Below are 72,089 nucleotides of genomic sequence, written 5' to 3'. Positions count from 1 at the left end.
CGGGGGTGAGGATGAGTCCGAACACCAGTCCGGCCAGGCAGGCGTTGATCCCAGCGATGAGCAGGTTCTGGGCCGTCACCAGCACCGAGCACGCCCAGCAGTCCAGAGAGCCTCGGAGCTCCAGGGGAGCGTCGTTACCACCTCCCCTACTCTCAGCTGCAGAGTACGGGGGTGGCACCACCACGCCGGAGGGGGTCCCCACAGCAGCGCTGGAGGCCAGAGAGTTGGAGTGCTGGAGGTGGTGGTGGTGAGGGTGGTGGTGGTTGAGGGGAGAGAGCTCCTCGGAGAGCTCCAGAGCCTGGTGGTGGGCCCCCTTCTCCAGTGTACCGCTCACACTCATGGTCAACTAAGGAGGGAGAGATGGAGGTTAGCACAGGTTGATACGATGTAAGCAACACAATGCAAAGCTACGTATATAACACTGTCCTTGTTTCTCGTTCTCGAGTGAACCAGTCTGTACAACGTTGTTTTTTGATGTATGCAAATGTAAACGGCACTGTATTTGCATGGGAAGGACATTTGAAGCCTCTTCCTCTCTTGTCCATCTCAAACATGGTCCCTTGGTCCCCATCCCTCCCTAGACGCATCGTAGCTGAGGCGCCGTCTTCAAAGGTAGTTCACAGGGAGGTCAGTTAGAGGAGTTATCTGCTAGAGGTAGAGGACGGCAGACTGCGTGGTGCAATCTATAAACGCTCTCCCATCTTCTATCAGTGCAGGATGCTTATCTGAAAGCTGATTGGTCAGAGCGGGATGGTTATCTGACTGCTAATTGCCAGGTGAGGGTGCACAGAGGATGATGATGGATAAGATGAAGAGGAAGGGTAAGAGACGGATGTGTTCATGCGTGTGTTTGTGTGTGTGTGTGTGTGTGTGTGTGTGTGTGTGTGTGTGTGTGTGTGTGTGTGTTTGTGTATGCTTCTGCACATGCCTGGATGTATTTGTTTATCGTTGGGCTGACAAAAGACTGCAGTTCCTGTCTCGTTAGAAAGAGAAAACCTAGAAGCATGGTGTAATGTCATGCCCCTTTGTTCAAGACACTGTAAAGGTTTTTGTTTGATTCTTCCAGTATGGTAAAAAAACAAACACACAAAATCACAATAGACCAAGTTTCAAGTTCCCTTGAATCAGCTATAAGTTACAACTCCTAACTGACATGTCCCATTAACGCTGACAGGATGGCACCCCCTCCCCATGCTGACTAAGCGTTGCCCTGACCAGCCTGAACAATGGACTGAGGTCAGCGGCCAGCCCGCCATCCAGAAATAACCCCCCAGAACCCCCCAGACCTCGGCACCGCAGACCAGAGGGGCCAAGGCCCGGCACTTAACACTGTTTAAAAAAAAAGTTGTGTGAAAGTAGTGTATTGAGCAATATTCCACAGGTGCAGGGTAGAAATAATGCCATAGGAAAGATAATGCGTTTTGGTCGTTTTCAAGCACACCCATGAGACTTCTAGCAGCTTGAAGAGGGCACGACAACGCCTATTCCCCCTCAGGAGACTGAAAAGATTTGGCATGGGTCCTCAGATCCTCAAAAAGTTCTACAGCTGCACCATCGAGAGCATCCTGACTGGCTGGTATGGCAACTGCACGGCCTCCGACCGCAAGGCACCACAGAGGTTGTTGCGTACGGCTCAGTACATCACTGGGGCCAAGCTTCCTGCCATCCAGGACCTTTATACCAGGCGGTGTCAGAGGAAGGCCCAAAAAATTGCCATGAACTCCAGCCACCCGAGTCATAGACTGTTCTCTCTGCTACCGATTATTTATATTGTCCCCACCCCCCATTTTTACGCTGCTGCTACACTCTGTTTATTATTTATGACTGGTCACTTTACCTCTACCTACATGTACATATTACCTCAATTACCTCGACTAACCGGTGCGCCCGCACATTGACTCTGTACCTGAACCCCCTGTATATAACCTCGCTACTGTTATTTTATTGTTGTTCCTTAATTATTTGTTAGATTTCTATATTTTTTTATTTATTGATTGTTCTTTTTTCTTAACTGCATTGTTGGTTTAAGGGCTTGTAAGTAAGCATTTCACTGTAAGGTCTACACTGTTGTATTCGGCGCATGTGACAAATAACATTTGATTTGGTTTGTTCTTCTTCCTCCCCTTTAGTACTTTTATTTCTAAAACAGTGAATGCACATCCAGCACTTCCACAGGTGCAGGAAACTAAATTAAACGTTGAATGCCTCACATTGGTTTTAGCCGGGACAGGAGGTTTTCCTGACCACATGATAAACTCCTGTCCGTAGGTAGTGGGTATTTGTGGGTTGATGTTTTTTGTCATGGACCTTGTTCTGAAGGCAGCTCTGCAGAGTGGTCACTAGCTGGCACAGCCACAAAGTCATAACATTTTATTTTAAACCTAACCTTAACCACACTGCTAACCCTAATGCCAAACCCTAACCTTAAATTAAGACCAAAAAGCAAATGTTGACTTTGCAACTGGCCTATCTAAAGGAAAATCACTCTATTCTGCCTCCAGGACAAGACTCATGACAATAAACGTCAACCTGCTAATTTTTCCACCCTTTACTTTTACCCAATAAACACCCATCACCCTCACCTGACCGTTAACCCTGACCCTAACCACGCTATAAGTGCTTACTTTACGTTCTACGTCAGTCTCCTATTGTTAGGTAAAGTGTTGTTCAGGTGTAAGGTCAGGGGTCCAGGAAGAAGGAGACCTGCTCACTCATTGTGTCACGACTTAAAATAGTCCTGCACTTGGCCGCTCCATCTGTTTTACACATCCCACGTACTTGTTATTCTTTGAAAAATGTCGCGTCATTGTTTCTCATAACTCTGGAGACACCGATATTAATCTGCTATAGAAATGACTGAATCATGTCCTATGGTATTTTCAAATGACCTTCCTCTGTAGCTTCATGGCGACTAATACAACAATGAACTACATTCAACCTGGTCCTTGAACGATTCTCATAATATATTCTCTAATCTAAAACATACTGAAGCAACTCTGTTGTCTTTTGACTGGCAGTTGCATACATGTTATTATCGAATGTTATTATGTGGTTATCTATGTTGTTACCTATGCATTTAATTATCAGTGATGCTAACAAGAATTGTCATTTTAAAATGCTGCTAATTCTCTGAACGCTTCACACAGATATTGGAATAGTTGTGGTCTAAATAGAGTGCTTTAGTTAGTTCAACTCCCTCCCTAGGTCTGTACGTTCTCACTCACATTGACGTGCAGCCTGGTAGAGCCTCTCTCTCTTCCTCACTCTTCTCTTTCTCTTCTTCTCTCTTTTCCTTCTCTTCTCCTTCTCTTCTCCTTCTCTTCTATTTCTCTTCTTCTCTCTTCTCCTTTTCTTCTCCTTCTCTTCTCTTTCTCTTCTTCTCTCTTCTCCTTCTCTTCTCTTCTCCTTCTCTTCTCTTCTCCTTCTCGCTTCTCTTCTCCTTCTCGCTTCTCTTCTCCTTCTCGCTTCTCTTCTTCTCTTCTTCTCTCTTCTCCTTTTCCTCTCCTTCTCTTCTCTTTCTCTTCTTCTCTCTTCTCCTTCTCTTCTTCTCTCTTCTCTTCTCCTTCTCGCTTCGCTTCTCTTCTCCTTCTCTTCTTCTCTCTTCTCTTCTCTTCTCCTTCTCGCTTCTCTTCTCCTTCTCTTCTTCTCTCTTCTCTTCTCCTTGAAGTTCCAGTGAAGCACTCTCTTTCTCCACTTATTCAAGCAGGTGGACAAGCTTCAAATGTTCTCTCTCTCCTGTCTTTCCTCAAATCTCCCCTGCGTTTTGGCTATGGGTTTTCCCTCTGTATCAGTTCAGATTCCTTCACACTCTTCGTAATGAAGTTGTGACCAGCTCGTGTAGTAGTGGTATGCTGACCTCCTGTAGACGTAATCGCTTGCTGTTTCCTCTCTGCACTGTGCAGGGTCGTCGGTCCGTCAGGGATAAGTCAGTGTCGGTCCCCCTCCCCTATTTCTCAGACTGAAGTGCTTCGTCCTTTCACCTGATGTTCTCTCCCTGACTGCAGTCGACCACTCCAGCCTCAGCGCTTTGGGTCTCAGCTCTTTAGAGGTATCCCAGACCTCTGTGCGTCCCTCCGTCAGTCCGTCCCTCCTTCTCCTCCTATTCTCACATTCCCCTCTTGAGGAATTAGAGGGATGCCTTTCTCTCACACTCTCACTCACTTCTCCCTCACTCATTTCCCCCCTCCCTTTCTTAACTACTACATTGAGTGCTTGTGCCCCCACCTCACTCCTCTCCCTCTTAACTACTATAAGCCGTGCATGTAAAGCACCCCCCCTCTCTTCTCTCTATCCCTCTGTTATCTGTGTGCAGCACTCTGTGTTAGGGGTTGGAGCCAGGCTGCTTCTCTGATAACCTGCGAAGTGATTGAGCCTGTGGAGAGAGGGGGAGGGGATGATGAGAGAGGGAGCGAGGGGGAGAAGGAGAGAGGGAGTGTGTATTTAAAGAGCTGCTATGTCGCTGTGGTCTAATCAGCAGCCAGGGATGGAGCAGAGGCTGCATGGTGCCACTGACATCCCCCACCATGTTACAGACAACCCTAGTTGCTTAGACTAATTCATGTAAAGATGGACATTAGCCAGTGCTTTTATTATTTTACAAAGATTTCTGTAAGGAAAGTGTAACAAATGTTGGTATTATCCTGTACTTACAATGGAAGACCTTAACCCTAACCCCAACCCTAGCTCTAACCCTAACCCTAGCTGCAACCCTAACCCTAGCTCCAACCCGAATCCCAACCCGAGCTCCAACCGTAACCCATGAGTCTGCAGCAGTGGAAGATAGCGGTGTGAGAGAGCAGCTTCACACAGCTCTGATAGTGTTTAGGGATGGGTCCTTGATTCCCACTGAGAAACACCAAGAACCCAGATGAAGAAAGACCAGGAATAGAGGATGGACGTCATACCAGTTACGTTACGCAGAGATGCAAAAGATGCTAGCTAGGAAGTCCAGAGTGAATGAGAGAAACGCCACAACATGATGAAAAGGACAATATCAGGAATCACGGATCGGAGGGATAACTGGAAGGATCAATGGAACAAGGGAGGAAAAAAGGGATAAAAGGAGAGAGGAGGCAGACAAAGAACCTCTGAACTGATAAGAGAGAGAGTGCAGATCACAGAGTAATTACTGTTGTCTGATCGGATTTTCTCTTTCTCTCCCCCTTTCTCTCTGTTCTCGCTCTCTTCTCCCCTTTGAGCTGGTCAGTATTTATTTACCTTGTCCCTCCACTGGGCTTTATCCCTGATCGCTACAGATATTTGAGTCTCTTTTATCTGTATCTGAGCGGAGAAGAGAGGAGTCAAGGGGCAGGAGGGGAGAACTGAGAGACGGGGGATCCAAACAGGCTCAAATAGATGAGCTAGAGATACTGTTGATCTTTACCATCTTTTACTGCACACGTCTACTGGGCTTTACATGTTCATGGTTTTTGCTAGCTTATATAATGCTTATCCGAAACAAGAAAGAAGAAAATGCCTTATCAGTACCATCTTCTACCACTCTACACCCAAGAGCCTGACTTACAGATGTGTTTGCGTCACATACGGCCTGTGGTTTACGTTTTCAAATGTTGGATTATGTAAGAAGAGGCGGAAGATGGATGAGTAGATGGGATGGGAGGAGGGTGGAAGAGAGGGATGTGGTTGACACAATTCAATCAGAAGTGCTGCTGAAAGAGAGTGTGTCGGAGAGGGAGTGCGAGAAGAAGAAGTAAGCAGTGGAGAAAATAGCTTCTAAAACAAACTGTCGTTGCATCTGTGGCAGGGAATATAATCAAGCTTGAAACCGCTCACTGGTTGATTGGGTAATTGCAGTGTTTACATGTGAAAGTGGCAATTTTTTTGTCTGTCCTGCCTACTCTTTCTCAATAGTCTTGTGGAACCTCCATAGTAGACGGGTACTGTTAAGCAACTCCAGTGTAGATTTGGCCTTGTGTTGTGGGTTATTTTCCTACTGCAAGGTGAATTCATCTCCTAACGTATGGTGTAAAGCAGATGGAAGCAGGTTTTCCTCTATGATTTTGTCTGTGTTTAGCTCCATCCCGTTTCTCTTTATCTTGAAAAAGTCCCCAGTATTTGCTGATGTCAAGCATACCCACACCATGATGCCAGTGGTGGTCGGTGACGTTGAGGACGAGGGAGGATGATCATTTTTTTGATGAGCCTGGCCTTATTTCTGTTACAGCATATTGGATGACTGTCATTCATTTTCCATTCACCAAGCTCAGTGTAACATCGCCGGGTTTAGGCTACTACGTGATACTCAAAGTTTCCCTGTACCCATCATGACGTTGCTACAACCTAGCCTGTGAATGAAACTTTACAACGTACAGCACCTTTGGAAAGTATTAAGACCCCTTGACTTTTTCCAAATTTTGTTAGGTTACAGCCTTATTCTAAAATAATCCTCATCAATCTACACACAATACCACATAATGACAAAGCAAAAACAGGTTTTTAGAAATATTAAATTTACATACAGGCGAAGTTGGAAGTTTATATACACTTAGGTTGGAGTCATTAAAACTCGTTTTTCAACCACTCCACAAATTTCTTGTTAACAAACTATTGTTTTGGCAAGTCGGTTAGGACATCTACCTTGTGCATGACACAAGTCATGCAGCACTGGCCGACCAACCAGTGCTCCCGCACATTGCCTAACGGGATATCTGCATTGTGTCCCACCCACCACCCGCCAACCCCTCTTTTATGCTACTGCTACTCTCTGTTCATCATATATGCATAGTCACTTTAACCATATCTACATGTACATACTACCTCAATCAGCCTGACTAACAGGTGTCTGTATGTAGCCTCACTACTTTTATAGCCTCGCTACTGTATATAGCCTGTCTTTTTACTGTTGTTTTATTTCTGTACCTACCTATTGTTCACCTAATACCTTTTTTTGCACTATTGGTTAGAGCCTGTAAGTAGGTCTACACCTGTTGTATTCGTCGCACGTGACAAATAAACTTTGATTTGATTTGGCTGATTTCTATTGATTTTCCCATGATGTCAAGCAAAGATGCACTGAGTTTGAAGGTAGACCTTTAAATACATCCACAGGTACACCTCCAATTGACTCAAATTATGTCAATTAGCCTATCAGAAGCTTCTAAAGCCATGACATAATTTTCTACAATTTTCCAAGCTGTTTGAAGGCACAGTCAACTTAGTGTATGTAAACTTCTGACCCACTGGAATTGTGATACAGTGAATTATAAGTGAAATAATCTGTCTGTAAACAATTGTTGGAAAAATTACTTGTGTCATGCACAAAATAGATGTCTTAACCGACTTGCCAAAACTAAAGTTTGTTAACAAGAAATGTGTGGAGTGGTTGAAAAACAAGTTTTTGTCACGATCGTTATATGGTGGAAGAGAGGAGGACCAAGGCGCAGCGTGATAACAATACATTCTTCTTTTAATTAAGCGAAACGAAGAACACTATACAAACTATACAAAACAACAAACGAACGTGACGCTATAAACAAATAGTGCTGACACAAACACTACACATAGACATAGACAATAACCCACGAACTACCCAATGAATATGGCTGCCTAAATATGGTTCCCAATCAGAGACAACGATAGACAGCTGTCTCTAATTGAGAACCAATCTAGGCAACCATAGACATACATACACCTAGACTAGACACTGCCCCATAAACATACAAAACCCCTAGACAATACAAAACACATACATCCCCCATGTCACACCCTGACCTAACTAAAATAATAAAGAAAGCAAAGATAACTAAGGCCAGGGCGTGACAGTTTTAATGACTCCAACCTAAGTGTATGTAAACTTCAGACTTCAACTGTGTTATTTCAACAAGAGTGAATCCATGTAACTTATTAAGACATTTTAAAACACATTTTACTCCTGAACTAATTTAGGCTTGCCTGAACAAAGGGGCTGAATACTTGCAACTACTATTTTAGTTATCACATTCTTGTTAATCTTTTCAAAAATATCAGTTTTCTTCCACTTTCACATTATAGAGTATTTTGAGTAGATTGACGAAAAAATTGAGACTAAATCCATTTTTAATTCTCACTTTGTAACATAATAAAATGCCAGGAAATCCAAGGGATATTAATAATTTTGCAAGGCGCTGTATGTATATACACGACAATCTATATTTCATTGATCCTATCTTAGTAATTATAAATGAATAATAGCTTAATTCATAGTCGGTGACCAACAATAGCTTGGTCAACAATAGCTTCAAAGGCTTTCTAGATTTTCCCATCATTAGTCCAACAACATGATGATCACACTAGTCCCTTGAGCCAGCATTGTGTTGGTGGGGTGTGAGTGTACGGTCACACACACAGACACTGACCATCTGTGGCCATCAGATCGGGGTGGAGTCAAGGGGTTCCGGTCTAGAAGCTACAGTTTCGCTTCGGTACTGCAGTTGAACTGACACCTGGCCTAGAAAGACAATTTCCATGTAAAGCCACATAGAGGTCAGATTTGAAAATTCCTAATAAGACACTTTAGCGATCATCTTTGTGCACAAAACATCTATTGAATTATTCATATAATTGTCACTCAGGCTGATTATCCTTTATTTAAATACTTAAAAAAAAAAAATTCACAGCCGAAGATATTAACATTTTATATTTATCCAATGTCTGTCATGTTTTTGGATGACGTGATGACGTCGTCGCTGCTCCACTCAGTGCTAGTGCGCATGTGATGGTTCGTATACACCGGATGCAACCTGGATATAGACGGTCCATGAATCAGCATATGCGAACGTGAGTAGATTACCTTGAAAACAACGGGCGGACATCTTGGACGCAGTCTCCAATTCTTATTATACCCTCAGTGGGTGGAGTGGACGGTGGATGCGACTTCCTGTGGAAGCAGGATGTCCTCCATTCTATCCAGCTTTCCTCCGTACTCGTTGACCTCTTCACACCGGGCCACAGGATGGGACACACTGACATTCCTTATCTCACTGTGGGACCTGGATTTTTCTAGATTGGTGGATATATGTTTGGTGTTTTTGAAATATGAGGGGCCTTGTTACTTCATTGTCCCCCACGGTGGTATGTGCGTAAATCTCCTGATTGTGTTCGATCAATCATGGATGTAAAAAAAAACTGGTTATTTCTGCGCATTATTTCTGCACCCACTGAATGTGGTGGTTATTTCACCACATTCAGTGGGAGTCCATTCCTATACCCTCAGAGAATGCACAGCCAGAAATGTGTTGGTGGGTGGGCCCCCTCCAATAAAGAGAAACGTTTGCCGTTTTATAGCTAATCTCATGCTATTCTACACATTTTGTCAAGAGGCTAGACAAAATGTGGCTGTTTTAAAGCTAATCTCTTGCAATGCTAAACATTTTATAATGGGGCAGAAATGAAAATGTGCAGTTTTATAGGTCATCTCCTGCTATTCTACACATTTTGCCATGAGGCTGAGAGAAAATGTATAATTTCTAATGCTAAAATATAGGTGTGTTGACTGTGATAAAGGCACTGGATTATGAGCTGTCTTGTTTGCTAAATGAACAAATTTAAATAGGCAGTGGAATGGTGCATATAGCCATAGAGGCACAGTGACATATGCCTCAATGCAGTCATAAACTCAGCAAAAAAGAAACGTCCTCTCACTGTCAACTGCGTTTATTTTCAGCAAACTTAACATGTGTAAATATTTGTATGAACATAACAAGATTCAACAACTGAGACATAAACTGAACAAGTTCCACAGACATGTGACTAACATAAATTTAATAATGTATCCCTGAACAAAGGGTGGGTCAAAATCAAAAGTAACAGTCAGTATCTGGTGTGGCCACCAGCTGCATTAAGTACTGCAGTGCATCTCCTCCTCATGGACTGCACCAGATTTGCCAGTTCTTGCTGTGAGATGTTACCCCACTCTTCCAGCAAGGCACCTGCAAGTTTCCGGACATTTCTGGGGGGGATGGCCCTAGCCCTCACCCTCAGATACAACAGGTCCCAGACGTGCGCAATGGGTTTGAGATCCGGGCTCTTCGCTGGCCATGGCAGAACACTGACATTCCTGTCTTATAGGAAATCACGCACAGAACGAGCAGTATGGCTGATGGCATTGTCATGCTGGAGGGTCATGTCAGGATTAGCCTGCAGGAAGGGTAACACATGAGGGAGGAGGATGTCTTCCCTGTAACGCACAGTGTTGAGATTGCCTGCAATGACAACAAGCTCAGTCCGATGATGCTGTGACACACCGCCCCCAGACCATGACGGACCCTCCATCTCCAAATCGTCCCGCTCCAGAGTACAGGCCTCGGTGTAACGCTCATTCCTTCGACGATAAACGCAAATCCGACCATCACCCCATGTGAGACAAAACCGCGACTCGTCAGTGAAGAGCACTTTTTGCCAGTCCTGTCTGGTCCAGCGACAGTGGGTTTGTGCCCATAGGCGACGTTGTTGCCGGTGATGTCTGGTGAGGACCTGCCTTACGACAGGCCTACAAGCCCTCAGTCCAGCCTCTCTCAGCCTATTGTGGACAGTCTGAGCACTGATGGATGGATTGTGCGTTCCTGGTGTAACTCGGGCAGTTGTTGTTGCCATCCTGTACCTGTCCCGCAGGTGTGATGTTCGGATGTACCGATCCTGTGCAGGTGTTATTACACGTGGTCTGCCACTGCGAGGACAATCAGCTGTCCGTCCTGTCTCCCTGTAGCGCTGTCTTAGGCGTCTCACAGTACGGACATTGCAATTTATTGCCCTGGCCACATCTGAAGTCCTCATGCCTCCTGCAGCATGCCTAAGGCACGTTAACGCAGATGTGCAGGGACCCTGGGAATCTTTCTTTTGGTGTTTTTCAGTCAGTAGAAAGGGCTCTTTAGTGTCCTAAGTTTCCATAACTGTGACCTTAATTGCCTACCGTCTGTAAGTGTCTTAACGACCGTTCCACAGGGTGCATGTTCATTAATTCATTAATTGGGAAACAGTGTTTAAACCCTTTACAATGAAGATCTGTGAAGTTATTTGGATTTTTATGAATTATCTTTGAAAGACAGGGTCCTGATAAAGGGACGTTTCTTTTTTTTGCTGACTTTGTGGCTTATTGAAGGTGTGGATTTTAGTTATTTTTGGCAACCCATCCCATGAGAGTGAATGTCATTCCAGTTTTTCCATTCTGTTATATTTCATCAAATCTGACTAACCCAGTGCACCGCTTGCTATGAATATCTATTGATGTTTGCATGTTTGGGTAAAAAAACCAAATGTCCCATTTGGAACACAAAAGAGCATAATTATTTGTATTTTTTATGTTTGCTCAATCTGATTGGGTGGGCCTACACCTTTCTACTGTAGTGTCAGTCAGTGGAATTAGCTGAGGGGGAAACTGAAATCTGGACTTTGTCATTGAATCCTGTGAGTTCACTGCGGTTTCCTGTCCTGTTTTGTGTGACAATGTGTGTTGGTTTGTGCCTGCTTTTTTAACCTTGGATAGAACTCACCTTATGGAAACCACTCACTTAATTTTATACACACACACACACACACTCAGGTCAAACAAAAGGAACCGTTAGTGATTGACTTGAATGAGGAGACCTCTGCAAGTGCCAGAGATAAGATCTAGCTCGGCTAAGCGATATGAGGGTTCGGCTTGTTATTGTATATGGGCCCAAAGCGTAAATAGAAGATATCCGCTCTCACCCACGTCAGTGGTCAGCTCATCAGCCTCAGGCAGGAAGTCAGATAAAAGGGCTAGATTCAATCTAAATCACTTCAGTTCAGCGTTACAGTGGGATTCAAACTTAAAAAGGCAATGTTCCATATGCAGCGTTTTACTGTGAAAGCAGTCTGACTATGTCAGCGCAAGTCAGAAATTACTCTTACATTTTGATTGCGAAATCTATAACACTTTAGCGATACAGATTAAATCCAGCTCAAAGAGGGGTTTATTCATTAATCTATAGGTCTAGATTCTATATAGCATAGATTTTATAGGCTACTACTCTGGCCTTTGTTTTCAGATTTGACTGACTGGGATGTTACGTTCAATATGTTACTATTCTAACATTCTACCCAATATTTATTTACATTAGGTGAACAACTGGTGGCTCTATCAGGTATGAGATGTGGTTTGTTTGAGACATCTGCAAAAACACTCCTGGCAGTCAGTGTTAGCTGTTCAGATGAGGCGTGTACCATCAATAGAGTTTAAACAATTAAACTATATGCACATTTTTGGCTTTATCAAAAGCGTTTATTTATTAATAAGTCATAGTAATGTCACACAAATTCACAAAGTGTTTAAGACATGTCTGGCTCAGTTTGGTGTGTGTGTGTGTGTTCTTAAAAGAGTGCAGTTTTAAATAAATGACCACAAAGAGAAGGAAAAGGAAGGTATATTGCAACAGGAAAAATAGAATTTATCTTAAAGGAAAAACAAAAATAGTTCATCCAAAAACTGTAGCACCTTTCTATCCCATAAGTCAATATTCCAACAGATTACAATAATATATATATATAAAAAAAAAATCATTTAATCCAAAGCCCCCCAGAAAGAATGAAAAACAATTACAATTTCCCCCACGCATTACAAAGACCGTATTCCATTCGTCAGCTACCTCGGCTGTGGATCCTAGCAACTACAGGGAAAGGTGTAAGTTATATTCATTAGAAATATCATTTATATATATATATATATATATATATATAGAACCAGAAGAAGCACCAGAGAACCTTGTCCTCCCATAACACACCATTTCAGTTGTTAGAGAAAAAAAAATTACTTTCAAACTTGTACAACCCTAATAAAAGCAAGGGGAGAACATTGACATCCTATAAATATAAGAAACATTTTAAATAAAAAAGAATGTACAATGTAAAATCCAGAAGAAAAATTATAAATCTGTATATTAAGCAAAAAACTAACAAAATCAGAGGTACAAAACAATGCAAAAATGGAAGCAATTCATTAAAACAAAAAGACCTGATGTACTCCTAAAGAGTTGTGACAATTGACTCTTTCGCCTTCCCGTGGAAATAAACATTATACATTTGTAAAAACACAACACATACAAGAGTAAGAAAGACTAAACTAAAAATCTAAAAAGACTTTAAAACCCGTATGTTTCTAAGCATTTCAAACAATTGTATTTTTTTGTGTCTCCTTATTCTTAATGCTTTTAGAAAAAAAGTCATATCTCTTAGTATTTTCCATCTTATTTATCTTCTAAATACAAGTCACAAGGCCAATGTGGTATATATCTAGGGCTGATCTAGTCTTAAAGAAAATACATTATTTTAGAAAAAAAACAAAACAGCACCCCACAAAATACACAGCATTTACACATTTCAGAATTCATGATAAAAAAAAAAGATATGGAAATAATCAAATTCATGCCATTGATAACTGTCAACCCTTTGTTGCTTGTTCACAATGGCAGCTAGCACCAACTGCCTTTCCATTTTTTTCAAGTCCTCCAGAAACCAGAACGCTGCTCACGAACAGTCTACAACAAGGGTAAACTGGCATTTGATTGGCGGTTCGGTTTTGTAAACGGTGATGAGTAGTAAACTGGTTTTCGATTGGCTGTTTGATCGGCAAGTATTAGCAGTAGTCAAAACATCTTAAATAACGAAGGGGGGGGGGGGGGGGGGGGGGGTTAAAAATAACGTTTTTTTTTAAAGATGTTAAGTCCTGTCTGGCAGGAGTTTTGGTTATGGCTGTGAGACGCGGAGGGGGGAGGAGCTTTATCACTGTGTACTCGGGGCTGCAGTCTGGAGAGAGGAGACAGACAGAAGAGGAAACGTTACATCTACTGTCCTCGGGTTGTTAGGCAGACAGACACCGATTTCCTTGTATGCAGGTGCCCGCCCGTGTCTCATAAGAAAAAGGTGTGTGTCCTCACCAGGCTGAATGTGTCGTAGGTACTCATTAGCTCCTCCATGCGGTACTGCTCCAACACCACTACGTTGTTGGAGAGGCTGGGGTTCCTCTGGCGGGCACAGTCCTCACAGTGGACCACATAGGTCTTCCTGCTGCCACTCTCAGACGTCACGAACAGCAGGTCAAACACCTCCACCTGGTGGACAGAAGATATATACACACAGATACTCAGTACACAAGTAAAGGGCTTGTCTTGTAACGAATGGGGAGGAATTGAACGCATGCCGAAGCAACCATGAAGGAAGATGGGGGGGGGTGAAGTAATGTGGTTTCAGAAGAGCGAAGGGCTCTGACTGTGGTAAGTGTGTGTGTATGTTTTGAGTTCAGTTAGAAGGCGTTTTGGTGCTGGCAGACCGAGGGTAAAACATGAGGTTGGGGGGGGGGGGGTTGCATTGAGAGGGCAGTAGGTAGATACTGGGTAGAAGTACTACTCACATCACACTCGTTGCAGTAGTAAGCTGGTTCGTCCTTCACTCGGCTCTGGTAGGAGATCTTCTTCCCTGCTGCTACCAGCTGGTCTCGCAGAACCTGGATGTGCTTGATGGACTGCAGGAGGCAGTGCCTGAGTGAGCGAGTGAGGGATGAGGTTAGGATACAGGTTTCAGGCATGAAGAGGACCGAGAGTTTTCCTGATCACATGACCTGGCCGAGGTAAAACTCTGGTCCAACACAGTAACAGTGTGTCCCTGTCATGACACTGCAACCCTTATTAAATGGAACATAAGTTAGTGGCATAATCACAATCTGCCCTATTGACCTGTATCATTTGTAACTAATGTACAGTGGCAAGATAAAGTATGTGAACCCTTTGGAATTACCTGGATTTCTGCATAAATTGGTCATAGAATTTGATCTGATCATCTAAGTCACAACAATAGACAAACATAGTATGCTTAAACTAATAACACATTTCAGTATTTCTTGTCTATATTGAATACATAACTTGAACATTCACATTTGTAGGTTGGGAAAAGTATGTGAACCTCCCTGGTAAGGGTTACAAAAGTATCTCTAAAAGCCTTGATGCAAAATATTCTGTGGACAGACGAAACTACAGTTGAGTTGTTCGGGAGGAACACACAACACTGTACGGAGAAAAAAAAAGGCTCAGCACACCAACATCAAAACCTCATCCCAACTGTAAACTATGGTGGAGGGAGCATCATGGTTTGGGCTGCTTTGCTGCCGCAGGGCCTGGACAGCTTGCTATCATCGACTGAAAAATTCATTTCCAAATTTATCAAGACATTTTGCAGGAGAATATAAGGCTGTCTGCCAATTGAAGCTCAACAGAAGTTGGGTGATACAACAGGACAACAACCCAAAACACAGAAGTAAATCAACAACAGAATGACTTCAACAGAAAAAAATACGCCTTCTGGAGTGGCCCAGTCAGAGTCCTGACCACAACCCGATTGAGATGCTGTGGCATGTGCTCAAGAGAGCGGTTCACACCAGACATCCCAAGAATATTGTGGAACTGAAACAGTTTTGTAAAGAGGAATGGTCCAAAATTCCTCCTGACCGTTGTGCAGGCCTGATCCGCAACTACAGAAAACGTTTGGTTGAGGTTATTGCTGCCAAAGGACAGTCAACCTGTTATTAAATCCAAGGGTTCACATACTTTTCCCACCCTGCACTGAGAATGTTTACACAGTGTGTTCAATAAAGACATGAAAACGTATAATTGTGTGTTATTAGTTTAAGCAGACTGTGTTTGTCTATTGTTGTGACCTCGATCAGTTCAAATGTTATGACCAATTTACACAGAAATCCAGGTAATTCCAAAGGGTTCACATACTTTTTCTTGCCATTGTAGCGCCACCAATCAACCGGAAGACACGTCATCAGTCTGAATACTCACTTGATCATCTTGTATGTGTCGGGGTCGGTGACCTTGACGGTGCGGGCCACGTTCCAGGACACGTGGATCATGGGGACGATGGACTTGACCTTCTTGACCACGTTCCACTCAAACCTCTCCAGGGCCAGCTGGTACTGGTAGGCTGCAGGGAGGATAAGGTGCCATTAGTGACCTCATCTGACATTATAAAAAAAAGGTCAACATTAGTCCTCTACTTATGAGTCTCATTAGTGCGGATTTGGACCGGGGTCGTCGCCCTGAAGTTCAAAACTCGAGGCAAAATGACTGACCAAGACCAACAGATCCATAAAATAACACTAAACATTAAAAGTCCAAGAAACAGCTCTACTGCAACGCGTTTCAGTAGATAGTTGAGTGAAAGGTCTGCATCCGTAGCAAGACTAATGTAGGCGTCTGTGCCAGAGAGTTAACGTACAGTTGAGTGGGCCCACGTTCCATGCGATGTTGTTGCACCAGCCCACAGCCTGGACCCAGTGGACGGTCCCTGCGTTGATCCACACCAGGTCCCCGGGCCTCTGAATGAAGCGGTAAACAGGGATGTTGGAGCGGTACAGGTCCTCCAGAACAGGCCACCAGGAACCGGTCAGGTAGTCTACTCCATGCCTGAAGGAGGGAGGGGATACGGGGGTAAGATCTTCTGAGGGAGTGGGTGATAAGTTTACCATTCTCCCAACGTTAAGTCGATGAGACGCCTGTGCCATTTTACATTCTTAAGGCGTACGGTCTAGAGGTCGACCGATTAATCGGAATGGCCGATTAAAATCGGGGCCGATTTCAAGTTTTCATAACAATCGGAAATCGGTATTTTTGTGCGCCGATTATTATTATTTTTTTACACCTTTATTTAATCTTTATTTAACTAGGCAAGTCAGTTAAGAACACATTCTTATTTTCAATGACGGCCTAGGAACCAGAACGACAGATTTTTTACCTTGTCGGCTCAGGGGATCCAATATTGCAACCTTACAGTTAACTAGTACAATGCTCTAACACCTGATTACATTGCACTCCACAAGGAGCCTCCCTGTTAGGCGAATGCAGTAAGCTAAGGTAAATTGCTAGCTAGGATTAAACTTATCTTATAAAAAACAATCAATGACTGTCATTGCTCCAATGTGTACTTAACCATAAACATCAATGCCTTTCTTAAAATCAATACACAAGTATATATTTTTAAACCTGCATATTTAGCTAAAAGATCTCCAGGTTAGCAGGCAATATTAACCAGGTGAAATTTGTCATTTCTCTTGCGTTCATTGCACGCAGTCAGGGTATATGCAACAGTTTGGGCCATCTGGCTCTTTGCGAACTAATTTGCCAGAATTTTACGTAATTATGACATAACATTGAAGGTTGTGCAATGTAACAGGAATATTTACACTCATGGATGCCACCCGTTAGATAAAATACGGAACGGAATAAACGTTTTGTTTTCGAGGTGATAGTTTCCGGATTAGTCAAAGGTATATGGTTTAGAGAGAAATAGTCGACGCGTTATAATTCCTGTAATAACTTGCGGCTGAACTTGAAAGGGGTTCCTTCGTTATTTTACCGTTCATGTCTTCCATAGAGAATGTCTTGATCTACTTCAAATAAGGTCTGTGTTTCGCGGAGGAGCAGACTGACAGGGGACCATGCAGACAAGCTCTGCTTTCTGCACTACAACCCAAAACTTAACTTGGAATATTGAAGACCCATGAAAGCTGGTGGTTCGTTTTAACATATGTTCATGTTATTTGAGACAATTTATTTTATTTATGTATTATATGAAGTTAAAATAAAAGTGTTCATTGTTCATTCAGTATTGTTGCAATTGTCATTATTACAAAAATGTGTGTGTGTATGATATATATATAAATACCTTTTTATTTTTAAAAATCGGCCGATTAATCGGTATCGGCTTTTTTTTGTCTTCCAATAATCTGTATCGGTATCGGCGTTGCAAAATCATAATCGGTCGACCTCTAGTACGGTCTTGAAAGCAAATCTCAAGTGACTTGGAAGCGCAGATTCAAAACGGGCAAAACTGACTAGGAATATATTCTTGTACCTCGTCATCATCAGTGCATTCAAGAAATCACGATAAAAGTATCAACTTACTTTTCACAGAAGTCGTCGATGGCCGGCCAGTAGTTTTCGTGCACAGAGAACCACTCGCAGTCTCCAGGCCCAATGTTGACGTTCACAGAGCAGAAGTTGTTATTCTCCTGGTGGCCTGGCGTGCGGCTCCCGGGGACCTTCATGTAGAGCTGGACCGTGTTCATGCCCAGGATGGTGTGTCCCACGTGGCTCAGCATGTTCCCGCTGGACGCCACGCGCATGAAGCCCGGAAGCTTCTGGAGCTCCTGCAGCTGGGGCTTCCACCTGGGAGAGGGGAGGGAGAGAGGGTTATTGTCTGTTTCAAAATTGGCCAACCAAACTTCAAATCTGAGCAGCAGTATTGGCGTCAATGCCATCATCACTAAGGCGCTTACGTACTATAGTGATTCTGCACATGGCCTTGCTTAGCAATAGACGTTTAGCCTCAGTAATTTTGGCGAGGGGTTTATGTAATAATGTAATACTAAGACCTGACCAGTAGGGGTCAGCAAAACCAAAGAGGAAAGTTCTGGAACAAATGGGAAAAAGTTCCACGTGTTCTATGCGGTAATACAACGCATCCATCTCCAGCTTACCTCTTGGGGTCTGACAGGTCAATGTTGGTGCCAAACTTGATTATCTTCCCCACTGGTTTCTGTTCGGTACTGGTAGCGTCTTTACTTGTGGGTTCTTTGCTCGATGTCTCGGGGCTGGTCTCCTTACTCGTCTTCTCCTTGTCTTCCTCATCTTCCTCAGCCTCTTCATCACTACCCTTCTCCTCCTGAAGACACAGAAAGGGACAGGGTAGAAGTAAGTATTATATAAGAGGTGTGTGTGTGTGTGTGTGTGTGTGTGTGGAGTCTGGTCTGTACCTGCAGACTCTCCTGGAAGGATGAAGCCTGGTACTGGGCGTACTTGGCGATGGTGGTGTGTGAGCGGCTGCTCTCACAGGGCCAGGTCTGCCCCGTGCCGCTCGGGTCCCAGTTCTCATCAGCAGGCTGCTGTACCTGAGTCCTCACCTCCACAGCATGCTCAGAGTTAGCATCCACCAGAGACTTCGTGGAGAACAGACCCAGGTCTGAGGAGAAAAAAAAAAGAAGGGGTTTCATATACAAACATACTAAAGGATGACATGGTATGGCCTAAAGGGAGCAGGTTGACGTTTTGTCCTGGAGGCAGAACTGAGCAATTTCCCCTTAGATAGGCCAGCTGCAAAAAGTCAAAATTGGCTATATTGTACAAATGTATGAAAAAAAGAAGGGGAAAAAATGAAGTGCTTTTTGTCTCAAGTTAAGGTTAGGCATTAGGGTGAGCAGTGTGGTTAGGGTTAAGGTTAGGTTCATATCATGACTTTGTGGCTGTGCCAGCTAGTGCCCACACTGCAGAGCTGCCTCCAGAACAAGATTCATGACGAAAAACTCTAACCTGCATAAAGGGACTCCCAAAAGAAACGGTACCAAGTCCTTTGATTACTCTAACACGTGTGGTAGATAGTGTGTTAAATAAATGATTGATAACAGTGTGTGTGTGTGTATATATAAACTCACTGAGTCGTAGGGACCCGGCCAGTCCTCTGATGACAGTAACAGGGTTCTTGGGGTCAGTACAGAACTGCAGTAGTACAGGGGAGAGGGCATCTCTCTTACTCTCCAACTAGAGAGAGGGAAAGAGGACAGAAGAGTTAGTACCGTCACAAATAGCAGGTGCATTTTTCTACCAGAAGAGGGCAGCACAGGTACACAAAAAGGCATCCTTAATATCATGCCACACACTTTCAAAGAGAAAGCAAGAGGGTGAAATGAGAAAAATCAAATAGAGTGAAGATGAAATTAGCTACAGTAATCGGTGGTTCGTGTTATGGCGAATGAGGATCGACTTACGTAGATGCTAGGCGTGGGGGGGTTGAGTTTATCCCGTGGGAGGGGCTCTGTGGTAAACAGGGGCTTGACAGAGAACGCAGGGAGCAGGTAGGACTCTCTGAACTTCCCCTTCACCCTCGCACCCCTGAGACAGGGAGAGACAGATGTTAAGACCAAACACCGTCACAAACTGTAGCAATGAGTTAGCTTGCTGTCTTTTTAGAAATTGATTAACTAGAATGTAACTCCCTCTTAACTTCTCGTTGGTAAGACACCCCCACTCACTACACCCCTGCCTTGTTCACGCCTCCATCCATCCCTCTCTCCTCCATACTCACTTGCAGGCCCTGATGACCTCTGCGGCAGTGTTCCCGATGCTGATCTCCTCCAGGGGTGTCCTCTTCTCCTCCACCTCAGAGGCGATGAACGTCTCTCGGTCGCCGCTCTCCACCTTGATCAGCCTGATCTTCAGCTCCTTGGGCGGCCCGTCCGACAGGGCCTTCAGCTTCATGAAGTCAGCAGCCGAACCCTGCAGTGTTGATCCAGCCCCTCTGTCCTGAGAAGAGGACATGACTCCTGAACTTCTTTCACTTCTACTATGGGACGCCCATTCGGAGGGTTCACCTTCGCTGGTGGACCCAGCCTCCGTCCTCCTCATGTCGGCGCGAACGCGGTCGCGGTCCTTCTCCCGAATCTCCTTACGCTGAAGGTCCAGGTTCCCGAGGATCCGCCGGTGGTCCTTCTTCTCCTTGTGCCTGTGCCGTTTAGAACTGGAACTGGAGGAGGAGGAGTGAGAGGACGAAGAGGAGGAGGAGGACATCTCTTCTCGTTTCTCCCTCTGCTTTTTCTTCCCCTCTTTCCTCTCCTCGTGCTTCTTGCTCCGGCCGGGTTTCCGCTCCTTCTCTCCATCCTTCTCTCGGTGTCGTTCCCGCTCTCTCTCAGGCTTATGGTGCCTGCCCTCCTGTTGGAGCTCAGTCTTGGTCCTGTCGGAGGTGTTCTTGCTAGGGAGGGAGCTGGAGTGTCGGGTCAGGAGAACCTCACAGCTTCGGCCCAGCTCGGCCAGAGAAGACTCTGAGATGGTTGTAAGCGTCACCTCTTCCTTGGGCTCCATCTTGATGGGCTGTGTAGAGAGATAACACTTGGACTCCTCCCTCGAGGAATGGAGCCTCTTCTCCATGGCCTCTCTCCCATCTCTCCAGATATCAGGCTCCTCCATCTTGATGTTGACCTGTCTCTTTGCCTCCCGGCTGGAGGGGGAGTGTGGGCGGGTCTTTAGGGGAGGGGCCGACGACGGCGTGAAGCCTGGGTGATTGGTGGAATCCGAGGTGGGGGAGGTGCTATTCTGCTGCTGTTGGATGTCGGGACCCAGAGAGAGGGAGGAGGAGTACTTCAGTCCCCCAAGAGCAGAGGGGGGCGGGCGGCCAAACGGACCACCTCGGTAGGCGTACTTCTGGTTCTCCAGGGCGGCCTGGGACTTGAAGGTGCTGCTCACCCCCGTCTGGTGGAGGTGGGGCCTCTGGGGTGGGGGAGGGGAACTGGACGGGGTCTCCGACTCATCTTCCTCATCCTCGTCGTCACCCTCGCTCTTCACAGGCTCCGGGAGACCGTAGAGTTTAGCCAGGTCGCTGTGGCTGTAGTTAGTCCCTGACTGGGGGTCGGAGTTGAGGGGGACGGCTGGCTCGTGGAGCTCCAAAGGGGGTTTCAGGGCGAGACAACCCTCCTCGTCTTCCTCGTTGAGGGAGGAAGTCCGGCTACAGGGGGAGGCCAGTGAGCCCTGTCGGCTCAGTACAGGTGGGCTGGCGTGGACGTTCGTCCCAATAAAGTCATCCTGCGGTTGCTGATTGGGCGCTGGAATGAGGTCCGGGGCGCACAGGTAGCTCTTAGCCGGCGGCATAGCAGTAAAGGCAGTTATGATGGTCTCCCTAGCGCCGTTTCGGTCGCTGCAGTACAGAGATTCCTCCTCTTTCTTGATGGACTCATCCAGCATGGCCATGATGTTGGCCAGACCATCCGGGAGTAACGTTGAGAGCTCCAAGGGTTCCTCCTCAAACTGGGTGCTGTCAGAGTCGCCGCTGCTGCTGCAACCTAGGCTGCCTAGGCCTCCGCTGGGCATGCGCTTGTGGAGGAGGCCCCCTGTGCTGGACGTGCTGCTGTTGGTCCTGGAGGTGTTGGGCCCAGACGGTAGGCTATCCCTGGGGAACGCCTGGAAGAGTTTGGGGGGCTCTCGGAGGTTGACCGTGCTGGAGGTGTGGAGGGGATCCACAGCGCCCATCGCGCCTCCTCGGACCTGCTGACTAGCGTTCTCCTTGGGATGGGGGGTGTCTTTGGATGGGCGGGGGGCACCTTGCGTCAAGGTCTTATTTGAGGGGTGGTTGGGGTAAGAGGGCCCCAACGAGGGCAGGACGTTGTTCCCTGAGGTAACGTTACTAGTGTGTAATGACGAGGGGGGGGTTTCACCCCACATCTCTCTCTGCCTCTGCTTCTCCCTAGCGTACTCCGTCTGGGGGGTGAGAGGGGGGGGCCGTGACATCTCCAGGGGGGCGGGAGGTGGTGGTGCCTGGCCTGGGGGACAAGGGGGAGCCCCGCCCCGGCTCAGCCAGGGGTAGGGGGGCGAGGAGGATGACTGGCTGGGGGGTGGTGGGGGTGGGACAAAGGAGGAGGAGGAGACGGTGGACAGGCGAGGAGGTGGAGGAGCAGAGGAGTTGCCGGACAGGAGTCTCTCCAGACTCTCGATGGCAGACTCCTCTCTCCTTTTACTACTCCGGCTCATCTCCTCCTTCACCTTCCTCCTCTCCTCCTCTTTCATCCACTCAGTCCTCTTCCTCTCCTCTTCCTCTCGCTCCCTCTCCAAATCCCTCCTCTTCCTTTCCTCCTGCTCTTTTTCCCATTCCCTTCTTTTCTTCTCCTCTTCCGCTCTCTCCAACTCTCTCCTCTTCCCCTGCTCCCTCTCCCTCTTCCGCTCTTCCTGCTCCCTCTTCCGCTCTTCCTGCTCCCTCTCCCTCTTCCGCTCTTCCTGCTCCCTCTCCCTCTTCCGCTCTTCCTGCTCCCTCTCCCTCTTCCGCTCTTCCTGCTCCCTCTCTTCCTGCTCCCTCTCCCGCTCTTCCTGCTCCCGCTCCCTCTTCCGCTCTTCCTGCTCCCTCTCCCTCTTCCGCTCTTCCTGCTCCCTCTCCCTCTTCCGCTCTTCCTGCTCCCTCTTCCGCTCTTCCTGCTCCCTCTCCCTCTTCCGCTCTTCCTGCTCCCTCCTCTCCTCAGCCTGCATATGACCCTGCAGCTCAGCATCCAGTTTATCCAGAGCCTCCTCCATGGACTGGGGGGCTGATGGTGGAGGTGGCTGGGGTCGAGAATTTAGATACCCCTTGGCTGAGGTGGTGGTAGCCTGGGGGGCAGGCTGGGCACAGAGTCTGGAGTAGGAGGGGCTGGAGGCTGGCTGAGGGGCAGAGCTGACAGTGTGGGGTTGGGGGGCGGGCATGGGGCGGTGCAGGGGCGAGCTAGTGACCTCCGTCTGGGTGAGGGGTCTGGGGTGAGACCCCCTGCTGGTGATGACGCTCTCCCCTGCCCTCTGGTGTCCTGAGAATGACGAAGAGGAGGAGGATGAAGAGGAGGCCAGAGTGCCATCAGGATCAGACCGTCCGTAGTAAGACTTCCCCTGGACAGACTGTTGGTGGTGCTGGCTAGGGGACTGCTGCTGCTGGGGCCTGGGTGGCGCCCGGTGGGGGTGGTTGGCAGTGCCCGCGTGGGCTCCCTGATACCCTGGGTGCAGCATGGGGTGGAAGGGGCCCCTCTCTGGGTCTCTCGCCAGCTGAGACGCAGCTGAGGACTGGTGGGGCAGTGACATCGTCTCCCTGCCTCTCCTACAGGTGCTGTTAGCTGAACACACAGCAGGTGGTGCTGTGGTCACAGTGGAGAGTGCAGGTCCAGTAATACTACTACTGTTGTTGTAGCAGTTGTTTTGTGACTGTGAGCAGGAGGCCTGGGGGGTGGAGATGATGACGGGGGTTCTGGTAGGAACCTGAGGGGGGCTGATGTGGGGGTGCTGATGGTGTTGGAGGGACGCGGGACCCCGGGTCTCCCCAGCCTGGTTTTGCTGCCCCTGAGGTACCAGCCCTGCCCTGTAGTGACCCGACTCCTGTAGAGAGAAACAGAGACATGCTAGATTAATGCACTGGAGATTGAGAGCTATAGACCTAGTATGCGCCCCAAATGGCACCCTATTCCCTATATAGTGCACTACTTTTGACCAGATTTGGGGCACAATCGTACACTTCCTACAGTGTTTCCTTGCAAAAAGTAATTTGATACACTGATAACGATATAAATAAAAAAAGGACATAAATTAACAATGGACTTGGAAGTGTAAAGTAACATTAGAAACCGGCTGGTTAGAGGTCTGAATGGCTAAAAGCTGTGGAATATCAGACCGTATACCATGGGTATGACAAAAAATATATATATATTTTCTGCTCGAATGACATTGGTAATCAGTTTATAATAGCAATGAGGTACCTTGGGGTTTGTGGTATATGGCCAATATACCACGGCTAAGGGCTGTGTCCAGGCACTCTGCGCTGCGTCGTGCTTAAGAACAGCCCTTAGCCGCGGTATATTGACCGTATACCACATCCCCTCGGGCCTTATTGCTCAATTAACTAAGCCCAATCAATTCCAAACTGACCGTTCTGCTAAATCACATTTGGCCCATAGCTGGGTAAAATGTGAGTTGTTCCCAATCTCTTCAGGTCTACATTAACTGCGTAGGGGGTAGTGAGCTGGCCGGGCGTCAATTCAGAATGTTGCAAATAAGTACAGTGTGAAAAAGGCGGAGATCACATGATAATCCCACGTTAACAAAAGGAGAGGAGTTAGTAGCAGTGGGGTGCAACATTCGATCTGCAGGGAACCTGGGACTCACCATGGGGTGGTTGTTTTGTGGCCTGCCCTGACCCTGTCCCTGGGGTCTCCAGGCCTCGTGGTGGGGGGGAGTGGGGTTGTGCTGCTGAGGTACTGCTGTGCTGCTGGCAGGGGGGTGGGGAGCAGTGTGGCCCAGCCCGGGGTGGGGCTGGAAGTGGGGGTTGTGGCTGTAAGGCACGCCGGTGTGGTTTGCTGGTGAGGGTTGGGGGGGCTCCCTACTGTCTCTGTCCCCCCTTGCTGGAGGTTGGTGGTGGTGAGGAGGCGGATGGTTGTTGACTCCCCTGCCCCCAGTGGTAGGGCCTCTCTGGGGGGTAGGAGGACCTCCCCTGGGCTCCATCCCCATGCGGGGCGGGGCTGGTTGTTTAGGGTACTGCGGGTGAGAGCTGTGGGGGTTGTTGTGTGGGGGTTGATTGAGGGCCTGAGGTGAGAATGAGGGCTTGTGGGGTGGGTGGGGCCCGCTATGCCTCTGAGGGTAGCCTCCCGGGGAGGAGGTGAGGGGTGGGGAGATGGGCGAGGGGGCGGGAGGTTTGTAGGTGTAGCCGCCCATGCAGGACTTGACCGACTCCTGTTAGCAGAGAGAAAGAGAGAGAGGGATAGAGACGATTAACATGATGGCTCAGGAGCCTCGATAACCTGACATTCCAAACTGCGTCTCAACAAAAAAAACATCAATCTGTATAGCTACATTCCATCTGGTCACGTTCTTGATAGAGCAGCAGTGTTAAGTGTTCTTACGGCTCGGACCTGGAACTCAGGGGACCCGTTCTTGCGTTCGGGCTGGGCCCAGGCGGCGCCACTCGCCTTGTGCATGGGGTTCCAGAAAGCAGGTTTGGGTGGAGGAGGGGGGTAGTGGGACGGGGGCTGCTGCTGTGGGGGCAGGGGGTGCCCTCCTGGGCCAGGGAACCTCTGTATGCCTGGGTGAGGAACCTGGAGAGAGCAGCGTTAAGGTACTACATCATATCCCATCTACACAACATGGTCAAATAACAACCACAAAGTTTAGATATCAGAAAATGTCTAATTATTCTATGCAATCACCCGATTCTACATGTGAGAGAGTATAGACTTTGTTTCTTTATCCTTTACGAGTCAACTTTTGGTGTAAAGTACATTTTAATGCACGAGTCAAGTTTTTAAACGCAGAGGTTTCAAATCATCCACATACCTGCTCAGAGCTCCTCTTCCTCTTGCTAGGACTGGGGCAGTCCTCATTGGGGCGAGAGGAGGGGTGCAGGGAGGGGGGCGGGGTGTGCCGGATGACCGAGTACTCCCCGAGAGGGGGGGCCGGTCTCTTCAGCTGCCCTCCCAACATCTTCCCTGGGTAACCCCTCTGCTGCACCTGAGCCCACATATCGTCACCCAGCGATGTCGGACCCCTGAGAAGATGCTGCTCCTGAGGGTCCACATACTGGCAGCGAGACAAAGAGAGACGGAGAGAAAAAGAGAGAGGAAGGGTTTCATCTCTCCGAACAAGACACCCACCTTCCTCCTCGCTCACTGATAGGCCACTCATTTATCGACACTCTTCCTGTATGACAATATCATTGGCTCCTTCGCTCACCTTCAGTAGCTGATTGGGCCTGGGGGGCAGGTTGGCGGGAGGCCCGGGGCTATACCCGCCATGCAGACGGGTCGCGTGGTCGCTGGGCAGGGGCACGGATGGATGGGCGGGCGACTCGTACATCTGACCCGGCTGTTCCCACGCCCTGTGAGGGGGAGGAGGGAGGCGTTGCTGGTCCGCTCTCTGGAGGCCAGGTAACGTGGCCTGGGCCAGCTCCTGCTTCTCACCGCCACGCACCTGCACGGGCCTGGCGGGGAACAGAGACACGGGGGGAAGGAGAGACCGTCAGATGACTACAGCCTGGAGTCGTGAAGGCCTGTGATAAAGACCAGAGAGAATGGAGGAGACGACAGCCATCTGATTCTAGTATGGAATACAGTACGTTGCCCAATGGCACATATGCCCGGACTCACCCATTATTGAAGAATTTACCGGGATGGTTCAGTCCACCCATGTGACTGGGCGGTAGATGGGGTAGGAGCTGGTGTTGATTGACACCTGGCGGACACCTGGTAGAGAAAACAAGTGCAAAGGTCAGACCAGGGCCAAATCCTCTGAGACAAGACCAATTTGACCAAATACAAATATCAATTTTAACCTAGAAGAACAATTAACAGTCTGAATTTGTGGACGTAAACCTCAAGGGAGGGACTACAAGGCTAAGGCAGTCAGTGTAGGTGTAATTCATTGACTATTGGTGTGTGTGTGGGGGGGGCTGTCAATTGCCGTGGAGACTTAACATACCTGGCAGGTGGCGCCCAGGTGACGTGGCCGCCCACGGTAGCCCATGTTCCCCGGCTGAGTCCGTCCAGAGGGAAGGAGTCCCGTGTGCCACGCCCGCCAAACTGCTCTACTGCGTGATGCATCCAGCCTGGAGGGAGACAGACGGAGACAGGACTCAACACACAGGGCACATGTAAGAAACCCGCACACAAAACCGTGGCATTTGTGGGTTGCCCAAAAAATGTAAGTATTTAGACTGTCGACTCACCACACTAGCTGCGTCTGTGAAGCCCTCCACCGCAGCACAGAGAAGACCACACGCCAACACTAAGGAAGACCCTCGACACGTCTTCAGCACCAATACAATACAGCCAGTTGAACTAGAGGGAGGGAGAGAGAGAACACGATTAGACAGAGCGAGGGAAGGAGACAGAAAGACCTGCCAGTAGGTCTTCCATTGTATAATTCAGCGCGTGACTTAGAACTAGACAGAGGCGAGGGGTTGAGACTGGCGAAACAGGACAGAAGAGAGAGCGGCGCAAGGAGGACGTCTAGCTATGGAACGTTTGCTGAGGATTGGGGAGGAGCGCTTACGCGCCTCTAGAACTAAAGATGTGATGCTTCGAGGTGTAGGTGGAGAGAATCTAGTGTAGAAACTGTTTCCGCTGCAGTAAAAACGGCCAATTTAAACAACTTTTACACCAGTCTGTTCTTCCAGGTACTGACCACTGTGTCTGCCCATCTCTGTCAGTATTTGCTAGTGTACTCTGGTAGTGCTGTACTGTGTCCCTGCCCCTAGGGGGCGATGGTAGCTCTACTGTAGGATTATTAGCAGAGCAGATGGCTTCTGGGGGAGTTACCAGACCTAGGAGAGAGCACGGAGGTTACTGTAATCCTTACAGACTAGCCAATGGTTCCGTGTGTGTGTGTGTATTTAGTGTTCCGTGTGTATTGAATCCACCTGGTTTTAATCCCATTAGAACAGGCGTGATGGAGAGGGAGAGGGGGGAGGCCCCACAGACAGTCTGAACAGGATTGGAGGATAGATTAACAAGAAAATAAAAACCGCTCTTCAGGGAAGGAGAGCAAGAGAGCGAGAGAGCGAGAGAGCGAGAGAGAGAGAGAGAGAGAGAGAGAGAGAGAGAGAGAGACAGGCTGTGCTGCCTGGATCTCACACCCACATGGCAGAAATGAGCCTGGCATATAGTCTTACACACACACACACTGACGATGAGACACACAAGGAAGCAGAAAAGACACAGCTGAAAAAAAGGCCGTGGACATTGCCTACAGTGGGGAAAAAAAGAAGATTCCTGCTCAAAACAGACATACTCTGTGAGCCACTCTTGCTCAGCAGAACGCTCCCCACTCCAGTCAGTGTTGCTTCCTAAATTAGCTCTACTGGCGTGTGTAGTGGGTCTAGCCCTCTCCCTCTATAAAAAGCCTAGGGAGAAGATATTTCGGGCACTTCGTTTTTAGCTTCCAGAGACGGAAATAAAGACAACACTTAGCCATGCTGTAGCGCCCCCCCCCCCCCCCCCCCCCCCTCTCGGCGCGCGTGTGTGTGATCACGATGCACCAGACAGACACACACCCATGTAAAGATAGCCCATGACCAGATGATCATAAACAGCTCTGGCTGGTTAACATATTCCCACAGACAAGTACAAAAATACATATGTTCACACACATCACACACACACTCACCTTTCAGAATAGCACCTAGTTCAAGATCCTCTGTCTTGTCGAGTCTCAGCTTCGACAGCCAATCATCGCTGGGATTTCTTCAGCCCTGGACCAATCAGAAGAACGAGACAATGTAATATTCAAACCGCCATTAAAGCAGACAGCAGCCAAAAACAGTCTGTCGAGCAACATCTGCTCACATGAAAACGAACACAGTCACAATTACACAACAGCTCCATCAGACTGTGGTCTTCCTGTGGTCTTCCTTATGACAAGGAACAGAAACCAGACAATAGCCAGACCTTTCTAACACTGCCTTCATCTGTCAGTCAGAGTCAGGAGACAGACAGGGACGAGCAGTTTCAGTATGACTGTAGCATCCTCTCTCTCTCTCACACCCTCTCCCACGTTTACTAGGAACATGGAGACTGTTGGAGGAGGAGAGGAAAGAAAATCAGCCCTCCTCTTCCTCTCCTTTACCCTGTACGCGTTGTGTGTGGAAACCCGGGTGAGGGCTTTCTCACACACACACACGTGTCGTCAACTAGCACACGTGAAACAAGACAGAGAGGAGAGAGAGGGGACAGGGAGAGCAAGAGAGGGAAAAAAGGGAAAGAGAGCGATCAGAATGAAGAAGGCTGCAATTCCACTTGTATATAGGGTGTGTGCTGTGGATTGAGATGTGACTGAACTGATTGAGATGTGACTGAGATGTGTGTGCTGTGGATTGAGAAAGTGAAACTGAAAAACAAGCAGCATAGGGAACTGAACACTGGAGATGAGCGAGAGTCAAACATCAGATACTATTGTATTAAAATACACCAAGACCTGTGCTTGTTCATGTCTTTCTTCCCTTTTATGTGACAACGGATCATATCTGTAAGCTGAACTTGCCTTGCGTGTAGAGATAGTATTATTACATTTGGTTATCTGTCACTAATCAGTAACGCTGTGTGTATGTACTGCGATACTCTGCATCCGGGGCGTCACAGCACGGGGAACCCCCGGAGAGTGAGAAAGGGCCCACGCCGCCAGTGAAAAGGGCTTACCCCAAACTACACCCCGCCTCCCCTATGACGCCACTTACGGTCAGGTGACCGGGGGTGTCGCTAGCGACGTTGTGATGTCACAGGGAATTTCTCAGGCGGAATCGTCGATGGTTAGTGAACCGGTGTTACGGTGAAATAGAATGCGAGGTAGGTAGATTGCCATAAAACCCCATGCCTAAGAGAGGAATCCCCCAAATACTGAGTCACAGAGAAGGGAGGGGGGCAACAGAACACAAATTCTGTTGTGCTGTTGCCGATTTTCCTAATCAAGTCGGGGCAATTCCAACTAACTACGTTGAAGTTACCACATACACACACCCCTCAATCTCAACAGTACAAATATCATTACAACTAAGAATCTCGCTCAACATTACAATGTATGAATTCCCACCGGTAGCCCCCTTATGTCACCTGGGTTACAGTGAAACCCCCATGGCGACAGACATCAAAGACAAGTTCCAATCAACGCCTCCGTCGTTCTGGTTACCGCATCACTCACACACACACACGGCTACCGCTCTGGTAGAGGGAGGCAAGGCTAGGGGCATCGCTATTCCAAGTCGCAAACCATAGCCCCAGTCCAAATCTATAAAGAAAAAAAACTAAATAATCACTTCTGTGATATCACGGCGATCACTAGCCAAGTACTAGAAGTCAGCTTCCGCCAAGCTAAAGGCAAAGCCCAGTGACCAAATCAATGACAAAAGAAGAGGATCTAGGCCCCAGACTCTAGTAAGAGCCATCCCAAACACAGAACTCCCCTGCCAGCCTCATATAGTGGTTTGATCCAGAGCCAAACAGACAGAAGAGCTCAGTTAAAAATAGATAACTGACTATGGTAGAAACAGAGAGACACAGAGAGAGAGACAGACACACACAGAGCGAGAGAGAGAGAGACAGACAGAAATAGAGAGAGAGCGAGGATGACAACATTCAGACACTAGTTCCTGACAGAGGCCTGGAGATCAGTGAGGAACTTGATAAGAGCAATGCGAGGGGGGAGAGGGAGAGAGAAGCTTCTGGCGTATCTGGCGGAGGGAGAGAGCGAGGGATGAGGGAGGGACACTAGTCCATTACATAACTGGCCCAGGATAGGGATTGAGTTCTGGAGGGAACACACACACACACAGCCAGGAACAAGACAGCCCGCCTGCGTCCGTCCTGTTGCCAGGCTCCCACAGTGTGTGTGCGTGCGTGCGATGCAGGCTAGCTCGTCACCATCGCATTCAAGCTTTTCCCACACACACTACCGCCTACACACACCGGGAGATACAGCCAAACACACACACAGAACATCCTCCAGCAGGGATAGAGGGTCAGTTGAGGACAGAGCCAACTCTCTTCCGCCATACTAACTATAGTACAGCACTGTAGCCCCGTCTAGATCTAGTGGTTGGGCCTTCTAATAAATAAACCAAGTGCTCCACATCAACCCTAGAAACACAGCAAACGCAACCTCTCACCCATTTACCAAGCCTTTAACTGTGACTGTGTCCCCCCCCCCCCAAAAAAAAAATCAGGGTTGACAAGCTGAAAATTAGGTAGCGTTTGTATGTGCAAATTTCGGCCTGTTAAGTTTAGGACTCCGCCTAGCTTAATGCCCTCTGTTGGATTCAGCCGAAAGCCCTTTCTTGGAGGTTAAAATACGCTCATATCCCGTTCTTTTGGAGAACTTGGATTGTGCTCCCGGCTGGAGTCGAAACAGAACAAGTGGCGTTTCTGAGAGTCACGGATCACACTCTGGGGAAGAGCCTGGCCCAACAACCTCCTCTGGACCCTCTCCAATACCGTCGAACGACAGACATGGTGAAATGTTCCCATCTACACTACCGCACAGAGTTGAAAGTAGGTCAGCCGCTTTGGGCTGTTTGAGAAGATGGAAACAGCAAGATCTGCTTTATCTAACTGCTATCGCACCTGTGCTTTGGACAACTGTCAGAGTGTGTGTGTGTGTGTGTGTGTGTGTGTGTGAGAGATCTCTCTCACGGTTCAGGACGGTTCACACAGACGTGGTGCACGGGTGTGACGTTTAGAAAAAGGAGAAGAGAAGAAGAAGCTGGTATGAGATCAGACAGGAAGCTACCGTCAGAGTTTCAGGAAGTAGCTAGGCCTCCCTGAAGTGTATGTGGGTGTGGATGGCTTGAGGGGAGAGGGAGGGGTAGTGGTTTCCTGTGCAACAGATAGTGTGTGTGTGTGTGCGCGTTTGTGTGTAAACGAAAGTGTCGCCTAAATACGCGAGTGAGGAATGAGAGTAAACATGTCAATAGAAAACAAATAACAGGGGTTCATTTCTAAAAACCTTTGAATCCGTGTCAGACATGACGAAATCCACGTGTCTGACCAATGACTAAACCATCTAACACAGATAACAGAAATATATCAGAGGCAGGTCATTTAAATGGTAACTGACGATAAAGGCTCAAAGGCTATTTTCGCTCTCTCGTTTGCCAGCAAAAAAAAAGAGGAAGAAAAGTAGGGGGGGGGGTCGCTGACTGACGTGTCTGTTGAGGAAAGTTCAGTCAGTCACGGAGGCAAATGTCACTTGTTCTGTGGAAGAGATTTCGGAGGACTTTAGAAGGAGTGACGTTCAACCGGTTCTCGTTTTCCAGAAACAGCGTGACTTCGAGAGAGACAGAAAGAGCCAGAGCCCATGCCTTCACCCGAACACGTGTGTGTGTGTGTGTGTGTGTGTGTGTGTGTCTCTGGTAAGCATGCGAAGCAGTGACTCGGTATGGGAACGTCTGAGACTGAAAACAGTGTTTGTGACCGTCTAAAAATGGGTTGTGATATTCTGTGGTCGCTGATAACCGAATGATCACACGCTTTCATGTGCGCGTGTTTACACGTTCACAACACTTGATCAAAGACTCTCACTTTCCCCAGTGCCGTCACTTAAATTCCAACCTGCCTTCGGTTTCCGCGAACACAGACGATCACAACATCTCAGAGAAACACCCTGTTTCCCTGTATGTGGGGAACAAAAATGGGACAGAACCCCCCCCCACCCCAGTGTCTTCAGTACTAGCCCTAGACCTCACTTTCCAGAATCCAGAGCAAGAGACACAAACAAGTAAGCGCCTCGATTAGTACCCCCAGAAACACACACACTAACAGAGCAGACTGTTTCCGAGACAACGGTTGCCGTGGTTTCGGCGGTGGATGGTTAGTAAGGTGGAGTGAGAGAGAGAAACTACTTTCTAAAGAAAGACCTCTCCACCGTTTCCCATTCCCTAGTACAGATTGGTCCCCACTGAACAACAACATTAAGGTCCACCTGACCCTCAACACACGCCCACCTCTCTGTGTGTGTGTGTGTACGTAACAGAGCAGAGAACGTTACTGATCGTCAGACCTCTTGGGCTGAACTTTCCCTAGCAGAGTTAATGCCAGATGAGGTACAGCTACCGTCCAGTCCGGTGTTTATAGGAACAGCTGGTAATTACGCCAGTTCTAGTTGTCTGAACAGACATACAGCACAGTGGGAATGATGCACACAGACATCTGTGTTTGTTATGGCGGACTGGACTGGTTGTTCATTTAGCCCAAAGAACACTGGACCGTTCACAGACTGGCCTCGCCTCTTTCTCCAGCTCCCGGTTTTCACTACTTCTCTCATTCATCCACTCTCTCGCTCTTTTCTAATACCCACTCTAACAATGTACCTGCCCCTATCTTTCTAACACTCATTACTGACCTCTCGCACTCTCTTTGCCAGAGTAGTTGGGAGTAAAGGTAGTCATGGGGGGGGGGGGGGGGGGGGGACAAAAACAGACCAAAATAAAAAGTTAAACAGGAACACGTAGGTCTCTAGATCTTTTAGACAAACACAAAACTACCACACTAGCATAGCCATATTCAACACACACCTAGTAAACAGTGTCGTACCCCTTCCCAACGCTCTAGGGCAGGGGTGGACAACGGCAGTTTTGCCCCAGTTAACACACCTGACTCCAATAAAATCACCTAATCGTGAGCTTCAGTTTAGAACACAATTTGATTAAATCAGCTGTGTCAGGCAAAAAAGTGACTGGAGTTGCCCACCACTGGTCTAGGGCCACAGCTCTCACACTGCTGGATGGAATCCCACAGAGCTTAGACTATCTATATCCCCTCCTGTATATTGGAAAGGACTTAATAGGTGGAAACAACACATACATGTCTTCATCCTTAAGGGCTACCTGTTATTAATACGTTGGATTGTTATCAAATATCCTGCTAGATGTTCGAAAAAGGAGAAGGGCTCATGTTATTGTTTGCCGCAGGACTAATGGTCTGCTGTACTTCCCTGGTGAAGACATGACACACTTCGTTTCTGGTCAACAACAAAAAAAACAAGGCTTGGTGTGGTCCCTGACAAATAGTGGTTTCATAGAGTTTAGTTCCCCTCGCATTTGACCCAGGTTACAACACACCTAATATGGATGTTGTTTTCTCACAGGCAATGAAAGTGGGTGTAAAAGTACGTTAAGCAGCCACACAAACACGTCCTACATTCACTGACACCTTTCACACACACACTACACCTGTTTCTACAACCAAGCTCATGCTACAAACACCACCTGGCATCTACCTTCATACCACCAACCATCTCAAACCACCATCTGCCAAAAAAAAACTTCCATCCATCACCTATACTGAGACAGACAAACATCCTGTTACCCAGTTTTTCTCCACTTTCATCCGTATGATTTATTTGACCTTTATTTAACTTGGCAAGTCAGTTAAGAACACATTCTTATTTACAATGACGGCCTACCCCGGATGACGCTGGGCCAAATGTGCGCCGCCCTATGAGACTCCCAATCACGGCCAGATGTGATACAGCCTGCATTACACGAGCCTCCTCGCGTAAATGAAACACGTTTTTGCATACAAATATGTGGCGTGTGTACAACTTTAACGGTACATGTTCGTCATAGAAGTAGTAGAATGGGCGGTGATTGTTCATTCAATCGCATTCAGATCACGGGACGGGACGGGACGAAAGGGGGCGGGTGATTCAAACCAGAGCAAGAAGCAGTTACTAGGCTACTATTCTGCCAAGAAGCCAAAGAGCTGTAAGATAGGAGTGATAAGAGCTTTTGTAAGCTGATTTCTGCCTGTCCTAACTTTACAGCTTGATACTTCAAAGAATCACAAACGCAACACTCGTTACGTTTCCATTAATCGGAAGTGGACGTTCAAAATGTTTCACCGACCCCATGCCAGCACACTTCGGTCCTTAGAATAAGGCTCGGTTTATAACGGCCCATAAAATGCATAGGGCCGAGTTGAGCTCTCGCATAAACGCTTAAATTTTAGGCTACACTCCCGTCAAACAATTATAGGCTAACTGAGAAAAAGCACAACACTCGCCACATTTTCCCATGCGTGTTTCAATTGCTTGTCCTGGGCCATTTCTCATCTCTGACGGCTCTTCCAGGCAGAGGTGTTTTGAGACAAACTCTAAAACCAGACCAGAAACAGTACCCCTCCCCCTTGGACGATGCAAATGACTTCCTTTCAACTCCGCTGTGTGCGCGATGAAGGTCTGAGTAGGGGCAACCCATTAACTTTATAAAGCAGCCAGTCAACCTGCCTACCTCCCTCTGTCCTGCCTGCCCATCCCCACTCAACACTCCCCAGTCAGCCCTTAGCTTAGTACTCCCACAGACAAAGGCATGGAGGAGGGGAGATCCTTACACAAGCAATTTCTCCCCCGTTCTCCCTGCATTCGCAGCACCCGCTCTATCTGTCCCACAAACACACGCGGGATGCTGCTATGTTTCTGAACTGCCTCCCCGCCACCAATCTTACTGTCAAAATAAATTCACCAAAACGCACAACCATAAACGATCAATATATGAATACAAATTAGAAAGAGAATAAACTTGTTCTAATTGACACAGTCAAACTATTATGTAGACTGTATGACATGGCATATGAGCTATTATGGGAATTACAATAGGCGACGTATCCCAGATCTAATCATCGAGACAGTCGCTCAAGAATTAACAAGGCAGCGTGAGCAAGCAAGTCTTCCGGTTTCATCGAGAACTCATTTAACTGTTGCTACGCTGTAGCCTAACCATTCATTGAATATCAGCTTCTCCACTCTGTCAACAAAATGTCACTAATGAAAATGCGCTCGCGTTATCAACACGAGCAAACAGAGGAGAAAACAATTAAAATCCGACGTAGACATTTACAGAAGACTAAATTCTGACGACTTACCAGTGTCAAAAATAACCACAAACTCGTCCAATATCCCAAGAACTGCCAACGGCTAAATGTCTATGTCTCTAGTGTGGACACAGCGCAACGCGAGATACAAATTCAAATGGTACATTCCAATAGTACGGTAACAAAAAGTAACCAGCTCGAACAGTGTTTCACATAAGAAAGTAGTTATCAAGGTATTCACGTACAGTCGTCAGGAGTAGCCCTCGAGGATGTCGCTGAGAATATTACCAAAACAAACAAGGATGATTTCTTCGCAGGCTATCGGTGTAGTGAATTTTGCTGAGTTTCCTCAATCCAGGCAGTAGCTAGTTGGGGCTGTATGTATCCGCAAGTTTCTCTGTGCAGATAGATGCCAGCTACTCAGACAACTGACCCAGCCGGCAGAATGTTACAGCGTTCACTTTGTCTCACTCGCTTCCTTCCAAAGCTCTCATAAACTCGTATTACTTGACGCCCGACTAATGTCTCTGTCTGGCTTTGAAATGATTCTAGTGTCAGTCAACGTGCGAGATCATCTTTTTATTATTTCGTTTTTCTCCCTGCCTTCGCTCTTTTTACAGTCCTTGTCTCGTTCTTGCTCTCTCCGGACATAAGCCAGTGGGATCGGGTTGCGCTGACTGAGCCGAGCTGTGTTTTAAAGGGACAAGCCTCTTGGCTCGGTGCGCAAACTATGATGCTATCAGTACAGAGGCACACCAACTCACTGGCTGCTTCTTCCACACACAAACGCCCCTCCTACTCCATTCGTCCACTCGCTGACGTCACCGCACGTCCCCGGAATTCCCTGACAACGCAAACTGGCACCGAATAACCACCGACTCTAGCCCCGCCCCCGACTACCGGAGAATGTTTCTCAGCCTTTGCCTCCGTGCTTTTTTAAAAGGTGGGCTCGCCTCGTGACTGACTTTCCGGTTGATCACCCGGACAGCGTTTCCGTCTGAAAGCCTATTTTTGGACAAAGTACTATCCTGACGCCATAGCTATTATATTCCATCTACTTATTCTCTAATGACTAAGGGAGGGAAAGCCACTATAGTACTACAGTCTTAAGATCCCGTGTTGGTCTAATAGCAGTAATATGATCTATAATCGATATACTGTCTCAATATAATATAATACAAATACAGAAGAATAAAAACATGTTTTGAACTGACTAAAGCATTTATAACCAGATATAAAGTATTTATAACATCCATAATATTGATGATTACTGATATTGATTCCTATTGATAAGTCAATGTATTTTCTCTGCCATAACATCGATATAGACTCTCATGGAGTTTCTTTACAATAATTTTGTAACAGGTTTCTGGCTCTTTGGGGACAGAAATGGCTGGTCGCTCCAAACCCCCAGGAGTCACCAACATGGGTACTATAATAATGCCAAACACATGCTCAGTTATTACAGGCAGCATGTGACACACACACACACACACACACACACACAAGTATATTTAGATCCACCACCTCAGCAGGATAGGAGTATGTCAACAAAAGCAAGGACACACACAACATGAAAGTTTGCTGCTGAACTTTCCTCCTCCCCAGACAACACACACACACACACACACACACACACACACACACACACACACACACACACACACACACACACACACACACACACACACACACACACACACACACACACACACACACAGTAGAGAAAGGCTTAGACATGCAGTGTATTTGGAAAGTATTCAGACCCCTTGACTTTTTCCACATTTTGATACATTACAGCCTTATTCTAAAATGAATTGAATCGTTTTTCCCCCTCATCAATCTACACACAATACCCCATAATGGCAATGAAAAACAGGTTTTTATACATTTTTGCAAATGTATCAAATATAAAAAATTGAAATATTACATTTACATAAGTATTCAGACCCTTTACTCAGTACTTTGTTAAAGCACCTTTGCCAGCGATTACAGCCTTAATTCTTCTTGGGTATGACACTACAAGTTTGGCACACTTGTATTTGGGGAGTTCCTCCCATTGTTCTCTGCAGATCTTCTCAAGTTCGGTCAGGTTGGATGGGGAGCATCAGGGCACAGCTTTTTTCAGGTCTCTCCAGAGATGTTAGATCGGGTTCAAGTCCGGGCTCTGGCTGGGCCACTCAAGGGCATTCAGCGACTTGTCCCGAAGCCACTCCTGCTTTGTCTTGGCCATGGGTCGTTGTCCTGTTGGAAGGTGAACCTTCGCCCCAGTCTGAGGTCCTTAGCGCTCTGGTGCAGCTTTTCGTTAAGGATCTCTCTGTACTTTGCTCCGTTCATCTTTGCCTCGATCCTGACTAGTCTCCCAGTCCCTGCCGCTGAAAAACATCCCCACAGCATGATGCTGCCACCACCATGCTTCACTGTAGGGATGGTGCCAGGTTTCCTCCAGACATGACGCTTGCCATTCAGGCCAAAGAGTTCAATCTTGGTTTCATCAGACTAGAGAATCTTGTTTCTCATGGTCTGAGAGTCCTTTAGGTGCCTTCTGGCAAACTCCAAGCGGGCTGCCGTGTGCCTTTTACTGAGCAGTGGCTTCCGTCTGGCCACTCAACCATAATGGCCTGATTGGTGAAGTGCTGCAGAGATGGTTGTCCTTCTGGAAGGTTCTCCCATCTCCACAGGGGAACTCTGGAGCTCTGTCAGAGTGACCATCGGGTTCTTGGTCACCTCCCTGACCAAGACCCTTCCCCCCCCAGATTTCTCAGTTGGCCGGGCGGCCAGCTCTAGGAAGAGTCTTGGTGGTTCCAAACTTCTTCCATTTAAGAATGATTGAGGCCACTGTGGTCTTGGGGACCTTCAATGCTGCAGAAATGTTTTGGTACCCTTCCTTAGATCTGTGCCTCGACACAATCCTGTCTCGGAGCTCTTCGGACAATTCCTTCAACCTCATGGCTTGGTTTTTGCTCTGACACGCACTGTTAACTGTGAGACCTTACATAGACAAGTGTGTGCCTTTCCAAATCATGTCCAATCAATTGAATTTACCACAGGTGGACTCCAATCAAGTTGTAGAAACATCTCAATGATGATCAATGGAAACAGGATGCACCTGAGCTCAATTTCGAGTCTCATAGCAAAGGGTCTAAATACTTATGTAAATAAGGTATGTTTTTTTATTTTTAATACATTTGCAAAAATGTCTAAAAGCCTGTTTTTGCTTTGTCATCATGGGGTATTGTGTGTAGATTGATGAGGGGCAAAAACAATTTAATCCAGTTTAGAATAAGGCTGTAACGTAACAAAATGTGGAAAAATGTGGAAATGCTATTCACAGGCAATTATGACGTGAGAATGAATGTTCATTCAATGCTGTATACTGTATGACTGTCTGAAAGAAAAAGTTAATAGAAGAATGAGGTCTATGTCAAAGTGAGATTTTGTGTTTGAATGCAAGTGCTGTAATGACGTGTCAAAGACAAATGGATTGAGTGTGTGTTCAGAGCAATGCATTAGAGAGAGATCTATTGCTGAGTGTATTCACTGTTCATGATCTACTATCCTATGCATGTCTGTTTGAGTGAGTTGCAAACTACACAGCTTTCAGTCATCAATGTACTCCATACTTGGGAGGCTGTGTGAGTGTGTGTGTCGTGTGGGGTTAAGGGCTGAAGCAGTGTGTCAAATCAAAAATCAAATCTTATTGGTTGAAAACACAGATTTTGCAGATGTTATTGCCGATGCAGTGAAATGCTTATGCTTCTAGCTCCAACAGTGCAGTGATACCAAACGATGCAAAATAATACATCACACGCATCCAGCAAAAATCGAAAGAAAAAAATTACAAAATATCAGAACTCAAAATGTCAGAGTTCGGAATATATAAATCCAGTATGTGACGGTGTGTATAGACATTGCGCACGCATGCACGCACACACACACACACACACACACACACATGCACACACAACTGCTCCCCCCCACCACACACATAGTACAGTATTGTATATAGTATGTATACTGAAGTAGTGTGTATGTCTCCCTGTTGAATCCCTCTTCCTCTTCTATCGCAGGGGAAGGTAAGCGGGGTCAGACAGGGGACTGCAGGGGGTCCTTAAGGATGTGTCTGTGTGTGTGTGTATATGTGTGTGTTGTGTATGTAGAGGGTAATTACAGTGACTGGGCCTTCTCTAACAAGAGGAGAGAAAGTGAGAGCGGAGGACTGCAAGGAGAGGGGAGCGAGTTCAGTTCTCATACTGCAGATATATATAGCATCCCTCTCATGGGTACAAGCCAAAAAGATTCTTGTCATTCCTACTTCACATAGACACATAATCTGTATACAGTGCACGCTCACACACGCACGCATGCATATACACACGCGCACACACACACGCACACACACACAGTACATTATATAACATTAATTTGATGTCAAATCAAATCAACTTAATTTGTCACAAGCCCTTAATTTGTCACAAGCCCTTAACCAACAGTGCAGTTCAAGAAAGAGTTATATAAATATTTACCAAATAAACTAAAGTAAAAAATAATAAAAAGTAACACAATAAAATAACAATAACAAGGCCATATACAGGGGGTACCGGTACCGAGTCAATGTGCGGGGGTACAGGTTAGTCGAGGTAATTTGTACATGTAGGTAGGGGTGAAGTGACTATGCATAGATAATAAACAGCGAGTAGCAGCAGTGTAGAAAACAAATGAAGGGGGCTGTGTCAATGTAAATAGTCTGGTGGCCATTTGATTAATTGTTCAGCAGTCTTATGGCTTGGGGGTAGAAGCTGTTAAGGAGCCTTTTGGTCCTAGACTTGGCACTCCGGTACAGCTTGCCTTGCGGTAGCAGAGAAAACAGTCTATGACTTGGGTGACTGGAGTCTCTGACAATTTTATGGGCTTTCCTCTGTCACCGCCTAGTATATAGGTCCTGGATGGCAGGAAGCTTGGCCCCAGTGATGTACTGGGCCGTACGCACTACCCTCTGTAGCGCCTTACGGTCAGATGCCGAGCAGTTGCCATACCAGGCGGTGATGCAAGCGGTCAGGATGCTCTCGATGGTGCAGCTGTGGAACTTTTTGAGAATCTGGGGACCCATGTCAAATCTTTTCAGTCTCCAAAGGGGGACAAGGTGTTGTTGTGCCCTCTTCTCGACTGTCTTGGTGTGTTTGGACCATGATAGATCGTTGCGGACCCCAAAGAACTTGAAACTCTCGACCCGCTCCACTACAGCCCCGTCGATGTTAAGGGGGGCCAGTTCGGCTCACCTTTTCCTGTAGTCCACGATCACCTCATTTGTCTCGCTCACATTGAGGGAGAGGTTGTTGTCCTGGCACCACACTGCCAGTTCTCTGACCTCCTCCCTACAGGCTGTCTCATCGTTGTCGGTGATCAGGCCTACCACTGTTGTGTTGTCACAGCAAGCTTAATAATGGTGTTGGAGTCGTGTTTGGCCACGCAGCCGTGGGTGAACATTGAGTACAGGAGGGGACTAAGTACACACCCCTGAGGGGCCCCAGTGTGGCAGCGTGGCAGACATGTTGTTGTCTACCCTTACCACCTGGGGGCGGCCCGTCAGGAAGTCCAGGAACCAGTTGCAGAGGGAGGTGTTTAGTCCCAGGGTCCTTAGCTTAGTGATGAGCTTCGTGGGCACTATGGTGTTGAACGCTGAGCTGTAGTCAGACAGTACTGTGCAGCCGTCTTCATCGACCTGGCCAAGGCTTCCGACTCTGTAAATCATTGCATTCTGATCGGCAGACTCAATAGCCTTGGCTTCTCAAATGACTGCTTCGCCTGGTTCACCAACTACTTCTCAGATAGAGTTCAGTGTGTCAAATGGGATGGCCTGTTGTCCGGACCTCTGGCAGTCTCTATGGGGGTACCACAAGGTTCAGTTCTCTGGCCGACTCTTTTCTCTGTATATACTGTATCAATGATGTCGCTCTTGCTGCTGGTGATTCTCTGATCCACCTCTACGCAGACGACACCATTCTGTATACATCTGGCCCTTCTTTGGACACTGTGCTAACAAACCTCCAAACGAGCTTCAACGCTTCAACTCTCCTTCCGTGGCCTCCAACTGCGTTTAAATGCTAGTAAAACTAAGTGCACGCTTTTCAACCGATTGCTGCCCGCACCCTCCCTCCAGACTAGCATCACTACTCTGGACGGTTCTGACCTAGAATATGTGGACAACTACAAATACCTAGGTGTCTGGTTAGACTGTAAACTCTCCTTCCAGACTCACATTAAGCATCTACAATACAAAATTAAATCTAAAATTGGCTTCCTAGTTCGCAACAAAGCCTCCTTCACTCATGCCACCAAACATACCCTCGTAAACTGACTATCCTACCGATCCTTGACTTCGGCGGTATCATTTACAAAATAGCCCCCAACACTCTACTCAGCAAACTGGATGTCGTCTATCACAGTGCTATCCGTTTTGTCACTAAATCCCCATATACTACCCACCACTGCGACCTGTATGCTCTCGTTGGCTGGCCCTCACTACATATTCGTCGCCAAACCCACTGGCTCCAGGTCATCCATAAATCTTTGCTAGGTAAAGCCTTGCCTTATCTCAGCTCACTGCTCACCATAGCAACACCCACCCGTAGCACGCGCTCCAGCAGGTATATTTCACTGGTCATCCCCAAAGCCAACACTTACTTTGGCCGCCTTTCCTTCCAGTTCTCTGCTGCCAATGACTGGAACGAAGCTGGAGTCTTATATCTCCCTCTCTAACTTTAAGCATCAGCTGTCAGAGCAGTTTACCGATCACTGTACCTGTACACAGCCAATCTGTAAATAGCACACCCAACTACCTCATCCCCATATTATTATTTACCCTCTTGCTGTTTTGCACCCCAGTATCTCTACTTGCACATCATCATGTGCACATCCATCACTCCAGTGTTAATGCTTAATTGTAATGATTTCACCTCTGAGGCTTATTTATTGCCTTACATTTCTACATTTGCACACACTGTACATAGATTTTCTATTTTTTCCTATTGTGTTATTGACTGTACGTTTGTTTATGTGTAACTCTGCGTTGTTGTTTTTGTCGCACTGCTTTGCTTTATCTTGACCAGGTCGCAGTTGTATATGAGAACTTGTTCTCAACTGGCCTACCTGGTTAAATAAAGGTGAAATAAAAACTATTTAAAAAAAACTAAATGAACAGCATTCTCACATAGGTGTTCCTTTTGTCCACGCGGGAAAGGGCAGTGTGGAGTGCGATTGAGATTGCGTTATCTGTGGATCTGTTGGGGTGGTATGCGAATTGGAGTGCGTCTAGGGTATCCGGGAGGATGGTGTTGATGTGAGCCATGACCAGCCTTTCAAAGCACTTTATGGCTACTGACGTGAGTGCTACGGGGAGGTTATCATTTAGGCAGCTTACCTTCGCTTCCTTTGGCACAGGGACCTTGGTGGTCTGCTTGAAACATGAAGGTATTACAGACTTAGTCAGGGAGAGGTTGAAAATGTCAGTGAATACACTTGCCAGTTGGTCCGCTCATGCTTTGAGAACACGTACTGGTAATCCATCTGGCCCCGCGGCTTTGTGAATGTTGACCTGTTTAAAGGTCTTGCTCACAACGGCTAATGAAAGTGTTATCACACAGTCATTCAGAACAGCTGGTGCTCTCATGCATGCTTCAGTGTTGCTTGCCTCAAGAGCATAAAAGGCATTTAGCTTGCATCACTGGGCAACTCGCGTCTGGGTTTCCCTTTGTAGTCCGTAATAGTTTTCAAGCCCCACCACATCCGATGAGCATCAGAGCCGGTGTAGTAGGATTCAATCTTAATCCTGTATTGATGCTTTGCTTGTTTGATGGTTCGTCTGAAGGCATAGCAGGATATCTTTTCAGTGTCCCGGATTAGTGACCCACTCCTTGAAGGCAGCAGCTCAAGCCTTTAGCTCAATGCGGATGTTGCCTGTAATCCATGGCTTCTGGTTGGGATATGCACGTACGGTCACTGTGGGGCCGATGTCTTCGATGCACTTATTGATGAAGCTGATGACTGAGGTGGTATACTCCTCAATGCCATTGGATGAATCCCAGAACATATTCCAGTCCGCGCTATCAAAAGTCCTGTAGCCTAGCATCCACATCATCTGACCACTTCCATATTGAGCGAGTCACTGGTACTTCCTGCTTTAGTTTTTGCTTGTAAGCAGGAATCAGGACAATATAATTATGGTCAGATTTGCCAAATGGAGGGCGGTGGTCTAGAGTTTTCTTCCTCTGGTTGCACATGTGATATGCTGGTAGAAATGAGGTAAAATGGATTTAAGTTTGCCTGCATTAAAGTGATGCATAGATAATAACAGAGAGTAGCAGCAATGTAGAAAAGGGGGGGGGGGGGGGGGGGGGGCAATGCAAATAGTCCAGGTAGCCATTTGATTAACTGTTCAAGAATTTTATGGCTTGGGGGTAGAAGCTGTTAAGAAGCCTCTTGGAACTAGACTTGGCGCACCGGCACCGCTTGCCGTGCGGTAGCAGAGAGAACACTCTATGACTAGGGTGGCTGCAGTCTTTGACCGTTTTAAGGGCCTTCCTCTGACACCGCCTGGTATAGAGGTCCTGGATGGCAGGAAGCTTGGCCCCAGTGGTGTACTGGGCCGTTCGCACTACCCTCTGTAGTGCCTTGCGATCAGAGGCCGAGCAGTTGCCATACAAGGCAGTGATGCAACCCGTCAGGATGCTCTCGATGGTGCAGATAAACCTTTTGAGGATCTGAGGACCCATGCCAAATGTTTTCAGTCTCCTGAGGGGGAATAGGTTTTGTTGGGAAAGGGGGATACCTAGACAGTTGTGCAACTGAATGCATTCAACTGAAATGTGTCTTCCACATATAACCCAACCCCTCTGTAATCAGAGAGGTGCGGGGGGCTGCCTTAATTGACATCCACGAAAAACAGTGGGGTAACTGCCCTGCTCAGGGGCAGAATGACAGATTCTTACCTTGTCAGCTCGGGGATTCGATCCAGCAACATTTTGGTTACTGGCCCAACACTCCTATCCCCCAGGCGACCTGCCGCCCCAACATTTCAGCTTTTTTGATTTTGAATTTATTAGTAAAACAAATTCGAGAAACATAATTCCACCTTGACATTATGGTGTATTATGTGTAGGCCAGTGAGAAAATATCTCAATTTAATCCATTTTAAATTCAGGCTGTAACACAACAAAATGTGGGAAAAGCTGTAAGTCTGAGTAGCGGAGTAGTAGAGAGGGGGAGCGTGTGTGTGTGTGTGAACGAGTGTGTGTGTGTGGGGTGTGTGTGCACGTGTGTGTGGTAAGAGTAGGAGGATGTGTCACTGGTACAGACAGTGCCTCTCAGCCTCCTCTCTGCGGGACTGTGTGGATAGAGAAACCGACAGACGTATGTGTGTGTGTAGGTCCTGAGAGTTATGCTCACACTCATTCCTGACTCAGACCATGCCACTACAAGTCCAACAAGTCTTACTCAGCACACACACACACATACACACACAGTGACACATCGTAAAACATCGTACATAACCGTCATCCTCCTCACAAATTACTCTTTGTGGTCTCTCTCTCTCTCTGTCTCGAATAAAGACATTTCAAATGTCATATTATGTATATATACAATGTTGTAACGATGTACAAATGGTTAAAGTACAAAAGGGGAAATAAATAAGCATAAATATGGGTTGTATTGACAATGGTGTTTGTTCTTCACTGGTTGACCTTTACTTGTGGCAACTAGTCACAGATCTGCTGCTGTGATGCACACTGTAGTATTTCACCCAATAGATATGGGAGTTTATCAAAATCGGGTTTGTTTTCGAAATCTTGTGGATCTGTGTAATCTGAGGGAAATATGTGTCTCTAATATGGTCATACATTGGGCAGGAGGTTATGAAGTGCAGCTCAGTTTCCACCTCATTTTGTGGGGAGTGTGCACATAGCCTGTCTATCCCTTGAGAGCCAGGTCTTCCTACGGCGGCCTTTCTCAATAGCAAGGCTATGCTCACTGAGTCTGTACATAGTCAAAGCTTTCATTAAGTTTGGGTGAGTCACAGTGGTCAGGTTTTCTGCCACTGTGTAGTCTCTGTTTAGGGCCAAGTAATTATCTTTTTGTTTTCTCATGATTTGGTTGGGTCTAATTGTGTTGCTGTCCTGGGGCTCTGTGGGGTGTGTTTGTGTTTGTGAACAGAGCCCCAGGACCAGCTTGCTTAGGGGACTCTTCTCCAGGTTCATCTCTCTGTAGGTGATGGCTTTGTCTCCCTCCAAAGATTTTCTATTGGGTTCAGGTCTGGAGACTGGCTAGGCCACTCCAGGACCTTGAGATGCTTCTTACGGAGCCGCTCCTTAGTTGCCCTGGCTGTGTGTTTCGGGTCGTTGTCATGCTGAAAGACCCAGCCACGACCCATCTTCAATGCTCTTACTGAGTGAAGGAGGTTGTTGGCCAAGATCTTGCGATACATGGCCCCATCCATCCTCCCCTCAATACGGTGCAGTCGTCCTGTCCCCTTTACAGAAAAGCATCCCCAAAGAAGGATGTTTCCACCTCCATGCTTCACGGTTGGGATGGTGTTCTTGGGGTTGTACTCATCCTTCTTCTTCCTCCAAACACGGTAAGTGGAGTTTAGACCAAAAAGCTCTATTTTTGTCTCATCAGACCACATGACCTTCTCCCATTCCTCCTCTGGATCATCCAGATGGTCATTGGCAAACTTCAGACGGGCCTGGACATGCGCTGGCTTGAGCAGGGGGACCTTGCGTGCGCTGCAGGATTTTAATCCATGACGGCGTAGTGTGTTACTAATGGTTTTCTTTGAGACTGTGGTCCCAGCTCTCTTCAGGTCAATGACCAGGTCCTGCCGTGTAGTTCTGGGCGGATCCCTCACCTTCCTCATGATCATTGATGCCCCACGAGGTGAGATCTTGCATGGAGCCCCAGACCGAGGGTGATTGACCGTCATCTTGAACTTCTTCCATTTTCTAATAATTGCGCCAACAGTTGTTGCCTTCTCACCAAGCTGCTTGCCTATTGTCCTGTAGCCCATCCCAGCCTTGTCTTGTCTACAATTTTATCCCTGATGTTCTTACACAGCTCTCTGGTCTTGGCCATTGTGGAGAGGTTGGAGTCTGTTTGATTGAGTGTGTGGACAGGTGTCTTTTATACAGGTAACGAGTTCAAACAGGTGCAGTTAATACAGGTAATGAGTGGAGAACAGGAGGGCTTCTTAAAGAAAAACGAACAGGTCTGTGAGAGCCGGAATTCTTACTGGTTGGTGGTGATCAAATACTTATGTCATGCAATAAAATGCAAATTAATTACTTAAAAATCATACAATGTGATTTTCTGGATTTTTGTTTTAGATTCCGTCTCTCACAGTTGAAGTGTACCTATGATAAAAATGACAGACCTCTACATGCTTTGTAAGTAGGAAAACCTGCAAAATCGGCAGTGTATCAAATACTTGTTCTCCCCACTGTATGTATAGTTTTTTGTGTGCTCTAGGGCAACGGTGTCTAGATGGAACTTGTATTCACGGTCCTGGTGACTGGACCTTTTTTGGAACACCATTATTTTGGTCTTACTGAGATCTACTGTCAGGGCCCAGGTCTGGCAGAATCTGTGCAGAAGATCTAGGTGTTGCTGTAGGCCTTCCTTGATTGGTGACAGAAGCACCAGATCATCAGCCAATAGTAGACATTTGACTTCAGATTCCAGTAGGGTGAGGCCGGGTGCTGCAGACTTTTCTAGTGCCCTCGCCAATTCGTTGATATATATGTTGAAGAGGGTGGGGCTTAAGCTGCATCCCTGTCTCACCCCACGGCCCTGTGGGAAGAAATGTGTGCGTTTTTTGCCTATTTTAACCACACACTTGTTTGTGTACATGGATTTTATAATGTTGTATGTTTTTCCCCCAACACCACTTTCCATCAATTTGTATTGCAGACCCTCATGCCAAATTGAGTCGAAGGCTTTTTTGAAATCAACAAAGCATGAGAAGACTTTGCCTTTGTTTTGGTTTGTTTGTTTGTCAATTAGGGTGTGCAGGGTGAATACGTGGTCTGTCATACGATAATTTGGTTAAAAGCCAATTTGACATTTGCTCAGTACATTGTTTTCACTGAGGAAATGTACAAGTCTGCTGTTAATGATAATGCTGAGGATTTTCCCAAGGTTGCTGTTGACGTATATCCCACGGTAGTTATTGGGGTCAAATTTGTCTCCACTTTGTGGATTGGGGTGATCAGTCCTTGGTTCCAAATATTGGGGAAGATGCCAGAGCTAAGTATGATGTTTAAGTGTTTTAGTATAGCCAATTGGAATTTGTTGTCTATATATTTGATTACTTCATTGAGGATACCATCAACACCACAGGCCTTTTTGGGTTGGAGGGTTTGTATTTTTTCCTGTCGTTCATTCAAGGTAATTGGAGAATCCAGTGGGTTCTGGTAGTCCAGTAGTTGATTCTAGGATTTGTATTTGGTAATGTATAGGTTTTTGATGTTTGTTCTTTGTTATAGAGCCAAAAATATTGGAGAAGTGGTTTATCCATACATCTCAATTTTGGATAGATAATTCTTTGTGTTGTTTAGTGTTTTCCAATTTTCCCAGAAGTGGTTAGTCTATGGATTCTTCAATTACATTGAGCTGATTTCTGACGTGCTGTTCCTTCTTTTTCCATAGTGTATTTCTGTATTGTTCTAGTGATTCACTATAGTGAAGGCGTAGACTCAGGTTTTCTGGGTTTCTATGTTTTTGGTTGGACATGTTTCTCAATTTCTTCATTCGATTTTTGCATTCTTCATCAAACCATTTGTCATTGTTGTTCATTTTCTTTTCTTTCTTTGTTCTGTTCAAGTAGACTGTGATTTTGCTGTGGTCTGATAGGGGTGTCAGTGGGCTGACTGTGAACGCTCTGAGAGACTCTGGATTGAGGTCAGTGATAAAGTAGTCTACAGTGCTACCGCCAAGAGATGAGCTATAGGTGTACCTACCATAGGAGTCCCCTCGAAGCCCACCATTGACTATGTACATACCCAGCGTGCAACAGAGCTGCAGGAGTTGTGACCCGTTTTGGTTGGTTATGTTGTTATAGTTGTGCCTAGGGGAGCATATGGGGGAGGGAATGCTGTCACCTCCAGGCAGGTGTTTGTCCCCCTGTGTGCTGAGGGGTGTCAGGTTCCTGTCCGGTTCTGGCATTTAGGTCGCGACATACTAGTACATGTCCCTGGGCCTGGAAATGATTGATTTCCCCCTCCAGGATGGAGAAGCTGTCTTCATTAAAGTATGGGGATATAGGTAGCACACAGGAGGAAATTTTTCTCTGTTAAGATCATTTCCTTTTGAATTTCTAGCCAAATGTAAAATGTTCCTGTTTTGATTAATTTAACAGAGTGAGTTAGGTCTGCTCTATACCAAATTAGCATACCCCGTGAATCCCTTCCCTGCTTCACACCTGGTAGTTTGGTGGATGGGACTACCAGCTCTCTGTAACCTAGAGGGCAACCAGTGGGTCCATCTCCTCTATACCAGGTTTCTTGTAGGATGACAATGTCTGTATTTCCGATTAATTTGATGAAGTCCAGGTTCCTGCTCTTTAGGCCAAAGGCAGATGACCTCAGGCCTTGGATATTCCAGGATGAGATAGTGAAGGCTTTGTGTTCCATAAAGTGTCCAATGTTGTTGGTCGTGTGGTTTGGCCTCAGGCCAGTAAGTGTGAGCAGAGCCTGCTGAGCATCTGGTACATGCCATTGGCTTGGGCTAGTGTAGTGGGGGTTGGGCCTGTTTGCCCGCTCACGGCCTGGGTGTATGTGTGACTTCCATGTTGAGGCCCTCTTTGCGGGGGTGCGGTGCATGAGGTGGACAGGAGGGGCATAGGTCTGATCTGAGGGGGCCTAAATGGGGTGTGGGCATGGTTGACTTGGGGGGTGTTCTCTCTCTCTCTCTCTCTCTCTCTTTCTCTCTCTCTGTTTCTCTTACTCTCCATTACGACCAGCCTCCCTCTTTTCTCATTCTAAAATATGTTCTTCCTCTACTTTCCTGAACTCTCTCGCTCCATTCTTCCCCGGGCACAGATGTCTGTGTCTATGTGCAACAGACATAGTGAAGTGAAACCCAAAAGAGCGGTTGAGTCTTACCTGTATATGCCACGTCTTCAGTCTGGTCAGAGGCAGGGAGGTTGGAAGGTCAGTTGACCACCATATTACGACACCTCAGGCGCTCTCTCTCTCTCTGCCTGCACCTCCTGAACACACAACATGGTCGACAACATGGTCAGTCTGGGCTTGGGGTCAAGTGGTTACAACATGGTTGGCAGGCCATTCTATGGTGGAATGGTAACACAATCAACATTGTCGTTTGGGGTTCATTACCGTCAACATTTTAGTCACTGTGGTTCATAAAGCCAAAGTGTGTGTCAGGCCAAACATGAGGCCCTGCCTTGGCTGTTGCCATCTGGGAGTGTGTGTGTGTGTGTGTGTGTGTCTGTGTGTGGCATGTGTCGCCTGTTCCTGAGTGACTCACAGTGTTACTGCAGGGTCATGTGATCAAGAACAGGTGGCACTCTGGTACACCTCCTACCCCCTACACACACACACACACAGATGCCCGTGTGCATGTCCTTTTTGACATGATGTTGTGGTTTACACAGAGTGCAGTCAACCTAAATGTAATGTACCCTACCCATTCCTACTCCCTACTTTCAACTCTTCAACCCTCCTCCCTCTACCTCCTCTCCACTGTCCTCCTCTTTCACCCTCTCCACTTACCTAAACAGATAACCTCTCTCTCCCTTTCCCTCCCCGCCTCCCTCTCTCTCTCTCGCCCTTTCTTGTTCTCTCTCTCCATCTATCTTCCAACTCACTATGCAGGCTCATGGAAAACACACACACACACACACACACATTACTGTTTCCTACACATACCTAAATACACTACATCAACACACACTACACTCTCTAAGAGTTGTGACATAAACATATAGCTCAAGCCATGCTTCTGAATGTACTTCTATAAACACAGGTCCTGACAGTTGGGTCAATAATTGGCATGTTTACATTCATCTGCCCCTGGCAGTCAAGTGGACTAGCAGTTAAGGCACTTGACCTTTCACCCAGAGGTCAGGGGTCATAGGCCTTACTCCCTGGAAGGCCACAGCTGATGTGGAGGGCCCTCAGAGGCCCCTACAGGGTAATGTTTGAAAGAGATTGAGCATTTCCACCTTAAAACAGAATGGATGAATGCGTATAGTATAAGGATCTGTTGCTTACTTTTCAGTTTAGTTAGCAGTCTATTGACAGTGAAAATATACTTAGTAGGTCATGAAATGATGTTTGAATTGACACTAAAACCAAACAGTTTCAATATATTCCCTTCTCCCACTCTTTGTGAATGTCACAATATACAGTATATTGCAGTCATATCACCTGTATCAGTGTAGCCTAAGGGGATTTTATGCTCGTACTAAATGTCAATACTGACCCCAGATCAGCTCGGAGTGAGATGTGTGGGAGAGATAGGGTTGATTCTGAGAGTTCATCAGCGATAAGGCTGAACTGAGATCAGATGAGAAGTGTGTCTACTACAGTATCTGTGTCTGTAAAGGTCAACCCGTGGGAGGAACACTAACCAGCCCAGCAGAGAGATACATTGAAGAAAGGAGAGGAGGAGGGAAGAGGAGGGAGAGAGGGGAGGGAGGAGGAGGGATGAGTAAGGAGGAGGGAGAGAGAGAGGGGGAGGAGGGGGAGAGGGAGGAGTGAGGAGGAGAGAGAGAGAGAGGAGTGAGGAGGAGGGAGAGAGAGAGAGAAGTGAGGAGGGAGAGGGGAGTGAGGAGGAGAGAGAGAGAGAGAGAGGGGAGTGAGGAGGAGGGAGAGAGGGGATTGAGGAGGAGGGGGAGAGGGGAGGAGGGGGTAGCGAAAGAAGGAGTAAGAGAAAGGGGAGAGAGATAGAGAGAAGAAATAAAGAGTGAAGCATGGGTGAGAGGCAAGGAGGGGGAGAGGCAGAATAAAGAGAAGAGAGGGAGAGAGGAGATAAAGAGAAGAGAGGGAGTGAGGAGATAAAGAGAAGAGAGGGAGTGAGGAGATAAAGAGAAGAGAGGGAGTGAGGAGATAAAGAGAAGAGAGGGAGTGAGGAGGAGTGAGAAACAACCCGAGTCAACTATCCAAAAGATGAAAAAGGTGGGAAAATAAACCGGGTGGGGAGATTCCTAAAGTCTTCAAGAGAAACAGAAAAACCAAGGGGTGGAGAATATCACCATTTCTGAGAAAGAGAGAGAGATTAAAGAATGGAAAATTAGAGACAAAATAAACCTAAAAAAGTAGCAGAGCGAGAGAACTGGAGAGGGGGGAGAGGAGAGAGTGAAGGAGGGAGGCCAAGGTCGTGAAAGGGCCAAGACAGTGTTGCTCCCGTGACAGCAGGACTACACGTGACTCTGCTCAAGTCAAGGTCTGCATTGTGCCAGCCCTGCACTATTGTACTGATATCAGCCCTATTGTCTGAGCGCCAGCTGGGATACACGTGCTGCACACACACATACTTTGTGCCTTCACTCTCCCTGCATCTGATACTGAGTTGTGTGTCAAAGGAACACAGCATTAGTTCAGATAACAAAACACCATGGACTGAACACACTGACCCACTGAACACACTGACCCATTGAACACAGCTACTGACTGAACACACTGACCCATTGAACACAGCTACTGACTGAACACACTGACCCACTGAACATCCCTACTGACTGAACACACTGATCCACTGAACACACATACTGACTGAACACACTGACCCACTGAACACACCTACTGACTGAACACACCTACTGACTGAACACACTGATCTACTGAACACACTGACCCACTGAACACACCTACTGACTGAACACAGCTACTGACTGAACACACTGACCCACTGAACACCCCTACTGACTGAACACACTGACCTACTGCACACAGCTACTGACTGAACACACTGACCCACTGAACACAGCTACTGACTGAACACACTGACCCACTGAACATCCCTACTGACTGAACACACTGACCCATTGAACACAGCTACTGACTGAACACACTGACCCACTGAACACAGCTACTGACTGAACACACTGACCCACTGAACATCCCTACTGACTGAACACACTGACCCACTGAACACAGCTACTGACTGAACACACTGACCCACTGAACATCCCTACTGACTGAACACACTGACCCACTGAACACAGCTACTGACTGAACACACTGACCCACTGAACACCCCTACTGACTGAACACACTGACCCACTGAACACAGCTACTGACTGAACACACTGACCCACTGAACACCCCTACTGACTGAACACACTGACCCACTGAACACAGCTACTGACTGAACACACTGACCCACTGAACATCCCTACTGACTGAACACACTGACCCACTGAACACAGCTATTGACTGAACACACTCACCCACTGAACACAGCTACTGACTGAACACACTGACCCACTGAACACAGCTACTGACTGAACACACCTACTGACTGAACACATTGACCCACTGAACACAGCTACTGACTGAACACACTGACCCACTGAACACACCTACTGACTGAACACACTGACCCACTGAACACACTGACCCACTGAGCACACCTACTGACTGAACACACTGACCCACTGAACACACCTACTGACTGAACACACTGACCCACTGAACACAGCTACTGACTGAACACACTGACCCACTGAACACACCTACTGACTGAACACACTTTCACCTTACACTTTCTCTCTCTCCCTCTCTCACAAAGAGCACACACACAGTCTCTGAGGAAACAAAGTGTGTGTGTGTTAGGGTGCCTACTCGCGCATGTGAGCCTGCATGGCGTGTGTGCATGTCATGCTTGGGCTGCAAGAGACCTTAGTCAGTGGTGATTCAGAGACAATCTTCATGTTGGGACAGCAGACTTCATACCTGCACTGGACTGTGTACACACACACACACACACACACACACACACACACACACACACACACACACACACACACACACACACACACACACACACACACACACACACACACACACACACACACACACACACACACACACACACACACACACACACACAATCGGTTATATGTCAGTAAATGAGTTCTGGACACAGCCTGAACTAACTCCCTCTTCTACACACTCACATAGACATCACAACAGAAAGATTGAGAAAAGTAATATGTGTGTGTGTGTGTGTGAGAGAGTGGCAGAGTTGGTCTGTTTTCTTTGGATGTGTGTGTGTGTGTGTGTGTGTGTGTGTGTGTGTGTGTGTGTGTGTGTGTGTGTGTGTGTGTGTGTGTGTGTGTGTGTGTGTGTGTTTAGGAGGAGGAGCAAGCCAAGGTCTGTTGGCAGAGTTGTCGTGGGAGTAGACTGCGGTGGGGTGTTGGGGTAGGGAACCTCTGCCACATGTCTTCAGAAAAGGTCATGGTCGACCACAGTTGGGCTGCAAAGATCAAAGATAACCCCCCCCCACACACACAGTCATGCACACGCACACAGACAGACACACACAGACAGACACACACTCCTACGCACACAGTCATGCACACGCACACACACAAACAGAAAGCCAGACAGATGGACAGACAGAGTTTCAACCAGACACACACCCACACATAGACAATGTGAGAGACAGACAGACAGACAGAGACAGACAGACACATAGACAATGTGAGAGACAGACAGAGACAGACACACACACACACACACACACACACACACACACACACACACACACACACACACACACACACACACACACACACACACACACACACACACACACACACACACACACACATAGACAATGTGAGAGACAGACAGACACAGACAGACAGACAGACAGACAGACACAGACAGACAGACAGACAGACAGACAGACAGACAGACAGACAGACAGACAGACAGACAGACAGACAGACAATGTGAGAGACAGACAGAGACAGACACACACACACACCCACACATAGACAATGTGAGAGACAGACAGACACACACACACAAAAAACAGATCTGAAGATCTTTTGCAGCCCAACTTGGGTGAATCTGTAAACACACAAACAAAACAGAGCAGAACGAAGGCCTCCCGGGTGGCGCAGTGGTCTAGGGCACTGCATCGCCACCAGAGACTCTGGGTTCGAGCCCAGGCTCTGTCGCAGCCGGCCGCGACCGGGAGGTCCATGGGGCGACGCACAATTGGCCCAGTGTCGTCCGGGTTAGGGAGGGTTTGGCCGGCAGGGATATGCTTGTCTCATTGCGCACTAGTGACTCCTGTAGCGGGCCGGGCGCAGTGCACACTGACCAGGTCGCTAGGTGTACGGTGTTTCCTCTGACACATTGGTGCGGCTGGCTTCCGGGTTGGATGCGCGCTGTGTTAAGAAGCAGTGCGGCTTGGTTGGGTTTCGGGGGACGCATGGCTCTCGACCTTCGTCTCTCCTGAGCCCGTACGGGAGTTGTAGCGATGAGACAAGACAGTAACTGGATACCATTGGACAGTAATTGGATACCATGAAATTGGGGAGAGAAAGGGAGTAAAATTCAACTAAATAAATAAATATATAAAACAGAGCAGAACAGAGAGGAGAAAAAACAAGGAAAGACTAGAGCAGTGTAGCGGGGAGGAGAGTGGAACAAACAGCTGGTAATAAGGTCTAGACAGAGGCTAATGAAAGGAGCTCAGGAGCCTGAGTGCTAAAATCTGGAGCTGTGAAGTGTGTGTGTGTATGCATGCGTGAGTGTGAATATCTTAAGACGCTTTCAACATCTGTCACTCATTCATGTGGGTGTGGCAGACAGAGACAGACACACACACACACACACACACACACACACACACACACACACACACACACACACACACACACATAGACAATGTGAGAGACAGACAGACAGACAGACAGACAGACAGACAGACAGACAGACAGACAGACAGACAGACAGAGGTCTCTCTCGCACGCACACACACAAGCAGAGAGCCTCCAACGCCACTACAGTAGAAGGCTTTAACGCTAGTGCGTACAACATAAAAACATTTCCTATGACTCCAATACACGTCTCTTTCAATGTCAACTCCAAAACCCATCACTGTATCAACTCCATTGCACATGACACTGCAGCTCCGTTTTATATATCAAACTCCATTACACATGACACTGCAGCTCTGTTTTATATATCAAACTCCATTGCACATGACACTGCCGCTCCGTTTTATATATCAAACTCCATTACACATGACATTGCAGCTCCGTTTTATATATCAAACTCCATTACACATTGGTTTCCAGTATAGTCCCAGTCCCTATATATCCGTCTAGTGTATATTAACACAACGCTAGACATGGGATAATCAACGAGGGGCTATGCGCTCTATAAAGAATGGCGCCGAAGGAGAAGGCTGCCGTTTTACGATCCCGTAACCAATTTTTTGCATTATTTGTAACCTCTTTTGTGCATAATGTTTTACTGCTGCTGTTTAATTATGTGTTACTTTTATTTTCTATTTTTTACTTAAAAACTTCTACTTGGTACTCATCCCGGATCCGGGAGCACCCTCATCAGTAAAAAAGCTGACTAGCATAGCCTAGCATAGCGCCACAAGTAAATACTAGCATCTAAATATCATGAAATCACAAGTCCAAGACACCAGATGAAAGATACACATCTTGTGAATCCAGCCATCATTTCTGATTTTTAAAATGTTTTACAGGGAAGACACAATATGTATTTCTATTAGCTAACCACGATAGCAAAAGAGACAACTTTTTTTTCTCCACCATTTTTTTACTGCATAGGTAGCTATCACAAATTCGACCAAATAAAGATATAAATAGTCACTAACCAAGAAACAACTTCATCAGATGACAGTCTGATAACATATTTATTGTATAGCATATGTTTTGTTCGAAAAATGTGCATATTTCAGGTATAAATCATAGTTTTACATTGCAGCCACCATCACAACTCTCACCAAAGCAACTAGAATAACTACAGAGAGCAACGTGAATTACCTAAATACTCATCATAAAACATTTATGAAAAATACACAGTGTACAGCAAATGAAAGACAAAGATCTTGTGAATCCAGCCAATATTTCAGATTTTTTAAGTGTTTTACAGCGAAAACACAATATAGCATTATATTAGCTTACTACAATAGCCAACCACACAACAGCATTGATTCAAGCCAACAGTAGTGATAACGAATAAACCAGCAAAAGATATTAATTTTCACTAACCTTCTCAAACTTCTTCAGATGACAGTCCTATAACATCAAATTACACAATACATATATGGTTTGTTCGAAAATTTGCATATTTAGCGGCACAAATCGTGGTTATACAATATGAATAGTAGCCAAACAACAAACAAAATGTCGGGAGAAATCTTGGGAGAGGCACCTAATCTAATCAATAACTAATCATAAACTTGACTAAAAAATACAGGTTAGACAGCAAATGAAAGATACATTAGTTCTTAATGCAACCGCTGTGTTAGATTTTTAAAATTAACGTTACTACGACATACAGCGTGCGTTACAGCGAGACCGTGCCGAAATTAATGGCGGAATTATAGTTTAACATTTTTCAACAGAAATACGAATTAACAGCATAAATAGTTCTTACTATTTGATGAGCTTCCATCAGAATCTTGTGCAAGTTGTCCTTTGTCCAGAATCATCGTTGCTCGGTTGTAGATTGTCGTCTTCAACTTAGGAATTAGCAGCAAACATTAGCTATGTGGCCCAGACGTGTCCAACTCTTCATAACGCAGCACAAAGAAAATTCCGAAAATCGCAATATACTGATATAAACTGATATAACTCGGTTTAAAATAACTACATTATGATGTTTTTAACACCTATATCGAATAAAATCAGAGCCGGATATATCTAAGGCCTATAACGAGAGCTTTTCAGAATGCCATCCTGAGGTCTGCTTTGCGCCATGACGAACGTTGAAAAGAGTGCACTCACCGTTCCAAGAGCTTTTATACTGCCTCAGATCTACCTAGCAACCCCATTCCAATTCTCACTGCTTACTGACATCTAGGGGAAATCGTATGCAGTGCATGTCGACCCATAGATTACTTGCAAATTAATAAACTGACCCTGGAACAGAGTGCCCGATTTCAGATTTCTCACTTCCTGACAGGAAGTTTGCTGCAACTTGAGTTCTGTTTTACTCACAGATATAATTCAAACGGTTTTAGAAACTAGAGAGTGTTTTCTATCCAATAGTAATAATAATATGCATATTGTACGAGCAAGAATTGAGTACGAGGCAGTTTAATTTGGGAACGAATTTTTACAAAGTCGAAATGGAGCCCCCCTATTGAGAAAAGGTTAATACTTCTTAAAGCATTTAACGGCAAGGTCTACACCTGTTGTATTTGGCACATGTGACAAATACAATTTGATTTGAATTCTATGAACAATAAAGAAAGGCGTGGAAGGTGTGTTAGCGCAGAGTGGAACTGACCTTCCATGGAGTTGCATTATTTTCCAGAGAATGCCCCGAGAGTCCCGAGTTGATTATCCCTTTTATACCATGGATATAATTTCACACATGAGAAATGTGTTCATTTGCAGGTAGAAATATGTTCAACATCCACTGAAGTAGCTAGCAAGCAGAAGTTGCCATGGTAACCAAACAGACTTGCTAGTTTAAGCTAACCAAACTATCAGTCCTAGCTTGCTATTATGAAAATCGAATTCAACAACACCAATACCGTTTTCGATTCGACTGATTGCTTTCAAAAGCAACTCAAACAAAACATGGAAAAATTAACTACAGCCATTGAATCTTACCGTGCAAAAATATTATGCGTTATAGGGAAATAATGCACGCTCTAGAATGCCCTTCAAGCCAATCAGAAAGGAGTATTCAACAATGCCATGGTATAATAAAAAAAGGTGCCGAAGATGATGGCTGACATTTTACATGCCCGTAATCAATTGTGCTATTTGTTCGTTTTTTTTACGTTGTATATAACTTATTTTTTAAACTTATTTTGTACATAATGTTGCTGCTAACGTCTCTTATGACCGAAAATAACTTCTGGACACCAGAACAGCGATTACTCACCACGAACTGGAAGAAGCTTTTTCCTTTAACGAGTCCGACGAGAAGGATATACTGCTCTCCCGGGACCAGGCCCAAATCCCCGTCATTAGCGTGAAGAAAAGGCGGAAGAAAAGAGGACGAAGATCAGGCTGCCTTCTGAGAATCCGAAGGCGAGCGAGTAAGCTCCCACAGCCTTCCGTTTTACTTGCTAACATGCAATCATTGGAAAATAAAATGGATGACCTACGATTACGATTATCCTACCAACGGGACATTAAGAACTGTAATATCCTATGTTTCACTAAGTCGTGGCTGAATGACGACACGGACAATATAGAGCTGGAGGGATTTTCAATGCACCGGCAGAACAGAGAAGCCAGTAAGACGAGGGGTGAGGGTGTGTCTTTTTGTCAATGACAGCTGGTGCGTGATGTCTAATATTAAAGAAGTCTCGAGGTATTGCTCACCTGAGGTAGAGTACCTTATGATAAGCTGTAGACCACACTATCTACCAAGAGAGTTCTCGTCTATATTATTCGTTACCCCCACAGACCGATGCTGGCACTAAGAGCACACTCAACCAACTGTATAATGCCATAAGCGAACAAAAAAATGCTCACCCAGAAGCGGCACTCCTAGTGGCTGGGGAATTTAATGCAGGCAAACTTAAATCAGTTTTACCAAATCTTTACCAGCATGTCACATGTGCAACCAGAGGAAAAAACCTATAGACCACCTTTACTCCACACACAGAGATGCATACAAAGCTCTCCCCCGCCCTCCATTTGGCAAATCTGACCATAATTCTATCCTCCTGATTCCTGCTTACAAGCAAAAACTAATGCAGGACGTACCAGTGACTCGCTCAATACGGAAGTGGTCAGAGGGTGCGGATGCTACGCTACAGGACTGTTTTGCTAGCACAGACTGGAATATGTTCCAGGATTCATCCAATGGCATTGAGGACTATACCACCTCAGTCATCGAATTCATCAATAACTGCATCAACGACGTCGTCCCCACAGTGACCGTATGTACATATCCCAACCAGAAGCCATGGATTACAGGCAACATCCGCATCGAGCTAAAGTCTAGAGGAGCGGGACACTGATTTCAAGGAGCGGGACACTGATTTGGACGCCTATAAGAAATCCCAATATGCCCTCAGACGAACCATCAAACAAGCAAAGCGTCAATACAGGATTAAGATTGAATCCTACTACACCGGCTCTGACGCTCGTCAGATGTGGCAGGGCTTGAAAACTATTACGGACTACAAAAGGAAACCCAGACGCGAGCTGCCCAGTGACGCGAGCCTACCAGACGAGCTAAATGCCTTTTATGCTCGCTTTGAGGCAAGCAACACTGAAGCATGCACCAGAGCACCAGCTGCTCTGGATGACTGTGTGATAACGCTCTCGGTAGCCGATGTGAGCAAGACCTTTAAACAGGTCAACATTCACAAAGCCACGGGGCCAGATGGATTACCAGGACGTGTACTCAAAACATGCACGGATCAAGTGGCAAGTGTCTTCACTGACATTTTCAAACTCTCCCTGACTGAGTCTGTAATACCTTCATGTTTCAAGCAGACCACCAAAGTCCCTGTGCCCAAGGAAGCGAAGGTAAGCTGCCTAAATGATAACCACCCCGTAGCACTCACGTCAGTAGCCATGAAGTGCTTTGAAAGGCTGGTCTTGGCTGACATCAACAACATCCTCCCGGATACCCTAGACCCACTCCAATTCGCATACCGCCCCAACAGATCCACAGATGGCGCAATCTCGTTCGCACTCCACACTGCCCTTTCCCACCTGGACAAAAGGAACACCTACGTGAGAATGCTGTTAATTGACTACAGTTCAGGGCTCAACACCATAGTGCCCACGAAGCTCATCACTAAGCTAAGGACCCTGGGACTAAACACCTCCCTCTGCAACTGGATCCTGGACTTCCTGACGGGCCGCCCCCAGGTGGTAAGGGTAGGCAACAACACGTTGATCCTCAACACTGGGACCCCTCAGGGGTGTGCACTTAGTCCCCTCCTGTACTCCCTGTTCACCCACGACTGCGTGGCAACACTACTCCAACACCATCATTATGTTTACAACAGTGATCACCGAAAACGATGAGACAGCCTATAGGGAAGAGGTTAGAGAACTGTCAGTGTGGTGCCAGGCCAACAACCTCTCCCTCAATGTGAGCAAGACAAATGAGGTGATCGTGGACTACAGGAAAAGGCGGGCCGTACAGGCCCCCATTAACATCAATGGGGTTGTAGTGGAGCGGGTCGAGAGTTTCAAGTTGTGGACACCAATCACCAACGGTCTATCATGGTCCAAACACACCAAGACAGTCGTGAAGAGGGCACGACAAAACCTTTTCCCCATCAGGAGACAGAAAATACTTGGCATGGGTCCCCAGATCCTCAAAACGTTCTGCAGCTGCACCATCGAGAGCATCCTGACCGGTTGCATCACCGCCTGGTATAGCAACTGCTCGGCATCTGACCGTAAGGCACTACAGAAGGTAGTGCGTGTGGCTCAGTACATCACTGTGGCCAAGCTTCCTGCAATCCAGGACCTATATAATAGGCGGTGTCAGAGGAAAGCCCATAAAATTGTCAGAGACTCCAGCCACCCAAGTCATAGACTGTTTTCTCTGCTACCGCACGGCAAGCTGTACCGGAGTTCCAAGTCTAGGACCAAAAGGCTCCTTAACAGCTTCTACCCCCAAGCCATAAGATTGCTGAATAATTAATCAAATGGCCACCGGACTATTACATTGACCCCCCCCCCCCCCCCCATTTGTTTTGAACACTGCTGCGACTCACTGTTTATTATCTATGCATAGTCACTTCACCCCTACCTACATGTACAAATTACCTCTAACCTGTACACCCTGTATATAGCCTTAATATTCTCATGTTATTGTATTATTTTTTATAATTTTTTACTTTAGTTTATTTGGTAAATATTTTCTTAACTCTTATTGAACTGCACTGTTGCTTAAGTGCTTGTAAGTAAGCACTTCACAGTAAGGTCTACACTTGTTGTATTCAGCGCATGTGACAAATACATTTTGATTAGATTTAATAGTGTATAAACTGCTGTTCTGCTGTAATCTCTGTCTGAAGACATGACTGTCAACTCCATAACACATGACCGTAGTCCTCACTGTCAGCACACGGCTGTTTTTACCTGGCAGAGCTGCTGACATGTCCGCACACGTCAAACACACACACACACACACACACACACACACACACACACACACACACACACACACACACACACACACACACACACACACACACGCACACACACACACACGCACACACACACTCTCTCTCTCAGAGCAATGTGTCCCGAGGCAGCAACGTCTGCAGTCAACCTAATGTTGTAGTAAAACAATAAACTGTCTTAATTTCAGGACTTGTTGTAGTCTGTAAGGTAACGTGAGTGTATGCGTGCGCGTGTGTGTCATACTCTCAGTCAGGGCTTATGAGATATGTGTAAGAAGGAGGGATTAAAATAAGTGCATGACGGGACATACTCACAGGGGAAGAAAAGGGGGATACCTAGTCAATTGTCCAACCCGAATGCATTTAACTGCAATGTGTCTGTCCTGCATTTAACCCAACCCCTCTGTGTGTGTGTTCGCGCACGTGCGGGGCGGACGTGTGTGTGTGTGTGTGACCAACCAGTCCGACATGCCCTTCCAAGCCCACATACCGGTCTCAGACAAACTGCTGCCTTCTCAGTTGCACAATAACAATACATGCTACAGTCACGTTCCCACTACAGACTCTAATCTAATGGGTCTGATTTAGTAATACTGCTGTACTGTATTCTCCCTAACCTCACTGACTGTAAAATAATAGCTGTACAATCATGATGGAACCCCGTGCAGATCACTTTGTTGAAAAAGGGAACGTTAAATCCACAGGCCTAAATTGTGTGTGTACACTGTATACATGTGTGTGTGAGACAGTGATGTGTTGCATCCCAATCCCCATCTGCTACAGCCCCATCTGTTGACACTCAAACACACATTAACACAAAGGACCTCTTTATCTTCACACACCGCACATGATCCCCACATACTGTTTATACAATCATCAGAGGACCACACACACACACACACACACACACACACACACACACACACACACACACACACACACACACACACACACACACACACACACACACACACACACACACACACACACACACACACACACACACATTCAAAAGCACTACTAAACACACACAACCACCACACTGTACAAGACACTCACCCTCTCCCCTCTAGAGAAATACCTCTCTCTACCTAGCTCTCTAACCAGGTTCTGCCTGCCCGTCAGGTTCTTAAAGGGGCAGTGTCAAGTCAGAGAGTTAAAAAGGAGGGGGAGAGCGCGCACACACACACACACACACACACACACACACAAGCACACGCACACAGAGCTTCCCCCACATCACATTAAAGACCAGAAGAGAGACGGATAAAGAGGGATAACCATCAGACAGAGAGAGGTGGGAGGGAGAAGGAGAAGGAGAGAGAGAGAGGAGGGTAGAGAGAGGGGAGGGCAGAGAGAGAGAGAGAGAGAGAGGAGGGTAGAGAGAGGGGAGGGGAGAGAGAGAGAGAGAGAGAGAGAGAGAGAGAGAGAGAGAGAGAGACGGGGGAGAGGGAAATAAAGTGACAGAAAGAGAGAGAGATTGGCTAAACATTGCCTAGAGAGAACATAACCTCTCCTATGTTTAGGATCAATGAATAAACACTGTGACTACATCACACCAATCTGATGATGTCAGCACAGCCTTACCCGGTGTCGCGGTGATTAACGTCCCCTCCCATCACCACTGAGTGAATTTTACCTTTGACACTAGCATGAAAAATGTCAATATGAGTCCTGTCATGTCCGGGATAAATTATCCAACAGAGTGTCGGGTCCGTGTGTGTGTGTGTGTGTGTGTGTGTGTGTCTGTCTGGCTATGAGTATGAAATATGGAGTGTGTTTTTTGGGGAAGTACTCTGGTACTGGTCTCATGTCACGCAAGTGGTTCATCTGTCCCGGTCACCGTGGCAACGGGCTGCCAGTCTGTAGTTGTAATCCTGGGGAATCAGGCTACAGCTAGACTACAGTCACACGCAGTACAGTCTCAAACGGAACACTTCACACACACTCAACTGCCTCACTATGCCGTTGTGAACACAGTCCTACAACCTGAATTGAGGTCTACAGATGTAGGATCTTAATTTGATCACTCTTTTATTCCTGAGAATTTTCCTGCACAGCAGGAAATACAAACTTGTAGTTTGTATTTCGAGGTTTAAAAAGGCTTCTAAAGTTTGTAATTTCCACTTTAAATGTCAGACTTGATTTGCCCTAATGAAAAATGTATCAACCCCTACAAAATATGTCCATTAATTATAATCCACATAATAATTCACATTTCCTGTTAATGCAGGATTATTTTCCGGCTGTAGCAAACTGGCTCAAATAAAGATCCTACACATGTATGCGTCTGTAAGTGGGTGTATGTATGTGCATGTGTGTGTGTGTCCTTGCCCAGCTGCACGAGGGCAGGGGAAATGAGGCGGAACTCAATCTTCCCCCCACCTGTCTGTCTGTCTGTCTGTCTGTCTGTCTGTCTCTCCCTGGAGGGAGGAGCCACAGGGCATACACTGCTTTCTTCATCTACACACACACAGACAGACACAGACAGACAGACAGACAGACAGACAGACAGACAGACAGACAGACAGACAGACAGACAGACAGACAGACACACACACACACAGCTGTATGTGCTAGACAGGAAGGAAGAGCGTGGGTATGATATTATAATATTCATATTATATGAATGTACGTTCAGAGTCCGTCTAATGCATGCATATCAGAGAGAGTAACGATCTGTAAGTGTGTTTGCACAGCGAGCTGCCTGCTGGTGGAGCGAGAGAATATTTACTGAACCGAAATAGAGAGAAGAGAGGGAGGAAAGGAAGGAGAGAGGGAGAGGGGGAGGCAGATACTTAAACACAGCGAGATGAAGCAGATGACAGAGAGAGAGAGAGTGAAGAAGGGAGTGGGAGGAAAAGAGAGGGGGAGAGAGAGAGAGAGAGAGAGAGATAGAGAGAAAGAGAGAGAGAGAGAAAGAGAGAGACAGAACCCATTGACAGGACACAGATGCAGGACAGAGTTACTATAAAGCCAGAGAGAGTAGTGTTTGCTGTTCATTTTTTTATTGTTTATTTCACTTTTGTTTATTGTCTACTTCACTTGCTTTGGCAACGTTAACATATATTTCCCATGCCAATAAAGCCCTTAAATTGAAATTGAATTAAAAGAGAGGGGGGAGGGGAGGAGAGAGGTGTGTGTGAAATCACACGGCTGTTCTGTTTGACACTGCTTCGGAGTAGAGATGCCAACACACACACACACACACACACACACACACACACACACACACACACACACACACACACACACACACACACACACACACACACACACACACACACACACACACACATTTATTATAGCTATAGGCTACCTTTACTCCCACACATCTAGCCATAGGCCTATATACTGTTTAGGTATAGCTTGGGCCGCTTACGAATATCTACACGCCTACACACATATTGTCACTTATACATTCCAACTATATATCAGACACACACAGCTTATGGCCGGAGGGCCAGTGTCCAACTATATATCAGACACCCACAGCTTATGGCCGGAGGGCCAGTGTCCAACTATATATCAGACACCCACAGCTTATGGCCGGAGGGCCAGTGTCCAACTATATATCAGACACCCACAGCTTATGGCCGGAGGGCCAGTGTCCAACTATATATCAGACACCCACAGCTTATGGCCGGAGGGCCAGTGTCCAACTATATACCAGACACCCACGGCTTATGGCCGGAGGGCCAGTGTCCAACTCAGTCTCCCTCCTTCCATCCCTCCATCCCTCACACCTGCTGAGGCCCACAGCAAGGTCATACACCTCAATTACCCTCTACAGAGAGAGGGGGAGGAGGGAGAGAGAGAAGGATGGGTGGAGGGGCGGTACAGAGAGCTAGGTGTGGAAGGAGGAAGAGAGAGAGAGAGAGAACATGGGGATAGAGCGAGAGAAGGCGGTGAAGTCAGATTTCACGCTATCTTGAGCACTGGCTCGCACGCCCCAATGATTCCTGTCATCTTATTTATGACGCCACATTGTTTAGTACCCGCTCTCCTCTCACTTTCCTTCCCTCTTTCTCTCCCCGGTCCTTTCCTTCTCTTCCTCGCTGAGTGTATAGTCAGCCATGTCCATTTAAGCCTTCCATCTATTCAATTACAGTTCCCCAAGATCCACAACTCATCAATATAATACAGCAGCTGTATATTAAACCTCTTATTATGAAGAACCACAGTCTTCAAGTGAACAGCGGAGCTTGTAAATGGGAGATTACAGAAATGGCTCTCACTTCATATAGAAATGATGAGCAATTCAATTCTCAGCGGTAAGATAATGAACGCCTCGCTTTACAGCTATTGATCTTAATAGACATGATTAACCCTTTGCACTCGTGGGAATTGGCCAATGTGGATGGGGCCAAATTGCAATGTTTCTTCCAGAAGAAGGCATATGCATAACCTGGCAGCAGTTTGGAGATAACGGGGAGAGGATTCGACTGAAGGTTCACCAGACACGAGACGGAATCCAAACGCCACACTGTTGATTTTACGTGCGTTTGACATTTACCGTACTTTCCGCCGCGTTTGCTGATCACGAAGTCTGAAAATACTCTGGGTACATTCGGTAACATCGAAGAATATTCTCGGGGAATGTTGGGTAGGTGCAACATAAGAGAAAACAACTACAAGGGGTGAGTGTGTCTCCAAGTGGAGTCTCCAAGTGGACACGCAGCTCTCCGAGCTGGACACAGTCCCCTAAATCGTTTCAAAGAAACTTTCATGACTCAAAGAAGAGTCTTCAACTATAATGTGCTTTTTGAGCTCGAAAAAACGGTCCATTATAAATGGCAATCTGGTGCTAAATGATCAAATACGATCTCACAGTGTTCGGTTTTCACAAGGCATAGAATGGAGTCAGGAGTGCGTTCATATGCGACAAACACAGGCTCATCCTGTTCGGAACAAGCCAGGGTAGAACGCCATGCCCTCTTGTAACTGTGGATCAAACATTGTGATCGTAAACGCTGACACTGTATATGACATGAGTTTTATGAGATGGAAATGTGATGTGCACATTTGGACTCACAGGTGTTTGGCTTGTATGACATCACAGCGGCAGTTATTATTATTATTATAACACATGAACGCCTCGCTTTACCCAGGGTGCTCAAGTTTATAACGGCTGTCAGTCAAAACTCACACGGAGCTGTGAAGCGGAGACCCTGAGCTCTGACGTCGAGTACAGCGTGTTACGGCACAACCACTGCGCTCCAATTTAGAGAGAGGGGAGAAAGGGGAGGGGAGATAAGGGTGAGGGTCAAGGGGAGTAGAGTGAGAGGGGAGGGAGGGAGTAGGGGATGAAAGAAGAGATGCAGACAGTCAGAGAGGGGGAGAGAGAGGGGGAGAAAGGGGAGGGGAGATAAGGGTGAGGGTCAAGGGGAGTAGAGTGAGAGGGGAGGGAGGGAGTAGGGGATGAAAGAAGAGATGCAGACAGTCAGAGAGAGGGGGAGAGAGGGGTGAGAAAGGGAGAGAGAGGGTCTTGAGGTCTGCTCCTTGATCCAAAGGAGTGGGATCAGGTTACGTTGTCTGAGAGGAGACAGACAAGGCTGCAGACACACACACACACACACACACACACACACTGAGAGCGAGAGAGGTCACAGTGCACCCGTTGCCCTCCACACACACATGATTGTGAAAACAAACACACACACACCCTCAGACAGAGTTTCTCTCGTAAACACTCACCAGAGCTAAGCACGCACACAAAGTACAGTGGTTATGCGGCAAGTAACACATCTCTCACTGACACACAAACATACTTCTTCATTGTCAAAAACACACAACATTCCCTCCTACCTCCACACAACCACACCTGCACATACACACCTCAGTAACGACCTACGAGTCAAAACGCCTAACACTCCAACAGAAAACAAGGACTTCTCCGACCGTTCGAACCGAATAACAGAACAGAATAGAATATATATATAAATAATAGAAGACAATATCACTAATATTCAGAGAACAAGTTCTACCTGACAGCTCAGCGTTGCCTGTCGTCTAGCAGCGTGTGTTCCCCGGCTACAGTAACCAGGCCGTTGTGTGTGTGGCAGCTATTTACAGTCAGAGTCGTGTTATCTCAGCCGTTACACAACACAACCTAACTAGGGGTCAGAGTGCACTGGAGAACTGGGCTAGACTGGCACACTAACACAGAGATACAGAACACAGAGAGACAAAGGCTGCATACCAAAGGGCACGCTGTTACCTATTTCATGCACTACTTTTGACCAGGGCCCAAAGTGCACCATATAAGGAATAGGTTGCCATTTGGGATGCAATAAATGTTCTACTATACAGTCACGTGAGGAATAGGGAGGAGAGAGGGAGAGGGAAAGGGAGGGAGAAGAAAAAGAGCACAAGTGTCCTTGTTGTACAATGTCCTTGTTCTATGTTGAATGTCTCTTGAAATCCAATGTATTATTATCATTATCATCATTATCATTCTTCTTCTTCTTATCATTATTATCATTATCATTATTGTGATTATTATTATCATTATTATAATTATTCTCATTATCATTATTATTCTCATTATTATTATTATTATTATCATTATTAGGTGGCTAGAAAATGGAGGAGTAGATAGGAGAGTGTAAAGACAAGGAGAAGAGGAAAGAACAGAAACACAAAGAACAGCAAAGCCTGACCATCAACCTGCAACATGACATACCACATGCATGTTACACACCACAATAGGAACTTTAATGCCCCTCCCCCATACATGACCCCAATCTGACCCCTCTCTCCTCTCTGATCACGGTAATCACAAGCATCAATCCTCTCCTCCCCTCGCTGCCCCCTTCTCCTCTCCTCCTCTCCTCCCTCCATCTCTGGTAACGTAATCAGGTTAATCCATTACTGTAAACAAATGGTCTGATCGATGAGAGCATCTCAGGGGTGACATGGAGGTCATGGGCAGAGGGGAGGGACCATATGTGGCGCTCACGCACATTCTGTTCTCCACAACCATGACCTAATCTACACCTATGATGAACCCTGCACACACACACACAAACAAGGGGGAGGTCAAAGGTCGATGAGGCAATGTGTCATCTGGTGTGCGTGTGTGTATGTACAGTATGTGTGTAGGGTGCTTCATCATAGGCATAGAGTAGGTAATGGTTGTAGAGAGCAGGGTGGGTGAGTTACACTGGTCTAGGAGGAGGGAGTCACTAGAGCAGTGTGATGATGCAACACAAGATCGCTCTGGTGAGGCACAAACTGTGTGCAAAGTACAGGAGACATACAGTACCAGTCAAAAAGTTAGAAAACCTACTCATTCAAGGGTTTTTCTTTATTTTTACTATTTTCTACATTGTAGAATAACAGTGAAGACATCAAAGCTGCGAAATAACACATATGGAATCATTTTGTAACCAAAAAAGTGTTAAAGAAATCAAAATCTATTTTATATTCTTCAAAGTAGCCACCCTTTTCCTTGATGACAGCTTTGCACACTCTTGGCATTCTCTCAACCAGCTTCACCTGGAATGCTTTTTCCAATGGTGTTGAAGGAGTTCCCACATATGCTGAGCACTTTTCCTTCACTCTGCGGGCCAACTCATCCCAAACCATCTCAATTGGGTTGAGGTCGGGTGATTGTGGAGGCCAGGTCATCTGATGCAGCACTCCATCACTCTCCTTCTTGGTCAAATAGCCGTTACACAGCCTGGAGGTGTATTTTGGGTCATTGTCCTGTTGAAAAATGAATGATAGTCCCACTCTGTGCAAACCAGATGGGATGTCGTATCGCTGCAGAATGCTGTGGTAGCAATGCTGGTTAAGTGTGCCTTGTATTGTAAATAAATCACGACATTGTCACCAGCAAAGCACCCCCACACTACCAAACCTCCTCCTCCATGCTTCACGGTGGGAACCACACATGCCAGAGACCATCCGTTCACCTACTCTGCATCTCACAAAGACACAGTGGTTGGAACCAAAAATCAAACATTTGGACTCATCAGACCAAAGGACAGATTTCCACCATTCTAATGTCCATTGCTTGTGTTTCTTGGGCCAAGCAAGTACAGTGCCTTGCAGAAGTGTTCACCCCCTTGGCGTTTTTCCTATTTTGTTGTATTACAACATGTAATTTAAATTGATTTTTATTTGGATTTCATGTAATGGACATACACAAAACAATCCAAATTGGTGAAGTGAAATGAAAAACATAACTTATTTTTTAAAATTCTAAAAAACAAAAACGGAAAAGTGGTGCGTGCATATGTATTCACCACCTTTGTTATGAAGCCCCTAATTAAGGTCTGGTGCCACCAATTACCTTCAGAAGTCACATAATTAGTTAAATAAAGTCCACCTGTGTGCAATCTAAGTGTCACATGATCTGTCACATGATCTCAGTATATATACACCTATTCGGAAAGAGCCCAGAGTCTGCAACACCACTAAGCATGGGGCACCACCAGGCAAGCGGCACTATGAAGACCAAGGAGCTCTTCAAACAGGTCGGGGACAAATGTGTGGAGAAGTACAGATCTGGGTTGGGTTATAAAAAAATATGAGAAACTTTGAACATCCCACGGAGCACCATTAAATCCATTATTAAAAAATGGAAAGAATATGGCACCACAACAAACCTGCCAAGAGAGGGCCGCCCACCAAAGCTCACGGACCAGGCAAGGAGGGCATTAATCAGAGAGGCAACAAAGAGACCAAAGATAACCCTGAAGGAGCTGCAAAGTTCCACAGCGGAGATTGGAGTATCTGTCCATAGGACCACTTTAACCCGTACACTCCACAGAGCTGAGCTTTACGGAAGAGTGGCCAGAAAAAAGCATTTGCTTAAAGAAACAAATAAGGAAACACCTTCGGTGTTCGCCAAAAGGCATGTGGGAGACTCCCCAAACATATGGAAGAAGGTACTCTGGTCAGATGAGACTAAAATGTAGCTTTTTGGCCATCAAGGAAAACGCTATGTCTGGCGCAAACCCAACACCTCTCATCACCCCGAGAACACCACCCCCACAGTGAAGCATGGTGGTGGCAGCATCATGCTGTGGGGATGTTTTTCATCGGCAGGGACCGGAAAACGGGTCAGAATTGAAGGAATGATGGATGGTGCTAAATACACGGAAATTCTTGAGGGAAACCTGTTTCAGTGTTCCAGAGATTTGAGACTGAGACGGAGGTTCACCTTCCAGCAGGACAATGAGCCTAAGCATAGTGCTAAAGGAACACTTGAGTGGTTGAAGGGGAAACATTTAAATGTCTTGGAATGGCCTAGTCAAAGCCCAGACCTCAATCCAATTGAGAATCTGTGGTATGACTTACAGATTGCTGTACACCAGCGGAACCCATCCAACTTGAAGGAGCTGGAACAGTTTTGCCTTGAAGAATGGTCAAAAATCCCAGTGACTAGATGTGCCAAGCTTATAGAGACATACTTCAAGAGACTTGCAGCTGTAATTGCTGCAAAAGGTGGCTCTACAAAGTATTGACTTTGGGGGGGTGAATAGTTATGCATGGCTCAAGTTTTCTGTTTTTTTTGTCTTATTTCTTGTTTGTTTCACAATAAAAAATATTTTGCATCTTCAGAGTGGTAGGCATGTTGTGTAAATCAAATGATACAAACCCCCCCAAAATATTTTAATTCCAGGTTGTAAGGCAACAAAATACGAAAAACACCAAGGGGGTGAATACTTTCGCAAGCCACTGAATCTTCTTCTTATTGGTGTCCTTTAGTAGTGGTTTCTTTGCAGCAATTCAACCATGAAGGCCTGATTCACGAAGTCTCCTCTGAACAGTTGAAGTTGAGATGTGTCTGATACTTGAACTCTGTGAAGCATTTATTTGGACTGAAATTTTTAAGGCTGGTAATTCTAATGAACTTATCCTCTGCAGCAGAGGTAACTCTGTG

At 46.5% G+C, this 72,089-nt stretch overlaps 2 protein-coding genes across 5 annotated transcripts in view; both read right to left on the bottom strand.

Annotated features, from left to right (window-relative positions):
* LOC120049705 (transmembrane protein 88-like) overlaps nt 1-3,346 on the bottom strand; it is a 15,164-nt gene extending 11,818 nt beyond the window's left edge. For both annotated transcript variants that reach the window (XM_038996060.1, XM_038996059.1), the window contains exons 1-2: nt 3,225-3,346; nt 1-346 (exon numbers count right to left, since the gene is read on the bottom strand). The exon at nt 1-346 is cut by the window's left edge and continues 41 nt beyond it. In XM_038996060.1, coding sequence (XP_038851988.1) covers nt 1-340 — 340 coding nt within the window. In that variant the 5' untranslated portion in view covers nt 341-346; nt 3,225-3,346. The remainder of the gene's footprint in view (nt 347-3,224) is intronic.
* A 9,018-nt stretch (nt 3,347-12,364) lies between these two features.
* LOC120049704 (lysine-specific demethylase 6B-like) lies at nt 12,365-68,253 on the bottom strand. Of its 3 annotated transcripts, XM_038996058.1 has the most exons (21): nt 68,182-68,253; nt 49,993-50,099; nt 28,650-28,734; nt 27,211-27,322; nt 26,964-27,090; nt 26,633-26,728; nt 26,220-26,466; nt 25,824-26,066; nt 25,403-25,585; nt 24,660-25,223; nt 20,089-23,876; nt 19,772-19,895; nt 19,439-19,544; nt 18,764-18,969; nt 18,488-18,672; nt 17,913-18,176; nt 16,228-16,415; nt 15,792-15,933; nt 14,363-14,489; nt 13,890-14,063; nt 12,365-13,758 (listed from the first exon to the last, which is right to left on the bottom strand). In XM_038996058.1, the coding sequence occupies exons 5-21, from the start codon at nt 27,083-27,085 to the stop codon at nt 13,735-13,737; spliced, it is 6,783 nt and encodes a 2,260-aa protein (XP_038851986.1). In that variant the 5' UTR covers nt 27,086-27,090; nt 27,211-27,322; nt 28,650-28,734; nt 49,993-50,099; nt 68,182-68,253; the 3' UTR covers nt 12,365-13,734. The 3 variants fall into 3 exon arrangements, with proteins under 3 accessions (XP_038851986.1, XP_038851983.1, XP_038851985.1); XM_038996055.1 differs by having other exon boundaries at nt 12,365-14,063; XM_038996057.1 differs by lacking the exons at nt 49,993-50,099; nt 68,182-68,253 and adding an exon at nt 36,085-36,585 and having other exon boundaries at nt 12,365-14,063.
* Nucleotides 68,254-72,089: the final 3,836 nt, after the last annotated feature.

This window comes from Salvelinus namaycush, chromosome 6, assembly GCF_016432855.1.
Source record: "Salvelinus namaycush isolate Seneca chromosome 6, SaNama_1.0, whole genome shotgun sequence".
NCBI lineage: Eukaryota > Metazoa > Chordata > Actinopteri > Salmoniformes > Salmonidae > Salvelinus > Salvelinus namaycush.
Note: the sequence above shows the minus strand (reverse complement) of the source record. Positions and strands in the feature narration are given on the sequence as shown.

Excerpts from the sequence above, each read along its gene's own strand:
- LOC120049704 (XM_038996055.1), bottom strand. The coding sequence starts at position 27,085 with ATGCATCACGCAGTAGAGCAGTTTGGCGGGCGTGGCACACGGGACTCC. Across the intron at positions 23,877-24,659 it reads CACAAAACAACCACCCCATG|GAGTCGGGTCACTACAGGGC; the intron begins GTGAGTCCCAGG and ends TTCTCTCTACAG. Across the intron at positions 19,896-20,088 it reads GAGGTCATCAGGGCCTGCAA|GGGTGCGAGGGTGAAGGGGA; the intron begins GTGAGTATGGAG and ends TCCCTGTCTCAG.